The following is a 72,089-nucleotide window of genomic DNA, read 5'->3' on the forward strand; positions in this document are numbered from 1 at the left end:
TCATATCTACCTTCGGTGTTGAATTGTATAATTTTGCAAGTCGTCTTCGCGCAGCTAATGTGAATATTGAAAATTCAAAGGAAAGATATTTCGTTTACTGTAAGGTCCAAAATAATGTTCATTTAATTGTTAATTAAGATCGGTGTACATGTAGTAGTCAAAGCCAAGGACAATTTGTAGCAAATTGAATTGCGTCTGCCTCAGTTGGTTTCTATTGCATTCTCGCTTGGAGAATTTCCTGGGACTAGAATTCCAATTAATTTATCACCTTTGAGAAATTGTGTCAAGTAATCACTGTTAAGATTCGTTCTCGTAATACCATATTAACGTCTAATTAGGTATAAAAGAAAGACTAATTAATCTCTTTCGATGAATTAAGTTTTGTTTTGCTCGCCTTTCCATGGCCATTTAAAAACTTTCGAGTTTGATTAGCGATTCTCAGCTAAAGATACGCGCGTCAAGCGAAAGAGCGATGCAAGAAGGTACGATTTTCCATCCAATGAAGTCACAATATGAATATCGATGATTAATCGAGGCATAATGCCCTCGTTAGCCGGGAATGACGGAGTATAACGATAAGAGCCAAGTCACTGTCAATCAATATTAGCGCGCGTTACGCTGTTGTGTACTTTTTTCAAACGAGTTCTTCAGGCGTAATTAACTTTGATCGTAATTGCTTACTTGTATAAAACTTTGTATACTCCAGATCTCATATACTAAAAAATCACACAAAATCGAATGGCCCTAAGAGTCGGCACACAAAATAACTTCGAGTCCCGATGCACTCGAACCCGAATCGAAGTTATCTCTCGCTCTCCTTCCCTCGCGCGACTCGTGCACACATATTGTCCCAGCTGTGCAAATTCCTTTCCACGTACGTGTGAGACACACCGCAAAGGCGGGTGTGCGATAAAAAAAGCCAATGGCTGAGGAAAGAAAGGAAGCCCCCGCGCGTGTGACAATAAGTATCGGTATGCAAACTGAGCTCTCGATCGTAAAATCCGCAATATCGGCGCGGCCTCTTTAACAAGATCGTCCAAGCCGCCATTTTATCCGGCATTATCCCCGAAACGATACTCCAGTTTAAACTTCACTTATCTCTCTCTCCGGCGCAATCGATGCGCGCGACTTCGACGAAGCCGCCAACGCCGCTCGCTCTCTCTCTCTCTCTTTCTCCCGCCGGGGCTTAACGATAATCACGGCGTAAAGGTAAACTACAAATGCGCTCTTTATATCCCTCTCTCGACTCTCCGGGGGCTTAAAGCCGGCCGTATATGTGTGTGTGTGTGCGCGGCTGTCTCGGATGAGCCACCGCGCGATTTTACGAGGCTCACGAGATGCGGTTATATTGGCGTCTGTTTATGCGCGCGCGAAAAGAGCACTGCAGGTATATGTATATGACGCGAAGCTTCGCGCACACGTGCTTGTGTGGACGGTTTTTGCTCGGTCGTCGGCTGTGCAGCTCCTTTCCGAGGGTGCAGAGGTGAAGAGTGGCGAGATGGCGATGCGTTATACGAGGCTGCGTGCGGCGTCTCTGCGAGAAAGAGAGGCGACGTTTAACACGTGATAAAAAGCCCAGTATCGGCGGAGATTTAATGAGAAATGTTTCTGCAAGTTTGTCATGCTCGACTTGGCCATTGAGAGGAGGCTTTGACCTCGGCGAAGATTAAATTCTTCGAGAGCTCATTCCTTTGTTCCGTGGTTGCACTGATTTTTCACAGTTAAAAAATGTATCTTATCGAATCCTGGCAAACAAACACTACCGTGGTAATCTCGATTTTGCGATTCCACGCGCGGAATCTCGATGTCCCTTTGCATATGCATAACACTCGTTCGGCTAAATTATGCGCCAGACAGAACAAAACCAGAGTGGCCCCAAAAAGAGTCGCTCGACGCGTATGCGTTTGCTGTGCACAATAACCCACAGTTACACTGTACTTGACGCGCTCGTCAAACCCGCTGCTGCAGCAAAAAAAAAAACAGTCTGCCAGGGGTTAATCTCGTCCATCGTCGATACGACGATCCGATAAATGTAAAATGTAACCGCGTGTAAAAACCGCTGCATACTCTGCAATTCTCACAATTACAATGCAAATGAATTCGAGCGTGCGTCCCGTATCTGCCCGAAGGATGCGCGCACGCGAGAAGAAAAAAACCTGTCCGTCGCGTTTTCAGGTGCAGCATGTAAATTTGTCGTTACAACGCGGCTTACACATGACGGTTCGCGAATTTTCGTAGGCCCGGGGGCTGCTGCATTGTATATCGACAAATTTATCGTCACCGCTGTGCAAATACAAGCCTGTTCGCAGCAGCAGCAGTGAAAAAAACCAGCGGTTGCAAAAAACGGAACGTCCGCAACGTATGTACATTTGTATACACGATGCGCTAGGAGAGACAAGTCAGAAATGACGATAACGCGAGGCGAATGCGCGCGTAGACATAATGAGCGAGAGGAGGAGAAAAAAGGCGGTGCAAAAATAAACAAGCCGGCATAAAGGCGCAGCGAGGAGGACAATGAGCGCCGGAGAAAGGGATCAAGTAAATGAGACGCGACGCGAGGATGTGCGAGAGAACAAAGGCAAAGTGGAGAGCAAAAAAGGGGTCAAAAAGCCGATGAAGAGAGAGAGAAGCGTCGCGACGGTGCTTTGCATATATCGACGAATTTACGGGGCGGCCGTTGCGAGAACGACGCGAGACACCCTCGGACTGCATTATACGCTTTATGATATCGACGAGAAGTTTGGCGGTGCCGAGTCGTTAGGTGCAGAACGATACAGGGTAGAAGAAGGAGAAATTCGCGCGCGGCACAAAGAGCAACAAGAGAACATGTTCACGTATTAGCATGTAGAGGCGGAGAGAGGCTTTCACGCTGGGAACGAAAACTTACTGTTATGATGGTAAGGGGTTGCAATGCATTTCTCGAGTTAGACCGATGTTTCGGAGTGGTTTAGAAAGCTTCTTTTTGTTAATTGTTTACATGGTTTGGAAAATCGTACCTTGAAATATTTAGTTCTGGCATGAGTAATTAGGACATCTATAAAATTGTGGCCTATAAATTTTCTTTTCTTTTTTTAAATTTATTCATACGTTTTTATTTATAATCTACAATATGTTCTAACATTCATTCATATTAGTATGGATAAACTAGATAATAACGTTTGATATTTCAATGTTACGACTGTACCGTCAGTTCGGCTGCTATAGTCGATGCTGCCCCCTGTAAGCGAAGCAGTAGAACTAAAAGATGGACTGCTGCTTCAATATTTCCCTTACAAAGCATGTAATGTTAGACTTAAGAAAACCGAATAGTTTGTCATTCTGGCATATTAGGACTTGATCGATTTCAAAATAAGATGCAACGTTGAAACACTAAAATTATGCATACGTATAAGGCAGCGACGAAGCCAAATCATAAAAAGCCGCATCAGCACAAAGCAGTGAAAAGCCAGCGTAGCTCGCGCACTAGTACATCGGGGGGCCAAGGCGTAATTTTCGCGAACGGCCGCCGCGCTCCCCTTCTAATTCTCATATCGACGAATTTATCGTCGAGATCCGAGAGCCTAATAACAGCCATGCACTCGTCATCCTCGCTCCGCGCGATCCATTGTCACACGCGGAATGTTTACGATATTGACTCTTCCTCCTTTATGTTAATCTCGCTGTCCGGAACGCCGCGCGTCCATTGTCGGCCCCCAAACTGTACGACGTCTCTGTAATCGACTGCACAGCGCTTTTTTTGACCCCCTCTACTTCCACATTAGATATCACGCATAGAGAGCACGCGCGAATCGACGAATTTACGAGGAAACGGACCTTGCAACCGCGTCGCGGTAATAATGCCAGGGTTTCTAACAACCGAGTCCGAACTTTTTTCGTGTACAGGCAATAACGTGAGCGCAGCGACGTGTGCTCTGATGCTGATGGGCGGTCGTGTTACGCGCGAGCTATGCTAATTGCATGCGTCAATTAGCATATGAAGCATCGACGTTTCGCCGCCGTCTTGTGCGCTATACTGCTGGCGGTTGGCGTGTACCGTGAAAAGGGTGCGAAAATTTCGCAGGGATACGCCGATGTAGATAACATTCGCATTGTACGTCGCTGGCCACCAAGACCGAAATCACATGCGAAGGGTAGCTTTGCATGGGCTGCTTTCGGTTGATACGGTGTTAATATTTTTTAGAGCTTTACATTGTGTAGCTATTCGCCACGCGGATTTTCAAAGATGAAAATGTCTCGGGGAAGAGTATAGCGCGCGCGTGACTTTATGCGTGTTTGCTTAAGCTGTAAACATCTTAGTAGGTTTTTATCGCTTCGCTGCTGGTGCTTTTTTTGGTTTATAAGTTTGACGAGCTATCTTTCCGAGAAATCTGCATAAGCCGTATGAATGGTCTTCGGGCTGGACGTAAAAGATTTTATTATTTTATGAGCCGAGCTCGAGCCACCGTTCCGGGTGAATTTAATTTATTTATATACTTTTGTGTTAAATTTATTTGAAAACTTAGTTTCAAGGTACAGGCTTAGTGTGTTAGTAAAAGTTAATTTATTCATGTTCACGATATGACTTTACGGTGTAAATCCGTGTAATTGAACTATTCATAAAAAATACTTTCTTCTGCATCTAATACAGTAATTTTCTGTTTAATAAAGGAATCCGACACAATGCAGGAAATAAAACAAAATCAGCTGAGCTTTTACAAAAAATCTTTATGGCTTTCCTGGCTTTATGAATCGTGTTAGATGGTCGCGCGTGTCGTCTAATAGCGTAATACAGCACGGAGCTCTGGTTACTCCCACGTTGCACAATATGTCCAACAACTCGGACGTTTGTTTAGTGGCTGCAAGCACACAAAGGGTGGCCCCGATATCCGCGAAAGCACACACACATATCGCCAATATCGCTCGGTCATGTAGGACGAAGCACGACGTGTCCTAGAAAAAACGTCGACCCAATTCATCTTGTTCCTTCATTATCTCGGCTTCGTTCGCTGACTTGTCTTTGCAAAGATTGCACGAACCTCGCAGTTGTCCTCTGTTTACCTGCGCTTCTTTCAAACAAATTAACAAGTTTATCTGTCTTTCTGACGTATGTGCGCACTTTATTTGCTCTTGTTTGGTGAGTTGAATCTTGTTCCGCCATTTCTAGATACAATGTATTGAAAGGCAAATATTTAATCCGATTGCTTGATTTAATTTTTCTGGAACCGAAACTACCTCGTAATCAAATACATAATTACATAAGGAGAGCATCTGAGAATTGGTAATCAAGGGCTGTAATTAATCCTCAATCGAGATGTTGCATATTATCAAGAGGGGAGACGATTGGAGCAATCATTGCCAATTACCTTAACGATCCTACGATTAGAAGAACATTTCATTCTTAATACTACCTCGTGTGTGTGTGTGTGTGTGTGTATGTGCGTGTGTGTGTGTGCATCTATCTGAATTTGGCAATTTCTTGTCAGTCGTATAGAAAAGCGTTACATAAACAGTCGTTGTTTGGACTAATGCCTCCAAAGACGGTTACACAAGTCGAGTACAACGCACATGCACATACGCGCACTACATCTGCAGATGGAATTGTCAGACGCTGGGTTAGGTAATTGTCCTCGTGATCCGCGACGTCGACAACCAGCGCCGGACTATAATACAGGGGTCGAAGTAGGGCAGAGCGCGCGCGGTGAGAAGGGAGGGACACGCACCGACTTCAGGACGTATCCCGTAGCCCAGGAGCTCCTCTGATTTGCCTAATTGGCAGGGGGTAATTAGCGTGGATTTCGCGTCACTTTCACAGCCGGATCCAAGGATGCCCCCCTCGAAGCTTCTCGCTGCCGCAAATCAGACATTCCTATGTAAACTTCCGAGTCGTTTCTATATCTCTATCTCTCTTCGTCTGGTCCCTCGTGCGATGCCTGCGACTTATGCGCCAGCGGGGCGACTCTGCAGCCTCGTATATAGCTGTATTGAGACCAACTGCGATAATGGACGGAGTCAGATGACGAGGACGGGAATGTTATTTAGGAGGTATGGCTGGACAGTCTTCTGCAGAACTACGCTACTACGGGATGTTTTGGCGCGGCTTGAAAAAAAAATCGGTTAGGAGATCATTTGGATGCAATGTGCTTTTGGGGTGAGACTGTTTTTTCGAACCCTTGGTCGTGAATAATTTTAAATAAATTTGCGTATGACGATCGCGGCCTTTTGTTTTGGGAGAAAGCTTCGCTGACGGTAAGTGCCTTCGGGCACTAAAAGTCAGTGCTGAATATTTTGATCTCGATGTCGTTTTGCAAAGGTCAGCCTAACCGTTAAGATTCACTCTTCGCGTTTAAAATACAACGTCCGTCGCGCTTCACTCTGTTGCAAGACTGTACCGAGCTAACCAAAGATAACAATCCCAGAGCTCCGAGTCAAATGGAGTCCAGCGGTTGTCCATCCCAACTCTCACTAGACCCTTCGCTCTGATATCAAGTAAACTCCAGAAGCCGCAAGTCACCGACTGCTTTATACGACCGCTGTATACAGTATTACCTACCTGCAGCAGCAGCCGCCTCACGGAGAAATGGGAATACAGATGGGAGAGAATAAGAAGGGGTCGATTCGCTCCGGCCCGTTTCTGGTCTTCGCAAGCGTGCGTTCAGTTAAGTCATTCGCGAGGATTATATATTCGTTACGGTCGTGCACGCGAGAAACAAAGGCTTCGACCGGGTGACTTCTTTGCCTCTATTCATACTTTTTTTCATCCCGTTCGCCTCTCGTGTACTACAGGAGTCCAAATCATGTTTACTCAAGGATCACGTCTATTTCCATCTTACGTGTGTGGGGTAGTGTCCGCGTGTAATGGGAGAGTTGCGTCGGTGCAGACGAGGCTTTCTGAAACGGTTTTGACTCACAACGCTCGAGTCCTCCAATATCTATTACGCACGAGTCGAGATCAGGTTATCCGAGGCCTCTCTCTAAAACATTTTGCGCGATGCTTTTACCGAGCCAGCGACCCAATGTTTATTCAGAGTCCTCCGCTGTTACCGCTGCTCGCGGATCCGTAATGAATGGCCTTCGCGTTTCAATGGAGATAAATGGGTAGTTGCTTTTTGTTCCGCAGCGAAAGAGTATATAGAGTATAGTCGTAGGAGGAAAACGAGCGCGAGATATAGCGAAGAGGGAGCGCATTTCGGCTTATGTGCGAGAAGGCGCACTTTAAAAAGGGGCTTTAGGACTTTTAAGGGGACGCGGAACTGCTGGTTTACATCGAGGAGCTTGCGTTACACGAGAGGAAATCGAGACGCGTACGTTTTTAATGTCTCTGACAGGAGCATCTGTATATAGGGTTCGTAAATTTTATCCAACGGTTGTTTCGGTTGGAAATGAACGTGGAAAGATGCGCATAAAGTGTAGTCAGTAAAAAACTTGTGTTGTAATATAAAAAGTCCACGTGACATCAAAGCTCAAAGCTTAAACACGGCAAAAAACAATATCTCGTTTCGAGGCTCGTTCTGCAGCGAGATGCATTTGACAAGTGCCAAAGGACGGTGAGCCTAATTGTGCGAGTCCATTCGCTCGCGCAAGCTATCGGCTCATTCAATCTTTCGCGATTCCGAGAGCGAAGCCTCTATCCGCTGGCGCAGCCCTGTCTCCCTTGTTGCGCGCTCCAGGCGTTCTCTATCCTGATCGGGTCTTCCTTTCGCCCTACGGCCTATTCGATGTATAGGCTGCATATATGTACGCGTAATACGTGTATACGTCGACAGTAATGCAATCCCGAATGCGCTTGATGCCGTGACAGCGGTAGGATAGCGTTGCCGCCGTTTCACTGCGAGGCGCGCGGACGTGTTACGCTGACTGATTGAGTGGTATTGAATTGAATCGCGTAGTATAGGTTCGCACGGCGCACCAATGTGCCCTGCTCAAAGGGACGAACCGATGCGCGAAGATGGCCTGTGGGGGGCTCTCGTGATTAATATTTGTCGTGGGAGGGATGAATGTTTTTTTCAGAGATTATAAAATGATCCCTTACACACTTGCTGTTGTTTTTTAATCAGTTAAAAATGTCCTAGATTTTCTCATTTTATTGGACTTTTTAAAATTCTGAGCTTCTACCTCAGGAATTATTAGTTTATTTTATTTATTTTTTGTTTGCTTCTAGGGTAGCTGGTAATACAGTGGCGCCAGGATGGATTTTGTATCCAGACGTAACCAAATAGTCGAGCTATGCCTGGACTGTGAGTTTTGCAAGTATACTTCAGTCTTCGATAAAAATTCACTCGTTTCTGACGGGTGGATTCGAAGTGATCTCTGACGTGCTGCACGATGATCGGAAAGGGAAAGTCCACGTTGCCTACCTGAGCGCTGCAAACCTGTAAGTGAATATGAAATATGCATATCGATTTGTAATTAAATAAGTAAAAATACCTAAGCGAATCTAATTATTGCAAATTGTAGCTTCTATCTTAGTTATTTTTTCGTTTATTTTATTTCTTTTCCTTTTAGGGTAGCTGATATATGCTACAGTGGCATCAGGGTGGATATTGTATCCAGACGTAACCAAATAGTTGGACTATGCTTGGACTGTGATTTTTGCCAGTATACTTCAGTCTTCGGTAAAAGTTCATTCGTTTCTGACGGGTGGATTCGAAGGGATCTCTGAAGTGCTGCAAAATGATCAGAAAGGGAAAGTCCACGTTGCCTACCTGAACGCCGCAAACAAGTAAGCCAATACGCATACCAATTAATAATTAAATAAGTAAAAAACATCTAAGTGAATCAACGAAACTCCCGAAATTTACGTCAACGTCCGCTAATGCCACATTTTCACGCAGTGTGCCGCCGCAGCGCCGTCAAAGCGAATCGCATCAACTGCACCGCACAGTCACGGTGCAGCAACCCTCTATTCATTAGAAACCTACTTTGAGAGTCGCGTTATAGTTCTCTCCGAAGAAACGCGGACAGGCCATTAAAGCTGGGTGTACGTATAGGGTGTACACGGTGCAGTGTGGGGGCGCGACAGCGAAAGGGATTAGCGACGCCCGAAGGGCTGAGTGTGCAGTGCCCTCGCTGCCGTGCACTGCACGCATACGCAGACAGAGTGCCAACGCCTCTGCAGAGTTCAATTTCGAGCTGCATGCGAACGACTGCTCGATGCTTGCTCGGTATGTGCGCCTCACTGAAAAGCCCTGTATATTGAGGAATGCTGTTGTACGCCGAGGGTGTGATGGGCGTTGAGTAATGGGAACTTTTGAGAGTGACTTCTCTGTTGATGCTGCCACGCTTTTTCGGGCGATTTTTCAATCGAGGCGTCACAATGCAGTTCAATCGTGATTATACGAATGCCTGTAAAAATCGAAAGAATTTCATCAAATTTAAAATTCTTTTCGTATGCGCAGCACCGAAGAAATAGAAATATTCTTTCAATGTAGATGTATCAAGGAAGAAATAGAAATAAGTTGACAGTCGTGTGTACGGTAACGTCGACGAATAGTTTTCCTTTTTTTTTACTCGAGAAAGTATTTTAGAAATTTTTTCAGAACTTTTCATAATTTAAGAGTCTATTGCGGCTCGATTATTTATTTGAGTAGCCGAACAACGTCTTATTTCACGGACAGTTTAATCTTTGATTTGGAGACTTGCAAATTATTCAGCTAGTTCCATGCACCAACGATCGTAATTCAACATAATTTTATGAAGGCAAAACTATAATAGACACTCGTCTCCGATTATAAACCCAGCGTAGGGTCACCGCGAACGAATCAAAGCCCGTAAATGACCTAAGCTGTACGTTGCTGCAGTTCAGCCGCGTTTGCATTTATTACGAGTTCGCCGCGACGCCGCTATGCCCGTCACATTGCACACCATAACGCACTGTGCCGAAATTGCGCCTATACAGCTGTCGCCGCCGAATGTAGTTGCAATTAGCCAGGCCATTCAGCGACGAACCCGAAAAAGATGCTTCATTGCCGCCGCGGACGTACACGTAGGAGTAGGAGAGGCCAATTTAGCCTCGTTCGCGCTCATACTTCGCGGTCTGAGTAATTAATGACTGCATACGACTCGATGTGGACTGATTGCGGCAATCGCAGGAGAGATCGAGGTTTGGGGATTAAATCACAGAGCCGCAGTTTGCGTTGTGCATTTGTAGACAGAATTCTTGCAAATTATGTAAGTTATTGCATTCTTGAATTTTCTCCACAAATTTGTCTTTGTATCGTATATTATATTATGCAGTGCAGCCCAGCGTTTTTTTGTCTACATGATTCAAAGCGCGTAGCCGATTATTCCGATTACAATAATTACGGGATATTCGCGTTTTTTTTCATTATTAATCCGCCGCTGCACGCATTACTATGGATTGTCTTTGTGTACGCGTCCGCTGCAGTTTAGAATTTCAAAATTATGGGTATTGTCACGCCCGCACCGATCAATTTCGTCGCCACCGACGACGACGTCGAGTCCTCAATTGATTTCGTGCATTCAATCGGGAACTTTTGTCTCGGACTCTCGCTGCATTCGAGGGCGTTGTAATTGTTGGGGAGATGGGAGACTGCTGATTGCATATTTTTTTCCTGATTGACGTTTGTGATGCAGACGTATGTAGCAAGTCTCGTGGATTTTTTTTTTAAATTTACAAGTTTTCGCAAAGAACAGGACCATTTTAATAGAAAAACAGTCGTTCTGACAGAGAGCAACAAGTGTCGTATTTCTCGTTTTCGGTGCTATCCTGTGTATATAAAGGAGCCTCGGTGCTTGACTACGCGCAGGCAGCCAAAATTTACAGAGCTCTAAAACTTTCGGCATGTATCTCCCAAAGTGGCGGTATCCGTCTTTGGGAAATGGCCTAGTCGACAGTCGAGTGAATATAGTCGCAGGGAAAAATGCAAATTTGCGAATATTTATATACGTCTGCGCGAATCCGACGTTAGAGGGACGTCTAGAGCTCGCTGTATACGCGCGTTTCAAATGCCTTCCACTGAAATTACCATATTACACCGTAAATCTTTCAGACATTATTTCATTTCGGAATATCTCGACCGGATGCGCCACTTTATCGGATACTTTTTGTTTTTACTTAAGTTTTTACTCAATTAGCCACGAATAACTGGTAATGCATTTTTAATTAGAAAATTAAAAACTTATACAGCACAAAAATGAGATAATCTCTTTTTATTAGCTGTGCAGCGGGCGATACGCATTTACAGGGCGAATTAAGGCACTCGGGCGTGGAGAGCTAGAATTAAAAGCCAACTCGTGGCAGCGAGCGAAATCGTTGAGTAAAGTGTGCAGCCTGCGACGTAATTACATTTGGCGAATGCATAAACAAATACTTCAGCTGTTGCGCGAGAGCTCGGGCTTTTTCATGTGTGACAATTCGCGGCGTATGGAACCCCCCGTGCATCGTATAATGGCTCTTGCAGATAGGAGGAGAAGCCGCAAGAAGCTCAAGCATTTTGTTGGTTCGCGCGCCCCATCATTGTCGACGTCGTTGCTAGTTTTTACGTGTATATTATACGCTGTTTTTTTTTATTCGCTTATCTGAGTTCAGAAGTTAACTTTAGCTTTGCTTACAGTTACATTGCGCTTATCAGATTTATAGTTTTGAATATTCACAAAAAAATACATGCACCATTGACAAGTAATTTATTATGATTGCAATTACAGTAGTATGCAACGGTTTTTACCAGGATTGTATACATAGCGCCGATCCCAAGCTTTAATCCGAACAGTACGGATTATGCATTATGCAGGCAGTTGGACGCGCGTGCGATGCGAGCGCGCGATATATGTCTGGCATTATACGCGACCGCGCGACAGATGTAGCCGCCGTGTGGCTGGCGAAAGTTCGTACGCGTATACGCCCCTTCCACAACTGAGCTCACGCACACGCGATTCTATTTTTTGGCCACCGCTATTCATCCACCTGATCAGCCTGGCTCTCTTTGGAGCTTGTTTAGATGTGTTTAGGATAAGTCGTTTAGGCGCTTAGTGCGAATGTCTCTTAGCAGCAGGTTTCGGCCAAGCGGTTCGCTTTGATGTCGCGTAGATTTTTGCGGTACTTTAAACTCGTGGAGTTCATCGCGGTTATTATATTTTTTGCAATGAGAATGATAATTATACCAGATTTAATTAATGAATTCCTTGCTTGCTGATTTTCAGTGTGATTAAGATACTTTTTTTGGGCGTTTTTAGATTCAAGTACACTTGCTTTTATATATATTTATAAGGGATCAACAAAATTTGCATAAGCTTCAATGTTCGTTAATGGAATAAAGCTCAATTGCCCACAACGAAATTCATTCAATAATAGTTACTGAAAAAACAGCTTTATTACGATAATGAATGTTTGTTAACGAAACTTGCCCTCCTGCTGTCCTCCCCAAACATTTGCGCGTAATTGTAAGGAAAAATCACGAAACCGTGAAAGTCACTGTCAAAATAACATTTTTTGATTCTTTCTGAAGATAATAAGCACATCTTTCTTATGCGATGTTGTGGCGGTTTCGCCCTTTTTAAACCGAGAGATAAGACGTTACTCCGAGATATTTTGGCTGATTGAAGACACAAACTCATAAATTTGCACTGACTGCGCGTGTCACGCGTTGACCCACGGGCAATGTGCGTGTAGAAGCGATACTCTGCTCTAATTGATTATAATGTCTCGAGCTGCCCGGTATGACCTTATTACCTAATACTGCAGGTGGATTAATTAATATTGCACACACGCAACCTTTTGTTCAATATCCGTACTTAAATCTACAGCCGGAGCAATTGCGATCGCCTCAATGATCTTAAAGGTGTGATTCGTGATCGATGCCAGAATTATAAATTTTAAATGCATCAGCCATGGTTATATGTAGTAATCGCGTCCACATGTGATCGCGTATCTTCCGCGTCCATCTAGAGATAGTGAGTACGCGCGAGGCGCGACGTGTGCTCGCGTTATACACGAGCAGCTTAGCGGCATGTACAAATTACACAAATAACGGCACATGCATGCAGCCCTGACGTATGCATGTAGCTGTCTCTCTCTCTCTCTCTCTCTCTCTCTCTCTCTCTCTCTCTCTCTCTCTCTCTCTCTCTCTCTCTCTCTCTCTCTCTATATATATATATATATATATACACACACACACACACACACACACACATACACACACACATAACATTCGTGGTAGCGCGGCGTTCGATCCGCTATATGCATAACGATTATATGCCTATTAGGAGCACAGTCGCTTAGTTGGGCACATACGCCCTCTCCTCCCGCTGCATAGGGGTGTGCGAGTGTGTGCGTGTGTGCATCATGTGTATGTGTGACGCGAGGAGAGGAGGGCAGCCCGTTCACGGTATTGATGAGCAGCTGACCAGAGGAATTGGTTCAGCACGTGCGATCGATCTGCCTAATCTCCCTTTGGCTCCGCGCGCCCGCTGCCAGATGCTAATCTTCGCGATCGAGAGAGCCTCCAGCCAGAGAAATTGTGTTATGTGCCCTCCTCCCGCGCCATCCGCGTACAGTATATATGGTATATATTTGTGCAATGCAGTCTACTTTGCGCGTATATGTACGGATCGAATGTGGGGTTCTCGATGTGGATAGGACTCGCGCCCGAGGCGACGCGGACATCACAGTGAGAATGGCGAATTCGCTCGCGAGGAGGACTATACATAGAGACGGGGGGACGCGTGAGTGCATTAGAGGCACTTATGTTGCAGCTCCCCATCTCTCTCTGTAGGCCGCGATGACGCGAATCGATCGAGATAATGCGTTTTCTGGCGATGTACAGAGCCGCGCGCTGATGCACCTCGTTAATGAAAGGCAAGTGCGGCCGAGATTGATCGGTGAGCGGTGCGTGCGTGCGTAGCAGTGGCCTGGAGTTCTGCTTTCTGAATTATTGTAGACCTTGCTGTGGTGCTCCGTTAGCGGAATATGCTAGATGCAACCGGGTTCAGCTTACTGCTTCTGATGTGGTGTATAATTTATCGGGTTCTGTAGTGAAGCTAGTTATGATTGCTTGAATTTCGTATTTTTAAACTGAACGGTTTTCAAAACCATCGAACAATTCGTTGGAACAGATATTTTAAATTTGAAGTGCGAGTAAAATTGTGGGTATCTTTGCACGACTCTCATTACCGCTTTGCTGTTACTCGACTCACTTAAAAGAACACCACGGCAATGGAATCCTAATTACACCACCGCCATATGTCCCTCAGGCAGATCGCATTGCCACCCTCTCGAATCTAAAATAAAGACAGAGCTCACCGCTCGCTGGCAGTCGAATGTTCTCCCGATGTGCGAATTCAAATCGAATTAAATAAAGCAATTTCCCCTAATAATACGCTTTCTCTCTGACTAAGCGCGCTAATGTATGACCTTACGAGTCCGCTTCCTCCCCGGCGTAAAGCAAACTGTTTGACCATACTGTTACATTACCGGGCAGTCAGAGACCAAGACGATGAAAAACCGTTGGTCAGTTGCGTCTAGCCAAGCCGCAAATATACCTATACGTATAATGAAGGCATTCCGAAGTAACGAATTATAAGACGCGCGCAGCTATTGTCAGCGAGCGCGAAAAAAGCGTCTCTCCCGGGCAATTACCACGACTGGGCAGCGTGAAATCGTCCACGTGTCGATCCCTTCGAAGGGGTTTTCCTCTTCGCCCCTTTGCGTGTACCCCCTCTGGCTCTCACCTGGTCGCTCGGCGCATCGGCATTATGCAGAGCGAGCGTCGCAGGAGGCTCGTAGCCTTGAATTAAAACGCGAGCACGCGATTACTTTTTCTGATGCGCACGATGCGGGCGCCCTTTCGCTCGTATATCTATGTGGTTTGAACCTATACCATCACTCTATCATTACTTTATACAGTCGTAAAAGTTTCGATTTTTCGATCGCGAATTTGAAAAATACATCCAGTGGTTGATACCGAGCTTGCAAAATCAACGCTTTCTTACCAAAGACCCCACGAGGAGCCCCTTCACTCGCAGCGCAACAAATTACGGGACCTCCCCATAAAAGTCACCAGCAATCGAAACTCTTTATTTGCCCGCGCGGCGTAAGTACCTACATTCAGTGTACGTACACGCACGCGCGCTCCGCGATGATGCATCAAGCCTTCTCCGCGAGTCGGTTAATTAAGGGACTCCGCGAGAGAGATGCATATCTCGAGCGAGCATTTTGTTTCCCCGCCGCGCGTATGTACACTATACACTTGTGTTTTACTCGGAGTCGTACAAACTGTTTCTGCTCCGAAGGTCGCGCGCGTATAAATTGTAGCGGCTCTTTTTCGCAAGACTCGAGGGGACGTGCCGCGCACAACAAAAAAAGAAGCATCTGCTGCCGACTATAAATAATGCGCGCTATAAGATCGCCTCGCCAGACTCTTCGCTGACGCTGCAGCGAGCCTTTTTCACTTACTTCGAATTTCCCGCGACTGAATAGCTCGCCGATCGATGAAATTAATTCGCAGGCCTGCGAATTGACAGTCCTGTCGGCCACTCAGCCATCGGCTATATAGGAGCTCGGCTCAAAGTGTTAATTACAAACGTCAATGCAAGAATGCATGCGTGAAATGAAAATTCCTCGTCGGCGGCGCGCGTGCGGCTGCATCAGCGCGAGGAAATACCTGCGACGACAAGAGTACAAGCGAGTTTCGTTGCGTAATGAATGCAGCGCCGGGCAATCGAGGAGAGACAAAGCTTTGGAAAAATAAAAAGAAAGAACCAATGCGCTCGGCTTTGAATGTGCAGCGCGTTATTGTGCCTCCTTTATCGCTGTCTAATGCAACGTGTAATTGGTAGGGCCGCGATGAAAAGGGCGCCAGGCGCACATTCGGAGCGAGAGTCACCGCGGGGGATGATAAATTTTACGCACTTGGCTTTCATTATGTAACCTATCGGGCGGCGCCATCGAATCGGCAGTCGGTATGTATCGCGTGAATACGCGACTGTGGCTTAAGTTTGATGAGAATGAAACTCGGTGTAATATGCGGCTTCGCGCCGGATCGGGATTTGCACTTCCGTCGGTTAATTCACTCGCCTTTTTGTAATTACCGCGCTGTGTATCAAATCGCAGTGAAGAATCTTTCACTCTGCAGAACAATGAAAGCGGCCATAGCGGACGTTAGATCCTCTCGATTGAATGTTTCGAAAAACCCGGAGCGATGATTCAATCAACCCTTTCGCGCGAGGAGAGGCCAAAACTCGACCGCAATCGCGCAGATATAAATCCGGCGTCCATCCCCTTTCGCGTGTCGCGTATACATGTAATCCTCGCGCCGGAGGGCGTCGGCAGGCAATCATCGTCCCCGCTGCAACAATAGCGCATCGTTGCAGCAGCTCTCGCACTTGCGTCTCTCCCTCTCTCGTCCCTCGCGGGCGGTTCGATTAAAATATATTTCCATTGTATGTGTGGTGGAGTGCAGGAGCTTCGAGTGGCCTTGCACGTATACGAAGCTTTACAGCGGCGACGAGTCCGAATCGGGGCTGATTGTAAATTGAGCGCGAAACCGCGAGAGCCTCGCCGCTGATTGGTTTAAAATCAGATCACTGCAGATCGCGCACTACTGCATCGCCAGTGCATTCGGGACAAGGCCCTAAAATGAATTACGACCGGCGGACTGGACGGATTTCGCTCGGTTACCTCGGCAACCGATTTCAGCCTCTTGTGCTGCTGATGATGGTAATATGTGGCTGAGACTCGATCGTTTGGCCGATTTATTTTTTCATTCTTGCTGAACTATTATTTCTAATTAAATGGTAATGTTAAATTTTTAAATTCACATGCACACGACAAGCCTTAAATATAAGTACAGAAAGGTGTTGGCCAGCGTTTATGCGACATCATCAGCAGCTCTGCTGTGGCACCCCTGCGATACCGCTGCTATCTGAAATTCGAAAATGTTCGATAGCCCAGCGGTACAAGCGTATATGTCCATGCAATAACAGTTTCGCACCCTGCCTGCAGTTTTGATGCTATTTCAAAAAGCGTGTACACAACTCACTCGGCCGCGCATGGTCTCACGTACGCGTGTTTGTGCTTTTCGATCCCGCGGTGTCGCTGTTATTGCTCATTTTTGGCGCGAGCCCCGCTGGTGCAGCGGTGTCCGGTTAAAATTAACGAGGTATTGTCTCTCGATTTCACACCGACGAAGGCCCGCTGCTGATGCTCAACTTTTTCAAGTGGCTGTCGTGTTTATTTTCGCTCCCGCTGTCCGTTTATACGAGGATTACTCGAAAAAATCGATACATGATGATGCGGTTCGGATGAGCATCGATTTAATTAACTTTGAATATTCTTGGAAATTCAATATTGTTTAGATACGGGTTTTATTACAAATATTCAAATGACTTTTTAAGAGCATTTGAGTTTACAAAAAAATAACAAATATTTTTGTTTTACAGGACCATTTTCACGTCTTTGTTATATCTAATCACGATTTGCACTCCTGAACGTATAAATGACAATACTTTGATGACATTACTTGTTGAAGGTGATACTTTGATGAGATTACTTGACGAAAATGATACTTCGACAGATATATGAAGGATGAATAATACACTTTGAACGATTATTATGCATTAAATAACACTGTTCTTCCAAAATTGGTGAGTGATTTTTATTAAATTTTATTATCTCAATAATATGTATTGTTATTATCATTGAAACGTGTACATCGAGTAAGATAGAGATTTCAATAGTGCAATCGATAAAATTTGGATGAGAACAGCACTTTTAATCGTGTCTGCTCTCGAAGAAATCGCGCAGAACATTCGCTCAGCTCAGCAACTAATCCCGGAAAACAAAAATAGCCGCGGCTATACGACGTTGGAGCAGACACGGGGAAGGGGGGTCCAAAGGGTGACGAAATGAATTTTTTCTGTCCCTTTTAAGCGCCGGTGAGACTCCCTCGCACACACGCCACCGATATAGTACAGTTCCCACAACAAGCCGCGCAAAAAGTCACGAGTGCCGCCGCCTTCCTCTCTTTTTTTTGCATGCTTATAACACACGCGCGCGCGCTTTAAAGTTCTCAACCCTAAAAATGTTTTACGCTTGGCTTCGTCCATTGATCGAATTTAAAAGCAGGAGACAGAGAGGGGGGAGATCGAATGACACAGCTTTGACACCCGGATGCCCCGATTTTACAAGCAGTGCATGGCGGAAGCGGATTCGAAATTTAGGGTTGAGAAAACGCGCGCGAACGACATGCGACTCCGGTTGGCGAGAATAGGAAGGCTAGGGGCTAGAAACCGAGTGGAAGGGAGATATCGAACGACGTATGCGCGAAATTTTCTCTATCGAATTAAACTTTGGCTGTGATAAATTTTATTGACAGTTTTTAGTGTAGCGAGCGTGCTGTCTCTCTCTCTCCCTCTCTCTCTCTCTCTCTCTCTCTCTCTCTCTCTCTCTCTCTCACTCTATCGCGGTGATGTTTGGATTAGTTTTACTTCTTTGGGGAAGAAGAGAGCTCTCCGGCTGCAGAAGATTTATTGGGTTTGACGTATATTCGATGCACGCGATACGCTTTTATAGATTTACTGGATTGGGAAGCTTTTACGATTTTTCATTTGAATTTTCGACAATTAATCAATCTTTTCCGCTTTTTCAAATCTGTTATATTCGCCCTCATTTCGATCAATTGCAATAATGTTCTGTTATGTCTTTTACCTGCAGTAAATCTTCAAAAATTATTTTATCATTTTTTGTCCTCATTTTCGTTACTCGATTCGCGCTTCTACAACTATCAATCCTTCAGACTCAACTTTGCTTTTTACTTCAGCTCGTCTGACCAAAATTGATAAGTCGCCCATCGCACCGAGTTTGCATACACACACGCGTCTCTCGCACAAAGGGCTGAAAAAAGGGTCTCCCATTGTGCCGGGGAAGCGGCCTTTTACGCCTTTTTATCTCGCAGCTCGCTCTCGATTCGCCGTGGTTATTGGCTTATTCGCAATAGAAGAAAATCCCCGGCAGCGTGGCTAATTTACAAAATCGAGTGTCACGTCTTTATCGACTTCTTATCTGTCGTTCTCTGTCTCTTTCTCTACTCGTCGCGACGCGCGCGCCGGAGCGTGTTTATGTGCGCTCTGTTTTTTATTTCCTTTTTTTTTTCGCTGCGCACTCGCACCGCCTCGACGGTTTCGCTCGTAAAATCCGACGGGGGAAGAGTTCCTAAATAAGGAGCGCGTCATTCGATTCCCGTGCGCATATTTTTCGAATATATGAGTGCGCGGCATTGTGAAAAACTTTGGCCTTATTAGAACGCTATCTGATAGATATGATTTTTTGTTTTTATTGCGCGCTCGTGCTTGCTGATAAGTTATACATACAGCTTCGTGAATATCAGCTCGTTGAATTGAATTTATTATTCGACTTATAAAGGAATCTATTATTTGAAACTCTTATCAGGCAATTTTATGCAGGTCGCGAATTTAACACAATAACAAAGATTATCGGGGAATGAATTTCCGAGGGAAGCCCACGGTATAAATCAAGCACGTACCGCGAAGGAGTTGAAGAACGCACCTCTTGGCTACGGGATTAAGGAGTCGTAAGAATGAAAAACGCGCCTGTTTCCTACTGTTTTAAAGCATAAGCGGATATATTTAATGCTCCGCTCGCGAAATGGTAATTTGGCGCGAGCGCGTTAATTGCCGGGAGGCCATATCTCTCGATTTCGGTATGCTCAGTTCTACATCTTGCGCCCGTTAAAGTTAGCGTTTACGAGAGAAGAGGAGCGCTCGGCTGAGCGAATTTATAGATACACGAGAACGAGCCCAGGTCTTTCCTGTGTATACCAGGCAAGGATTAAAATCGTTAATTGTTATATCCGTGGAAGATTTGCGTTTGTAATTACCCCTGCGCGCTCGAGATATATATTGGGAATTAAAAACTTTTTAACGGGGTACTTCTGTCTGTTTGTTGTTGTCATCGTCTCGGCTTTGTTTTACTGCATATTGAGTTAGGAGGCGGCTCGGGAGGCGACATAGTCGGTATTATTCAATTCCATTTCACAATGAAGTAATTTTTCGAATCGTGCACATAGTATATTTGAAGTATAGAAGGTTATTCTTCTACATAAATGAAAGAAATGTTCCAAATGGTTCTGAATACCAAAGATTATAAGACCAAAAATAAAACCAACGCGCACTCACTGTAGAGCACAAGTGCACGCAAGTGACCTTCGAACGAGAGATCTTCATTAAAACCGTTGCGCTGCATAATATGAAGTCACGCCTCGAGAGCGATTTCGATTTTAGCCACCCTCGTCATTCTTCGGCACGTATGCGTGTATTTAGAGCTACTCGCGCGAGTGCGTATAATAAGCACTGATACAATTTTGGAGCGAATGACTCGGACTATTTTCCCTGTATAAGCTCAGTTATATTCTTGCTCTTAAGTTGAAAGTCATTTGCGTGCACTTGATGTGTGTCGAAATGGACTGTCTTAAGTCGTATAAGTATTAAGTCATTTTCAATTTATTTTATCTATGCCTACAACGTTAGACTGTGTGGTAATTTAAGATGGCTTGGTACCTTTCACAAAAGCGGTCATACAGAAGCCGAGTATTTCAGCAATTAAATTCTGCCCGAAATACAAAGAAACGGAAGAAGTCCGCGAAATATCCAACACGCCCTCCTTCTCCGGGTTCGTTTCATTCGCGTCATTCTTGTCGGAGTACAAAAAAAGATCCAGCCAATTCATGTGTTCTTTCATTTTTTCGAAGCCTTACTATGCCCATGTCCGAGGGGCCAGTGTGTTTTACGTTTTGCGAAGCCTACAAACGTATACGCATTCAATGGAAAACTCATGGTCGGAGAGTTTCAACAGACTTGTTTATGATTATTATGGGCAGATATTGCGTTACTCTCTTGTCATCGTGATTTTTTCACCGCTTATTAACCTTGCAAGCGCATTTATAAATAAATAAATTTAACGAACGTGAATTTGATTTTTAATACGGCATGCTCGAGGATTCTACTTTTGATTGAAATGCATTCGAAATCGCATCAGAGTACTGATGGAGCTTCAGGAAAGCGCGTACGTGACAATGATAGCAATAGAGGGAAAAGCGAGATTGCAATAAAGCTTTGCTCTCGAGAGTGACGAAAAATCGAGCCGATCGAGGATATAAAGAACCCGTAAAAAAGACGCGGGCATCCGTGAAAATGTCGAGCAAATTGCAGAAAGGGTGAGAGAGGAGAGAGAGAGAGAGAGAGAGAGAGAGAGAGAGAGAGAGAGAGAGAGAGAGAGAGAGAGAGAGAGAGAGAGAGAGAGAGAGAGAGAGAAAGAGACATGGAGAGAAAGAAATGGAAGGGCTCGCGACGCGGGTGGCGTGGCTTCTGATCGAATCGCAAAAAAACGCTGCTGAGTGCAGCGTAAAAACGCAGAGAGAGAAACTCATATAATCCACTTAGTCGAAAACTGCATTCGACTGCACGTAACTCGCTGTAATACGCATGGGTGCGCCAGATGCGACGGGTCGTCGGGGTCACGAAGCCGTGATGCACTCCTGTGCAGAAAATTCAGCTTTTTGCAAAGATGCACAATGCAGTTTTGTCGGTACAGTCCATTGCGAAACGTTTAATGTTTTACCCCTGTTATTTGCTGTCATTCACTGAAATTATTATGAATACCCATGATATTACGTATTCTGATCATGCTGCGAGGTGGTAAACTGAGTGAACTGAAGCCATACAGTAGAGTAAATATTTGTTCGCATATGTTTAAGTATTGCGTAAACTGTAATTTGTTCCCGTATGTCCGGTCTTAAAGAAACGTGAAGCGTGTTTCATTTCACCTGTTTGTTGATGTAAGAAAAGTCAGCAATTTATAAGTTCGGAACATTTTTATCATCAGATTTTAAAAACGGTGAATACGTGCGACGGTATAACGTCTTCTCTAAAGACAGCTGCAATTGCTGTCAAATTTGAGAAAAAATTTCGCCGAGCTCCCGGCATATTTTTAACTGCGACTGTACGTCTTATGCATCGTTAAGTCACGGGCAAAGAGTTGAGCCGCAAATGTATCTCCCGGCTCTGAGGTGTGGGCGCGAAAGGGCTCGTGGGGGGTCTTCGCTTTCGTCGTCTCTGGCACTGTTTCTCTGGCTGTACGTTCCACATGTCTTGCGCCATGTGCCAATGCAGGGCCGGGATTCCCCCGTTGTAAGCCTAGTTCTGCGCTGCTGGAATTCTTTCCGTTTTGTTTTAGGCTTGGCTTCCTTTTGTACCTTTATGCACTTGACTGTCGAGGGGGAGAAGCAACCTTTTGTCACTCGGTGAAATTAAATTTTATGCAGCGATGGTGCAACTCACTTGCATTACCCTGTATGAATCGTTTTGTTATTCCGCTGCAGGGGGATCGGATGTCTAGTTAAACTTAGCCCTGCTCGAAACTTTTGCATTAAACACGCGCGAACGACTCGTATTAAATATAGAATCCGCATGTATAATCGATACAAGAAGATTCATTGTGGCACACGAGTTCTTTCAATAAAATTCTCTTAAACTTTCGAAACATTTCGCAGTATCAATAGATCGTGTCAGCCGAGTTGTTCCGGAATGCCTCCAGCTGTCACGTCGCACGCACACGTATCTATACATGGAGAGCGTATCTCGTCACGCGCAACCTGCAGCGAAAATAGCAAGCGGGCGGGTATCAAACCGAAATTTCCTGAAGATCATCTAAGCCCGAGTCGTATTTACCCGGCGCGCGATTCTAATTTCACATTCAAACAGCGATCTATACCAGCCGTGAGCTTTTTCTCGCTAGGTATACACATGGCAGCAAAATTTTTATCGCGAGGCTGCACGAGAAATTGACAGCCGTCGCCCATATCCATCCCGAGTCGTGAGCGTAAAAAAATGTATATCTGTCTCTCCAGCCGCGGGTGTACACGCGCAACGCGTGACAGATGAATCCGGGCCTCGTATACGCCGATATGCATTATACACGCGCTATACACGAGGTCATCGATCGATCACGGGCTTGCCGGCGTGTGGATATTGGGATTACCGAATAGTACAGCGTGCTCTGCGTATGTCGAGATAAATGGAGTACGAGAGACCGTATCTCTGCGAAGCATTGAAAATATAAAGCGAGAAACGGCTAAAATGCATTGTTTTTGGAGATGGAATTCTTTTTTCAATATTGGCGATGAATAACTTTGCTTTTAAACTTTAATTTGGATGTACGAGCTCGTATTCAGAATTCCAATGAATACGAGATTAAAATTACCCCGAGCTTTAATATTCGATAAAAAGAAAGGAAATTGACAAGTATTGACCATTCACGAAATCCCATCAAGTAATGTCCTCAAACGCACGCGAAAATGAAATTACTCTCGGACAGATGAAAACGCTAATTGGAAAAAATGACTGTCCGAGCAATTTTCGATTTTTCATTGTTCGCAAATAAAAGTACCACACGCGGTGCGCGTGTACGCGAGTAATTAATTCCTAATCTAAAACGAGTCCAGGCCGTACATTGAATTTCGCGCTAGCGCTTTCTCTCCCGTGGAAATGAGCCTGCCGGGCTTGATTTATCATCGGTAATCTCGAGCCGCTGACTGCCATTAGCTGCGCAACAACGAGAGCTCCGTCATTGCGACAGATTGACCGAGCGAGAAAGCGAGATACACACGCGGTGGGGAAAATGTGTTTTTTTCGCGTCCCTGCGGCAATCCAATTGAAATCCGGCGCTCTGGTCTCGCTCGGAAAATTTGTCGAAAAATCGAGTCGCTGCGCGAAAATGAAATTAGAGGAGAAAACAGGGTTAGCCCCAATGATGCAGGTGATTCGTCGGGTAGAGGGATATACAGACCGAGGGTACGATGGGAAAGAGAGAGGAGGCTGTATACGCGCAGATGGAGGCCAGCGGAAAAAGCGAGGATCGCGCGGTCGGAATAGAGAGATATAAAGCGAGCCGAGAGCAGCGGATGTTATAATCGAGGGACTCGATGCTCGGTCTGCATGAGCGGGGAGCGAGAGAGAAAGAGAGAGGGCGAATTTTTTGGTTTTAAATTTCGGCCAAATTGGTCTCGCGGAATTACCCTCAATTACGAGGCTCGCGTAGTCATACACCCCAAAACTCGTCGACTGTGTTTGTGCTTCTTTGCTTCGCTGGTTACGCGTGCAGGATTGATGGGCTACGCGAGCCGAAAAATAATGTTAGCTTACGGACGGCTGTGCTGTTTATGAAATTTCACCCGGCGGTAGAAATTATTTTAAATGAAATATTAAATGTTGTAGATACACGTCTTCGTTGAATTACACCGATTTAAAAAATGTATGAACCGACAAGTCAATCTCAACGAGCGTTTACTTTTGCGTCACGCACTCGTCATAATATTGTTCTTCATCGATCGCCTCCCATTGTTTGGCTGGACCCTTAGATCTCCAAAACAAATATATCCCAATGCTGTATTCTATGTCTTGGCATTAATAACTCGCTCATAACCGTCAATCGTCCGGGCGCGCGGAAACTTGCGGAGAACAAAGGCGGAAGGGAAGGGGGACGTCGAATCCGCCCGAGGAATAGCGGGAACGCGTCACTCGAAAATTTAGACTAATCGCGAATCTAATGGAACGGACGATCATCGCCGGCTCTGGAGACCGGACAATAGAGGTGCAGAAACGGAGGCGCAGAAACGGAGGCGCCCGAGGCCTATTTGTATCGAAGATAGCGAGCTGACCCCGCTACCGCTGCAGCCTGCAGAAACGACACCATTCGCCCGAGATATACAGGCGGACTGGACTGCACTTCCTCAGTGCATCAATTGTCATTAAGCTGCATGATTATTGGGGAGCGACGGAGAACTAGAGAGAGGGGGAGCATCTGTCTCGTCGTTCAATCGACACGAGTTTCTGCTCTGCTCTGTACTCCCCGTTTCATTATCTCGGACGTTACGGCTGCGCGTACTGCACCTATTCCGATGTATTTCGACTCTCTCTCCCCTATATTATGCCGGTATCCTGTAGATCTGATGCAGACGCGATTGAAGTCGTTAGCTTTAGCTTTGTAGATTGCAATTATTTCCATGGAGTTATTTCGATCGAGATGAGCTCTTGACGGGAAACACATTTCACGCTGCTGAACGGCATAGCCGACATCTTTTGTAGATTCTAAATTGCATTAGATGTACCATTCGCGCACAGAACAAAATTTGGTTCGCTTATTTGTTATACCTGAGTATTATGATACAGTGCTATGATGCCATCAGAAATCTGTGATCCTACGGATGCCAACTAGAAAAAATAAACTTCCTCATTAAATAACCGTCGGGCGAATAAGGTAGAACGTTTCTTCCCGTAAAATTTGACAGTATCATATCCCCGCGGGGCTCTCACATGATATGCCTCTGTCGCGCACATAATACATATCTCCCGTCTCGCACTGACGATTATTGCAGCGGCGAGGACACATTATAAAATGAGAGAAAGGGGAGGATGCAGGCGGCACTGCTGCCGAATGGGCCGTACTCGCGTATATAATGATCGATGCTCGATACTCATTGAGAATTTCGTTAATGGCGGCCTGGGCGGGCTTATTGTAGCTCGAGCTCGTGCCATGAGATATGCCCCATGTCGTTCCGTGAATAGCGCACGAGAGAGAGCGAATATGCACCAGCGCTGCAAGCGCTCGCGAGCGAGAAAGACGGGAGGGAGAAGAGAGCGAGAGCTGGATACCCCTCGGCATTTCGCTAACGAGGTATTTCGTCCGTCACGGTTAGTGATTAACGAAAAGCGCGCTGCTGTATCCCGATTTCTCTCGGAATCCGATCACCTATTGCCCGAGCTCGGAAAATTAACGAAAAAGCTCTGCGGCCGTGCGCGTTCGTACAGCGAATCTGCATTGTTACTCTAGCAGTTTTGTTGCTCGTCCTTTATGCGGCCAGGCCTTTCATGCAGCCTCGATTAGCGGCTCTTTGTATTTTGCCCGGAAAACGGATTTTTCGTCAAACGAACTGCTCATTCCGCTTGAGTTGTGTATTAAACAGCAAGCATATAGTAGAATAAATTTTTATCATGCACATACTCCGGTATTTCACGAACAAACACTGCAGCGCTGCTTTCAAATTAGTGGGCAACGTACATTTTCACTTTTTTCATCACGATTGTCGCAATTTTTCGTCAGAAAAATTGCGAGGATTTTTTATTCTTTTTTTTCACGAACAAAAAGCGGTGTTTACTTTTATTTTACGTTAAAATGTAAAAACGTTGCCGTATTTGTCAAAACGTTATTATCATCAAGGAAAAAAAGACTAATAATGTTTGGATCCTCGACTTTTATATTTTAATCAATTCATACGCAACACGGTAAAATGTTTAACGTAGATTTAAATAATGGCGAGTACCTAATGCCGTCTTTTTTCGTACAAAACCAAAAGTTTATCGAGCATCAAAAACGCGGTTCGTTCATAAACGTTCTCCCAAATAATTAAAAAGTGGAAGAAGCATATTCTCATAAAGCTAAAATGCCCAGAAAATATTTTTTTTTCTCTTCCAACCGGAGGAAATAAGCAATGTTAAAGCCGAGGGCTAGCTAGACACTCGTAAAGAGAACCAACGAAGGATGACCAATCGCTTTTCTGCTCCATGATTATTTTGCCCAGGCGCGCGCTGCTTTCGTCCACTCATACCCATACATATACGCCTTGATAAAGCTGATGCACGTATACGTATGAGAGGACACACTGGAACACCTGTAAACGCAATACGTCACAGTCCATCCCTCGTGGTATTAGGTCCCGAGCGCACTTTGAGACACACCTGCCGGTCATTCCATTTCCTTGAAATGTCTGAACGGGAAAACTGCTGCGATGTTCCCCTGGGATGACATTAAAAGAGAAAACGAAGCTAGAGCTGAGAAAATGGAACAAAGGCAAAAAATATAATAAAGATTATGATATGGAGTCGGACGCGAAAGTGGAAAATGCGAGAGTATATGAGAAAAGAAAATGAAGAAGTTTACGAGAAAGCGAAATTAAAATATGGCGGGAGAAAACGTAGAAGTCGGTGAAAGTATGACTGAAGCTACATTATGGAAGAGGGTATACCGAATGAGAAGATAAGATATTTAAGGATAATTCGCTATAGATGAGACGGAAAAATAATTAGAAGAGGCAGGGGAAAAAGAAGCAAGTTTCCAGCGCGGAAGCAGGAATGTTTCAACATTAAATGGACCTAGTCGGATTAATAAGCCGCGTAACAGATTGCAAACATCGGTGGAGATGAAGAAATTAGAGGAGCTTGAACGAATGGAATCAACGAAAAGTCCACATGACTTGGGGAAAAATTATACCCGACCTTTGAAGGAGGGAGAAAAAGAGAGTTTCTTAATGGATAAAACAGAATAAGGAATGATCCATGCATAATTTTCTCGCTTTTGTGGATGAATCAACCCGCGTCGAAGCGTCCATAATAAATTCATCGGGCGAAATTGCCTTCCAGCAGTCGATGATAGTTCGCCAACCTCAAAGACTCCGGTAAATGCATGCCACCGTCATCCTAGGGAGTGATACGCACGTGGCGTAATTCGCGCGACGCAAGTCATCGGGATGATCCCTTGAGATGTGTTTCGTCATTCACCGTATCGGCAAACGTTGATGACAACTGGGGCTGGAAACGGCAGCGTGAATCGAAGTTATGCGCATCCGGATAGATGCTAAGCAGGTAGATGAAAAGGTCTCTCGTATATGCATTATCGACCCCTGGTGTGCACTTGAAGACAGTCTCGACGAGGGCTATTAGGCTACTGGGAGTGAGTTTGAGGTTAGGCGCTGATGTGGCTCTCTGTAAACTGGGGTAGGACGCACAATGAGCTTTGATCGATGGTAAGCAAGTGAGAGGGAGAGAGAGAGATAGATAGATGACGATGGCGAGTACGGGGATAATACCAGACTTTTTTCTTGCGCTAACCTGAGCATTGACGTGTGAGATTGATCTTTTCTTGCTCTCGTTTAAAAGTCTTTGGATGCTTTATTGTAGGGATGAATCTTTAATGCGATGGGTAATTAGATTAACTGTCGTGGGTTTAAAAACTTTTTAAATTAACGAGCATCTTATGCACAAGAGCGCCCTAAATCCGGTTTTAGGGTTTATTTACATATTGTTGTGAAAGGTTGAAAGATTATTCAAAACAGGTCAGGTAATTTGATTGCTATTAATTGAGATTACTGTCATTATAGATTTAAAAAAATATATTCATGAAAAATCAATATTTATTCGAGTAAAAAAATGTAAGAAGTGTTAAAGTCATGGCTAAGCGTAAATGTCTAAATATTAAAGAATTTCAACCCAAAAGCAATAAGTTTACAATAAATTATAACTTTTTTTCTTTACAATTATCGTTTTAACATACCTTAGTAGAATAAACAAAAATCAGCAAAGCATCACAAAAACTATCATAAAGATTGTCCTTATTTCACTAAAATCGCATAAATGAGGCCTGGTGTTTTTATTTTCAAATGCTTCATCCTGAAGAATATCTGTCAGATATCTACGAAAATTTATTGATCTGTCCGTGGCATTTGCGGATCCCCCACACAGTGCAAGCGTCAGTTTTATGTGCGTACCCTCGGGACACGATAAGGCAAAATATAAGAAAACTCTGTGAGTGTTATGGATCTGAATTTTTATATCGAAAGATCGTATCGCATGGCAATGCCAAGGAGAGCGAATAAAAGAAAGGTATGTAAAATCACTAGGGCGAAAAATGAAATTAAAATAAGAAGTGAGCTCTTAGCAGTTATGCTTTTGATAACAACCGGCTATATCGTTTTTAGTGGTATTTTTGCAATACTTATCAAGATAGGATGAATAACTCATTTCACGATTAATAAATCGCGCATTTTTTCGTAAATAACAAAGGATATCTTATTAAATAAATTTTAGGTAAATTATTTTAAGTAAATTCGTAATTAATTTTTTGTTTTCTATAGTTGAAAATATAAAATCATTTGACTTATACCAAAATTAACATTTGATATTAAGTGTGCAAATTAATTTGCAACGTATTATTGCTTTAACCATAATTCTAATAGCTTAAAATATATAAAATATGTAATCAATTGAATGAATAGAATTTATAATACTTGAAGCATTCAAGTTCCTGGCTATAACATTTATGCAAAAGTGTATGTTAGATAGATTTAGTTTATGATTCATCGTTTTCATAAAAAGAAACATTAATATACTTAAAAAGTTAAATTTTACTAATTATATTTTCGTAATAAATAGATTGCTGTAGTAAATATTGTTCGTTTGGCTTAAAACAGCCTCTAAATCGTCGTATCAAAGAAGGCAGCGTGGCCGAGCGGTCTAAGGCGCTGGTTTTAGGCACCAGTCCGAAAGGGCGTGGGTTCGAATCCCACCGCTGTCAAATTTTTTGTTTGCGGCAGAGACGTTAAACAAATAGCCAGATGTTCAATATGCAATAAAAAATTAGTTTGGTAATAAGATAACCATAAATAATTAGTTTTAATTAAAAAAATAATAAAACAATTTGTTCCTTTTGTTCTTTATAGATTAATTTGTCCTAAAGATTTTGAAATTTACTTAAAAGGTTTTGAATAATTTTTTGTTTAATAAAATAGTATATTGTGTACAAAGGTCGTAAAGTAGTCTTTTTTAGACCGAATGTGAAGTTTGCAGTATGAGTCAAAGCGAGCTAGAACCGGCCAAAAGCGTATGCGTTTGCAAGCCGAAGACGAGAAGCAAACATTTTTTTTCATAAATAATATATGAATAATACAAATATATAGAAATCAATGCTTTTTAAAAGTTTTTATTTTTAAATATTTTTTGTCCGCTTAATAGGGCAAAGTAGTCACTTTAGTCTCGATGCAGGTACAAAACACGCAAAATTCGTACTTATGTTACAGAAAGAATTATTTTTGAATATCTGAGAAAAGAAAGATTACTTAGTATGAGTGAATATTTTTATGTATGTTTACATTGATTTCCTTGGACTAAGGTTAAATTAAAAGTTAACCCCCATGAAATAAAGATTTATTAACTGTTAAGTCATATGCATTTATTCGTATGAGTAAAACAGCATGTACTTTCATAGTTAAAGAGCTGCGTTTGATGTAAATAAACTTCTTTTCCAAGTCTAGTTTAAATTATAAAAAAAAATTTTTCATCTAACTTTATGCACTTTTAAAAGCATAATACCATTAAAATATATTGGCTTTTCTTTATCTTATTTCTACCTATCTAGCTATCCATTCAGTTATGTAACTTCTCTTAGAACTTATTTGAAGCATTTGAGAACCTCTACGATTCGCCGTAAGCTATTTAGTTGTTCTTAGGGTGGAATAATTATGTAATCGAAGCAAAAGGAAGGTCCCACCGAGATTTGAACTCGGATCGCTGGATTCAGAGTCCAGAGTGCTGACCATTACACCATGGGACCTGCTTGGCAGGTAGTTTTTCTGAAACATTGATCTGCTACTACCCTACTACGAGCCAATTCGCCTGCTGCGCAAACATTTCTGCGCATGCTTACGAAACAGTTGTGCTGACGCACATGCACAGAAGTAGATTGCTCAAGCTTAGAGAGCTCTTCAATTTGAATTTGTATGCTAGTGTTTTAATATGATAAAACGTCGCTTTGTTTATTTATTTTTTAAATATTATAACTTAAAATTTTCTTTATATGAAAGTTTTGACTTTGTGTTTTAAACTCAAAGAGTATCAGATCCGTGGATTATTTTAGCTTAAGAAAAAGTATTTAGTAGATATTTATAGGCTTGATTTTTTTTAAACTAAAGTAAAAGTCTTAATTATTTATGGTATCGTTAGAGCATAACTATTGAATAGTAATAATAAAAAGTTCTTTATTTTTTGTTTAGATTTTAAATCTGATGACGAAGTTCTCCACAAATTAAATATATGCGAATCTTAAGGCTACTTTACATTATTTGCAGAAATATCTACTTTTATAGAAACGCCCTTTCCATTTGTTTTCATAAATATTATTTGACTGAACAAAAATAATTTCAATTTAAAAACTTAAGTAGTTTAGATATACTGTTTACTTTGCTAATACAATTTTTTTTGAGTATGCTATAAGCAAAAGCCAATGCGTTTTTATTATTATTCAAAAATAATTGTGAAATCGATACTCTAAAAGTAATAATATCACTACACAAAATTAACTTGCTACACTAATTTGGGAATAGCCAATTTACTAATATGTGTGGTAATTGTACTATGCTTTTAGAGTAGGTCTTACCGATTAACTACTATGAGTAGCAAATTTACAAAAAAATTTAAGTAAAGAGTATGCATGCTTTGCTTGATTTGCTCGTTGCCTAAGATAAATATTTGTTTTTAGTTTTGACTAGAATAGTTTTCACTTATACTCAATGCAAAAGATTGGAGATGCCGGGGATCGAACCCGGGGCCTTTCACATGCAAAGCGAACGCTCTACCACTGAGCTACATCCCCCCTATAATTAGATATGTAGTGCTGTAAATCCGGAAGTAAAAAACATGATAAACTACAATCTTATCTTTTACGGTATAATCATTACTTTTTTATATTTATAATTGAAAAACTTCTTACGAATGCAGGCTTAAAGTATTAGAAACGCATTCTGTCGGATCATTAATAATTGTCATTAATTATATTAAAAATGAAAAACTAAGTAAAAAATATAAAAAATTATAAGAAATACATTTGTAAATAAAATCGCGTTTTTAAATATTTTTTTAAAATTCGTATTAAACAGCTGACATCTTCTTGTGTACAATGTAACTTCAATATAGGGTGCTTAAATCATGCATAAATATTTTATTACATTTTTATAGTCATTAAATCATCTTTTTAGAATTAATTTTGTTGAAAACATCTCTCTAATTCTGAGTACAGCGATAATGGTTGTCCGAATGCGCGGGGATGTAGCTCAGTGGTAGAGCGTTCGCTTTGCATGTGAAAGGTCCCGGGTTCGATCCCCGGCATCTCCAATTTTTTTTTATTTACAAGGATAGCTTCAAAATATTTATTATTCATTGGTATACATAATTGCGTAATAACACAGCTTATATATATATCACTTTCTATGATTTAAACCAATTAAAAATGAGTAGCCTTATAATCTGTGTCATGTTATTTTTTTAAAGTTTTTGCTCTAAAAGCGTCCCTGATAAGAAAAAAGTTAGCTAATTGACGACGAAATTAGATTTTACATATATAAATGAGCATCAATATAATGATAATTATTAGAATTTCTTTGCCATTATTGAGCTAGGAAAACAACTGTTTCTAGTTGAATGTAAAATCTTATTTGGTCGACAAGCTCATTTGTTACTCGTCAATTTAAAAAAGCTGGAGGCGTGAAAAATCATGAGTGTCTTCAACGCGCAAGCAGGGAAATTACGAGGGGGAAAAGAGAAAGAGGGAGAGGCGCTGATGGGATGCAGATGAAGCTGGCGAAGTGAGATTGAATGGTAATAGTCTTCGATTCGTCATATGCAAAAGTTGCCCGTGAAAATATATATTCAAAGCCTATCTATCTCTTTCCTTCTCTGTCTGTTTATCGCTGACGCGCAAAAAGATGCTATCATTTGCAAATGCCGTCCTCGCTTCTGTCATCGGTGACGAGATTACTTGAATATGTGTACACGCAGACATGGGAACGAGTGCGTGTGCTGGTATCTAGTTGCTTGTTTTGTACTTCACAAGAGTGTGCACGTCGAGTATACCGAGAAGACTTTTTTTGTCTAGCGAACCCGCAATATTTTGGCGTATTAATCTTGCTGCTACACAATGCAAGGGACGCGTATAATATACCGTTGTGCGATCTTATGTATAGGAGGCTTCAATGATACGACTACGCCGGCGGTATTCACTTCGAACATTTATTTGATTATCCATGATAAAGCGAGCGTGACGTGATGAAACAATGATAAAGCATGAGCAATAATAATCAGGATTAGGCAGATCTCTTTCTTTTTCGTCGAAATAATATTTCAGATGTGCACGGAACAAGGGTTCCTTAAATTTGCCTCGATTTGGTAATTTTTCTTAAATCCTTATATGCGCTGATATGAAGTCTATCTTTGTTTGAGAATATATTGCTTGACATCAAAATGAATTATATCATCCTGACGTTAACTGATAAAAAGTTATTCTTGCACAATAATATTATGAAGAAAAATCGTTGCAAATAATAATAAATAATTGAATAAACTTAGATATTCAAATAAGAAAATCTCAAGCAAAATCACGTCGGCCACGTGATTTGCTTTTCCTATTTTCTCGCATATTATTGCTCGGGGGATATAGACGAGTGGCTGCTACCGCCGTCTGCCTCGACGCAGCGCTGCAGCCGCGCAGACACTAAAACTGCCGGAGATTTATGTAGAAAATCGTAAATTCGTCTCGCGCCTCAAAATCTAATAGAGTCGCGGGTGTCAGCGTTGAAGCTGCGGTATTCGGCAGTGGCGCGTGATTCAAGAGCCGGCAAGAAAGACGGGCCGTATAATAAAGAGGCATGCGAAAGTGCGAAAAAACATGTCCTCTCCTCTCCCCTGTCAGTCGAGCGTTATAATATTCTGTCCAGCTAAGAACGAAAGAGACTTTATTTCGTCGGACTCTCGCCGGAGAGGCGAAAGTACGTGTAAGCGATATAAAAATCTGGGACGTATATCCAGTTCTGACCAGGGAATCCAGGAGAAGGAGGGTCAGCAGTGGAGCGTGTGACCATTTTCTACGCGCTGATGTCGTGTCCTCGCGCGTCGCATGAGAATTTTATTTACGAATATATTTCAAGATTGTAGAGCGGGCGATCCTTATTTGCACCCCCGCGCGCGCACTGGACGAGTTATATGACGCGAACGGAATTTCCAAGCTCTCAAAGGAAGCCGACTCCGCGACGATCTTGCCTCGCTATACGCTTTCTATATACTTCGCGCTTCTTCGACAACGAAATGCTTCGAGAGCTTCTTTTCGAAGTAAACTCTCTTGAGAGAGTTATTTTAATGAAGTTGACTCACGAAATTGTTTGATGCGAAATCCTCAAGATATAGATAGTATGTTTCTAATTTAATTTCTCTGAAGAAGGGGGCGTGAGAGGGTACAAGAATCCCGCCAATCCAGAAATATTCAAAAATTCTTAATCAGGTCAATTTATAAAAATATCTCGATCTTAAACTTAATTTTAAAGAACAAACGAGTTCAACAAAATACTCAACTTATATTGAAAATACCTTCGTCGCAGAGAGCCCAATTACGCGTTATTTAATCAGCACTTAAGCGCGTCGTCGGTACCGAGCCCGCGTTGAGAGTCGTGATTAAAAAAGCCGATCAATTATTAACGCGGGGATCGCCGGCTTGATAAGTCCGAGCAGAAATCCTTGGAAAAATGTTGACAATATAAGCGCGGGGATCGGGCATAAGCATAATTACCGCTGGGAAGGAAATATTCTTTGTGCAGCCGGCGTGGAGGGCGCGTTGTCGTCGTCGTCCTCCGTCCTCGTCGGGAGGAGTGAGAAGAAAAGAACGGAGTCGGGAAGATCGGCCGCGTGAAAGGTTGGCTCCAGGACAGCTTTTCTTTCCGGGTCCTCCCGGCAATCGTAAATGTTTAATATCGTGATTAAAGGCATAGCGTTGACGCCTCGTTATTATTTCAGTCTGAGGGCGATCTCTTCTAGCTCTCTCCCCTGCTATGTTCGTTTGCGTTTCTTTTCTTTCGGATTCTTCAAATTGTTCATTCTCGATCTCACGATGGAGCAACTTAAAGCGAATCCTCCTCGAAAATCAGCCTTTTCGCGCGCGCCCGCTAGCCAAAATATTGTGTACACAGGGACGGTGACAAAAGACGCGACGAGAAGAAAGGCGGCTGCGGATGCCACAGCGGGCAGAATTCGCACAAACAGCTGCGAAAGTTACACTCCCGTCTGCGGTTCTCGAGCCATTGTCTGCGGCTGCTTCCATCCGATGGATATCTGGGCGTTGTCTTCAATTCCGTTGCTGCACTTTTGGCCGCGAAAAATCGCGCGCGCATCACTCCTAGAGCGCGAGGGACGCGGCTCCGTGCGGCATTGTGTCGTCGAAAAAACTGCGCTTCGCGAGCGAAACGCCCGGAGGGGGACGAGAGAATAAAGAATGAGGGCGCGCGAGGGCAGAGGTACCGGGCCGAGATTTTGTTTACCATCATTTGTTTAACGAGGAAATCGGGAGAACAAAAACGCGAGAGAGGAGTAGTATAGCTGTCGGTGGCAGAGTCGAGAGAAGAGGAGCGTTTGTCAAAGAAGGCAATTTTTTAAAAATTCTGCGCGCTTCCGCGGGAGTCGAGCGCGGAGGACGAGGAAAGGGTTGCTCTTGCGCATTACTTTAGCAGAATGAGCGAGTTGGTTATTAAGAGGGCTTGCCTGGAGAACGCAGTTTTCTCCTTCCTTTTTTATTCGCGAAACAATAAACGAACTCTCCGATGGTGTTCGAGAGCCTTGACATTTTCAAGACAATAGCGAGAACACGAATGTGAAATCACGTTCGCAGCTGTTACGCATTACGATTTAGGCGTATTAATCACAAGAATAGGCCATGCACAAGAGCAACCTGTTATCCAACCGAAGGGCGCAAAGCTAATACGCTTTGATCGATCACTCCGCGCTCCCTTGTTATCTTTTCCAAAAAGCCGAGAAAAAAATACATTCCCATAATAAGCGTAATAACCCCCGTTAGAGCAATAAAGAAATTCCCGGCCTCAGAGCAAACACCGAGCTGCACTTGACCCGCTCTTTCTCGAGCTAACGAGAAATCGCCCCTGTGTCTATTCTATCAATCAGGCTTCCTTTTTATTATTTATCCCCTGTATTGCAACACAGCGCACCACCACCTCGGAGTAATCCGGCGAGCGGGCGCGCCCGTATTAGAGCCGCCTGTATAAGTGCCGTCGCGTCTGACTCTGGCACGTAGCGAAAAAGGGCGGACAGATATCCGTGAAATGGGGCCATTTTTCCGTCTGTTGACACTGCAGCGAGCGGGCAAGATCTGACGACGTTATATCGATACGCGACACGCGAGTCGCCGGACAACGTGTCTCTACTCTTATGTGTGCGCAACTCCTCTTCGTTTGTTTCGCCTCTGCGGCTATTTGTCATCCATTGTCTGACAACGACGCAGTGCGCTGTACGTTTGCAGGCTCTATCTCTCGAGGTCTCCGCCGCGAGGCAGCGGCGACGGCTCCCGAATCGTTATTTATGGTTTCGCGAGCTGCTGATTAATTTCCCGGCGAGTCTGTCGGATTTTTAAACCTATTCTTTCTGGAACGTGCGTTATCGCTCCATGTGTGTGCGCGCACGTTACTGCATGTCAGAGGAAGCTAATGCAAGTTGTGGTCTAGGGAGTCGCAGATACAAACAATGACAAACCATTGGGTATCCTTTTCGTTATGGTATAAATTGCACATGTTCTGCACTCGAAAAGTCGCGCGTTCTGAGATTATACATTGTGTATGCTAATGCCTTCACTCCGAGACAGCTCTGACTACGTGAAAACAGCTCCTAATTCTCTTTCCCTTCTCGCGAGCGCGCGTGCGAACTTTTGCCTTTTTCGCTTCTCCTTACAAATCTCCGCGGCTGACAGTCGCAAATCTCTCACCCCCTCACGAGCTGAATCGAGGGCGAATTCGGGGTGCGAATTTGCCCGGTAACTCGATATACCTCCGTTCCGCGAAACTGCGGAAAATGTGGCTCTCCTTGCGCGGGGCTTGACGTGATTTCCATGGTGCCTCGGACGCCCGCTTTATACCCCAGAAAATCGCATTTGCGGCTGCGACTCACGACGTAGTGCCGTAAAATCGCGTTACGCTCTGCGCCACTTGAGAATATTAAATTCTCCGGCTTTGTGTCTTTCTTTCTCTGTCTATCTTCACGGCCTGTAGGTGTAGCTATCGCTTAGAGCGAAATGCAATTTGGATCGGGAGAGAGGTGTAGTACAAGGGCTGAGCAACGATCCGGGATTGCGATCTGATGTAAGCCGCGGCGGCTTTGGAGAGGTGAGAAGTTGCGCGAAAAGTATTATATAAGGGCGTGTAATTGGCGTATAATTGCTTTTAGAATATCGCGGCATTTTCGCATTAGCTAGGGTTTAGCGTACTTTCCGGCAACGTGATTTTACAATAGGCCTCCTTCAGAGATATCTATTGATTTCTTTAACAGTTTTGGATGGTAGTAGGCACAATACCCTAATTGCTCCTCGCAATGGAAGAATCCAAATCAAGTGTTAAACCAAACGTAACCGGCGCAAAATCATAACTTCAAAAAGAATGAAATCGGTAAAGAAAAAGCGTTAAACCCTATTCTATCAGCAAGCAGTAATTTAATAAACGCAAATCCCCTAATAGAAAGAAAATCGAGTGGCCTTTTGTCCGTCTCTCCTTGAGCGTAAATCTTTGCAGGGCTGCTCGCACGTATCGCGTGTCTCTTTCTCGCACCCCAATGCGACCCTTGCCGTATACACATAGGTGCCCACATACACATCCAAACGGAAGAAACGAGAGCACGAGCGCCGAATCGCCCCTCGATTCTTGCACCATGCGTCTGTTTCTCTCTCGATGCCCATTGTCGCCTGTCTCGCCTTTATACAGCGCGTAATGTGTAAAACAGACGTATAAATACATATATAGACACACGCGCGTCATTTCGACTCCCAGAAGTACGGCGCGCGATTCGAGTTTCTCTCGCCTCCTGACGACCTCGTCATACTTGCTCGCCCTGTGTATAGGTATACACGCGTTGACGAACTGTCGCTCGGGCAGTGATGTGGCGGAGAGACAGTCATTACACGCGGAGCCAACTCGACCTCGCGCATCGCGGTAACGTGAGAATGACAACAGATGCGTCGGAATGAAATTATACCGGGGCCGTTCCTTTTCGTTGAAATTGTTGTGACGGGCGTTGCAAGCCCTCGCTCCCGTAGGTGCACACATCACTCTGTACACTTTGGAAAGATCTTCTCACTTTTGAGCCGCACGACCCCTTCTTCTCGCTCTTCGGCCACACGACACCTTCTTCTCGCATCCCTTTTATTTTTCAAGCCGGAGGTCTTTTGGGAAAAGGGCTTCCCTTTCTCTGTTGCTCGCCTTTATTTCCCCGTGCAGCGGAGAGAGCGGCTCGTTGACGCAATCCCATTATTACCGGGCTATCGCCTTTTCTTCGCTCTCTACTCGCGATTGTCGCGAAACAATTGGCGTGAACTGCGAGTACACAGAGCGACAGCCAAGGATCTAGAGGGTGCGAAGCGAGCGCTCGGTTTTTTGTTCGGCTGCTGAGATTTTTCAACGATTCGCATCGTTGATTTTGTGAAATGCGAGCTTCAAGAGGTCTCGAGAACGCGCGAATACTTGCAACTTAAATGCTGCCATTGCTTCGAGGTACGAGAATGAATAGGGGTTGTGCAAATATTGTTTAATTGTGAATACGCGTCGCGGTATTATTTAATTGTATTCTATTCTTGTATATGCATTAACAAATAATAAATATTTTATCAATGGATATTAGTTTATAATAAAAATTGCTGCACGTGATTAGATATAGAATTATTGATTTTTAATTTATTGCAAATAGTTTTGTAATATTGATAAGATCCATACAAACCAACAAAAAAAGACGGTTCTATCTTTGTCTTTGAAATATAAGATAAATATCTTAGCTCCATATTCAATTAGACATGGATGTACAGCTGTGTGGCAGTCGTACAGGGGCCAGGTCATGCGCAGAATCTAATAGACAAATGTTCCCCTCATCAATCAACCTCGCATATTTAGGTCGACCGTGAAGCTAGTGCAAAAAGAACAAGCAAAGTCAAATTTTCTTACAGATTTCAAATCAGCCCGATACCTTACTGTGGGATAAATTGTAATTCAAAAACAAAAAGTTTGCTAAGTGTGGGGTTCGAACCCACGCTCCCAGACGGGAACCAGAACTTAAGTCTGGCGCCTTAGACCGCTCGGCCAACCTAGCTTCTATTTTGCTCGCCAATAAAATTCGCATATCAATCTAGCGCCAACCCTTTACCCCACGTGGTTATTGATTTTCCCCTGAATTTACTAGAAAATGAGGTTATTCCCTCATTTGCTTAATACACAGTGTGGCGCAGTGATTTCCAGGATGATTGAAGCCAATGAACGTTTTTAGACTGAATTTCCGTTTGTTTATTCATTAATTTAACATTCTAAAGATTTTTTTCATTTCGAACAACTTGTGTAATTGAACAATGTTAACTATTATTGCGCAATCATTGTGAAAACAGCAGTAAAAATGAATTGGATATAGGGTATAATCTACTTTACCGATGCGACGCGTTTGCGATCAATAAAATACAGGAGGGTAGGACGCGGTATAGAAACATACACGTATACTTCGTTCTTTGTCATGAAAACGTTTCGAAACAGTGATGTTGTGTTACACTTTCAAGTACAATGAATAGATGATGATTACTTAAAATTCGGGGGTTTGTTGACAGTATTCGATTGCTCGTGCTTTAAGAACATTTGTAAACTGTACTATGCATAAATAACAGTCCAACGGGTAAAATAATAATATCATTGGTAATTTGCGTTATCGTCAAAGATTCAATAATCACCGCTCGGCTCGCTATACGTCTTTAATGCGCGCTGTATACAGGTGGTCACGTGCCTCAATTACTAAATCGATAATCCACAGCAAGCTCATGGCGCGTACAATCGTGCGCGCCGGCGTATAGGTGCGTTCTAACGTTTAGCGCTTTAATTTCAATAAAGCGCATATAATTAATCAGGCAGCTATGCAGCGAGATCGCCGCGCTCCGATACACCGCCGCATATCGTGCCGCGATGTAAAGCACACAATAGGCCCGTAAGTGGCGTAAGCACGAGGTTAATGACGGCGCGGACCAAACAGCCCGTGTTTAAAATCAATCAGTCTTGAATATAAGAGGCGCGATAAAGTCAGGAACAATGTCGCGCGCTCGCGCATCGAGAGCAACGCGGTGTTATTAAGTGCGTCTACGCATACCTGCGGAGCACGCAGAGCGCGTGAATGTAAAATGCTCGCTTATCTAGACACGCGCGCTCGCCTTTAATGTTCTGTATATGCTACGATGGTTGCGCTAGATTGAAGGGTGTTTGTATAGAGCGTTAGAGATATTTCTTCCTTATTTGCGTTCGTATGAAATCGACGTTAATGCGACTTTGTGAGCTAATACTTTATAATACTTTATCGTCAAATAGAATCGTATTATATAAACTATCCGGTAAAGACGTAACATGTCAAATCTTGAATTTCGCTTTATTTACAAACGGTGGATGAAGCGATTGTCGGTCGTCAGTTTATTTTTTCCATCTATTGAAGTACGGACTGCGTATCTAAATCAAACACGTACAGCTTCGCAGCTAAATTACAGCCGGGCGACAATCTTAATGTCAGCCAACGCCGGATCGAGCTCGCTCATATTTGAACTGGATTACACGGCGGCAACACGGGTAAGCGACGCCCCGCACACTATCGCTTGTAATCGCGCGTCGCGCTAATTTGTGTGTCTCCGTCGGACACGCGTCTGGTATTGATACACGCGCGACTCGACTCATTACGGGCTACGATTTTTTCCCCCTCGTCCTGCGCGGTGTGTGTGTGCTTTATATACCGGCGTTTTTACTCTCGCGCACTTGCTTATTTGCTTGTGGCCGAGTTCAAGGGAGTTTTCGTTTGTCATTCATTGCTGCGTCGATGGCAGGCTGAATCGTGCAATAAGAAATAAGTGCCCGTAATGGCTAGTGCTGCAGTGTGCCGGTGTATGTACCTACATGCTAGAACGCGATCGCCATGCAAAGTATAATAAGCGCGGCATCGATGCAATTTCGATTTTTATCCATGCTGTTCTCGCTCTGTGTCTCTCCTATACCTTTGCAAAGGATAATTATGAATAGATTGATCTCTCGAAACACGTCATGGAAAATAATGGCTAAGTGTACATAGTAAATTATGAATGAGATTCTTTCGGTTCGAAAGCGTAAAAAATGCTTCTTCTCAATAGCGATAAAAAGACACTCTCCAGGTATAGAGCAATAAAAGCGCGATTAGTCGTCAGCAGCGTTGATGCGGCGATCGCGTGTCACGATGCAGATTCTCCTCTCGTATGCTCGCCACTTCTATAACTACATTGCGCTTGCGGCGAAAGTTACACCGCACGCAGCGATGCGATGTCATTACGGCGCAATCCTTCGCCGTCACATATCGTGTGTATATGTATAGGTATAACTGCTCTCGAGGACGCCGAGCTTTTACCGCGAAGCATTAAGACTTTTTGCATTCGCCGACCGTATGTCCTTCGCAGAAGCGATCGTGTGGAGGTGATTGACAGTTATTTCTTTTCATAAAAGAAGGAAAGGATATAATGGCTGGGGATTTTCTGACTCTAAAACGTTAGACGTTCTTTGTCTGCTTTTCGGGATGTTTATCAGTCGGATATTTTTTAAAACTAAGAATCGCGCACGTGAAATTCTCTGCAATACTGCTCGATTTTCACACTCGACTATCTTGGACCCCTCGAGGGAACAGCCGTCTCGGAACAAATGTCTTCGCATTAAGAGCAAAATAATTTCTCGGCGAATAACGAACGAAATGACGCGTGGTGCAATGTCCTTTTGTTAATTCCTCAAGAAAAGCTCTACTGCGTAACAAGCTTAATGGCACAAGGACGAAACTTCGGGAAAGACTGTATGGAGGAACCGCGATGAATGGTTTCCGTTTCCGCTGGCACTCTCTTCGCGCGCTATAACGTCCGGGCCGAAACGTATAATTCGATCTATAATCGCCACGTCGTCGACGTCGCTGGCTGAAAAGGACGACGAACTTTCTCGGCTGGCGCGAGTTCATGCAGCACTGCGGGGTTATTTATGTCGAGAGCCGGGAAGTTCCGCGAAGCTTAATTGCAGATCCCCGCTAGATGTCGATTCTATAGATTCGTAACAGTTCCATGGGAATTCGGAGCGCAAAACTGCTCGAAGGAACGGGGAAATATTATTTTTGTATTCAGATTGTATTTTGGATAAGTTAAATTTTTGTTGAAAGTCCATCGATCGTAAATTAAATTTTAATGTTGTGCTATAAAATTTTGTTTTCTTTGAGTTTATCGCTTGATAGCTACGAAGCTGAGCGTTGATGTTCTAAGCCTCTAAGCTCTAAAGCGAGTTTTCCCGTCTTATCGCCTGCCGATTGCTGTGTACTTTATCAGCTGCTCGCGAGAGACTCTACTCGGTTTTTAATCGACTCAGACGCGGACGACACTTACTAAGCTAAACATTACGAAAAATACGTCTGCTCGGTGCGCGCGTGTACATAAAATAGACTGTAGAAATATTTACTCTCGCGATACACGACGTCATGCGACGAAAGGCCCATGATTACAAAAACGAGCACTGCATTCACTTGGCGACAATCGTAAAAATTTAAAGTCGTCAGATGCATCTCAGAAAAAGCATCTCTGCATAGCTCGTCTAAAAGTCGCGGTATACCTCGCGGGAGATCAAAAAAGACCAGCGCGCGAGGCTCGTGAAAAAGCAGCGAATAGTCTCGTGAGATTTCCTTACCGGTCTCTTGTACGCGGCGCGCGGGAGGAGCTGCCGAGGTAAATAAAGCTGAGAGCGAAAGGATTTAAAGCCTTTGACTTTGTGCGCGCGCGGAGACCGGGAGCAGCGGGAAAAATTAGCTATTTGAAATGATCCGCGCGCGGGCGCAAGCTCGCGTTATTAGCCGCTAAGGGTCGTTTCATGTTCCGGTGGCTCATTGTTTTCCTATGCGGAGCTTCAGTCGCCGCCGCATCGGCTTTATGGTCGATACATCAAAGTGACGCAAGCGGGAACAAAAGTCGCGCACCCCGCTAGGAGGAGGAGTCGGCGAAAAAAAGAGAGTTACGGCCGTCGGTTCGATGCAATTGCACGTGTATTGAACGGCACACGCTCGCGCGCTGCACGGGGTTAGCGACGTAACGCTGCGCTTTATGAACTCCTTCATTTTTTCCTCTCTCTGTTTACACTGCTGTGAACTTTGATGTTCTACAGCACATGCACGCTGGATCGACTGACTTTTTCGATTAGTCATTTGTGCAACGAATGCGCCTTTGCTTACTTGTGTTCTCTCCCCCTTTGTCCCTTTTTGGCAAACAAAATACTCGAAAAAAGCCTTGCCTAGAGATCATTTCGTTTCTTCGCCGGGATTCCGGATCGGAGTGCATATCGAGAAAAATTCGAAACAATCGGATACACTTCGTGACAATGTACAGGGACTGATGCAAGAAGACGCTTTGGTAGTGCCGCGCAGTGCGTATGCGCGACGAAACCGCGTGTGTGCAGTGTTTACTGAAGCGCGAGTAACGCAACGAGCGCATTATTGTTGGGGGCGCGCATCGCGCTGAAGTACTAATCAGGGCTCGTCTTTTAAGATTATTAAAATTGTAGAGGGGGTGCGGAGAGAAAGCTTCAAAGTCCTCAAAGGGTTAATTATCCTACGGGATGTTTATGGCTGGCTTGCCGCCCTCCCGAGGGATACGCGCGCGCACCGCAAAGAAGAGAATAAACGCTGCGCGCGTTATACATATATACATCTCGGGCAGAAAGGATTGTTAGCGCGGGCATAAAGCACCACGCGCGCGCGCGCCCGAGAAAAGATAGAGCGAGGAGGATGACGGCTGCTGCAGTTCGCGCAGGATCGTAAAGGAGAGATCAGCGCCCTCGCTGAGAGAGCGCAGCGAGCTAATAAGTCAGATGCATAAATGTTTTGGAGATTTTTTGCCGGGGGCATTTGTTCCCGCTTTGGAGGAGGCGTTGCGCTGATCTCTTCTCGCTTCGAATTTTATCAGCGGCTCGTCCGTTGCTATGAGAATATTAGGGAAAACTTTATTTACGACAAAGGTCCTCGTAATGTGGATACTTGTGTACTTGCGGTAGGTACGTAATGCGCTGTTTTGAAACGCAAAATATCATTCGGCTCGTGTTATAATGCTTTTCTACGCTTACGCAAATATTTACTTGCATAAGTAACGCGTCCTTACACAGAAGGCAGTTTTCGACTTTGGCATGCAAAGTAAACGGCACCACACCGCGAGAGCCATAAATTTTATTAATAAATAGGAAATCTAAGTGCGCTTCGCGCACTCCTTATCATGTCATAAGTAAAATTTAAATTTTGCCACCTGCTGAGCACGAACAGTTAAGCGTTTAGAGGTTATGTAATAAAATTCGCGTTCCTAAATTCTTGTACCAGGTGACCGATTATCAATTAAATGCTTCACAACAAAGCCCATCATTTTTTTAAGAGAGGACAAGCTAAACGCGTAGGAATAAGTGAGCTCTTACGACTACTCTCAAGCGAGATTCAAAGAAAGATATTTCGTAACGACTCTCATACGCGATCGTCGTGTCCTGCAGCTAATCAAAACCAGCCGTCCTGCACTCAACCGAGAAATCCGCGTATACTTACAAGCACTTAGCAATAGGAAGCATCATCTCGGTTCCGCAACGGCCTCGATAACTGCGAAAAAGCGGCTCTCGCGCTTTTTCTAGCCACCGAAAACTGGTAAATGGCCAAAAACGATACGGCGCGCGTAAGATGCTTTTAGTGCTCTTTCTCTCCGCGCTTGAGTACCGCGAATTCATCGGATCGGTCGAAGGGCGCCCCTGCGCTATCTGCACTTTAGAGGCGCAAATGCAATCGCTTATGCGAGGCCTAGACTCGGAAGAACGACGAGTAGTGCCTCTCTGCTCGATAAAATGCTCGTAAAGGCTTAGTAGGAGCTTGAGCTGCTGGAAAATGCGCGTTATCGATTTCCGCGAGTATGTGCATTACATGTGTATCGATTCGGCGATTATTGGGATCGTAGAAATATGAATCTCGTTTGCGATTGCACAAGTGCAGGCTTTTAATGCAATGATTTTCATTGCGTCATTTTTGCAGACTAATCCCTTAGAATTTTTTTTTTGTAATAGGTAAATTTGTAAAGAAATGAGCTATTGCAGCGTATGTTTTATGAATTATTAATAGCTTCAAATTTTCAATGAAAAACATAAATATAATCTTAAAGCTCCTAAGAAATGACCAAGAGGACGCGCGCATCAAAAAGCCAAGACGAAGTAACTCCCATCCAGCGCAAACACTAAGCTCTCAGCAGAGAGCGGAATCGCCGTCACTATCGCGGATTTACCTTAAGAAGCTAAAAGACGACTTATACATTTGAAAGCTCGCGCTTAGTGTCTTGTAAGCGATAAGGAGATACGAGCTGCCGTTTACCGTGGCTCGCGCTAAGCGCTCCTTCATCGTCCTCTTCTCTTCCTCAACTCGTCCCGGTCGTCCGGAAAAATCACCTGTACTAAATGCTCCCGCCGCCAGGCGACCAGTAAAGGGTTTTAGTGCCGCGCGCTTAAAACTTTTCTCTCTCGAGCGCGCGAACTTTTAAAGAATCGGCGAAATCACTTTGCTTGATTCATAATGAAGCTTCACGCTTCGTCGCCATATCGGCCGCGCGGATCCTTCGTTTATGGACCGCGAGAGCAGCGCAGTCGGGACGAGCTCGGCGGTATAATTGATGAGCTTTCAAGAATTTTACGAGTGAAACAATTTGCAGTTGGTTTTGATTTGAATTTTCAAACTTGTGTGTTTGAGCGAACATTTCCAGCGCGCGCTTACTCTTTTTGCATATAGTTCACGCGGCCTCACGAGGTTTTCAGGATATTGTTTGCGTTGTCGGAACAAACGAGATGGAAGGGCTCTTTTTGCTTTGCTCGAGTCTTTGAAATTTTTCAAAGACTCAAAAGATTGTCACTGATCCGCGAACCTTTTGAGGTATTCGAAGTTTGCGCACCGCTTTACAGTGAAGTGAACCCATTCGGCTTTTCAAACACTTTTTCCACTTTAATTTAAAAAAAAATCGATCGTGATTAATTTTATAGTACGCACTTTTGTCTTTATTTTGCAAAACTGTAACGACAGGTCTGAAAAGTTCCGATAGCCTCAGCAATTCCACTAAAGTCCCTCGTACGAGTAATCGCGTGACGATGGTAGTGATCGAGCGTCGTTGTATAGCTCGACAACGAATCCTCACCGCCAGATGGGTAATCCGCGACGATCACCTTTGTCTAAAAAGACGTCTGCGCATTTTAGCGCCGGACTCCGTCGTATAACTCTCTCCTCTCCGCGTGGCAACCCCCAGGAGAACGAATTACGCAAAATTACGAGATAGCGCGCACTATTATAGAGCCTAGAGCCCGAATAACGTGCCCGCGTTTTAGATCCGTCCTGATCGCTCAGGAAAAGGTCTCTTATCAGGCCGTACAATGCGAGCCGCGTAGTCACGCGCCGACCCACTAAACGTTGCTCTAAATGAATCGTTAATCGTTAACTGCTGCTGGCCGGGGTATACAGTATAGCTGCGCGGTATTAAGAGCGAGGCCCGGGTTTATACGACTCGCTTATAAACCGGAAATTCGCCGAGAGAAACAGTCGCACTCCGAATCGTTCGTTTCGACTGCGAGAGCTGTGCTCTACGTCTAACATCTTCCACGCTATAAAGCTCGGACGATACTGGCTGATGCTTCTTTATTGTTGCTCTGCAGATGTACAGACACCGAGCATTCCATGTTGGATAATCTGTTTCCGTGATTATCGCCTCTCGATTTAATACGTTTTCATGGCCATACTTATACCTCTCATGTTTAAAATACGCACTTTAGTGCACGTGCGAGTTAACTGAACCATCCGTTCTGTCGGCTATGCGGACTAAGCCCAAAACGCCTGAAGAAAGTTCATTTTGGTGTAAGCTCTTAAAGACTGAAAAATACAAGTTCCAGCCATGCAATTTGACACGGAAAGCCCGTCGTATACGCTAACGTCGACGAACAACGGTCAAGTCCGTCTGCTTTATACGCTCGTCGTTCATGTCCTTCGTCCGAGCGCATTAAATGCACTTTTTGCGAGCTTCGACTTCTTCCTCTCGGCATTAGGGTCACCGAGCGAGCGAGCGTTTGCGCGTAATGTCCGGAGCGTTAAATGTCGCACTTTCGGCGGCGACGTCGCTTATACGCGCCGCGATCGTAAACGTTTGCTTTACGCCCCGCCACGATTCGAAACGCTCTTTCTCTCTCTCTCTCTCTCTCTCTCTCTCTCTCTCTCTCTCTCTCTCTCTCTCTCGCTCGTCCTGTATTATGTACTTACGAGGATGAACTGGACGCGGAGAGGATGCTCACTTTGATTGAATTGCGCGCGCCTGCACACGTTGTCCTTTTTATTTCGGGTTTCACTACGTGCGTAGACGCGACGGGATGAGAAACGATTATGCAAGTGATGGGCGTGAATTCTGCCATGGTGTGTGTGTGACTCAGTCACACAGCGCGTGTAGAGTGGTTTTTTTCGGGGATCGTCCTGCGAGACATGCGGTCGAGGAGTTCATCTTTCTCGTAGAGAATAATAAAAGCCTTTTTTCAACCACCGCGTTTCGCTTCGCTACTCGTGTGTTTTTTAATAACCGTTGCAAGGAGCCCTGAAATTCTCGAACTGCACAAAGCACCAGCCGAGCATGAAACAATAAAAATGCTAATGCGTTTTTTGCCTTCCATAAAGTCTCTCCCGCAGTAGCATCGGAGAGCAGTGGCAGACGTGCAGCGATGCAGCGCTAGTGTGCCCCTGCGTCCGCGAGCGCATAAAAACGCGTGAGGAGAACACGAAAACTCGATACGGTGCTCATGAGACCATCTCTTTTTTTATGTTTTTATTGGCGCTCTCCGCGAAAGCCTGCGTTGCTGTACCAGCAACGGAAATTCAAATCCGCTTTTTTCTTCGTCGCTCGCGACTTCTCTGCCGGAGCTCGTTCGTGTATGCGTATACTTTACAGCAGTCGCGCCTCGAATAATCGTAAAATCTGATAATTAAATTTGATCGCAGCGCCCCTCTTTTGGTTCTACATAGCTGCACGACAACAGTCACTAGTCCCGTTTTGTGTATTTTAATAGGTGATTACTCGAGAGCGCGCCTTTTATATATATACGCTCGCGCGCGAAAGAGAGAGACACCTTGGTCGATGATGCGCCATTACGAGGTTCCGACACGTCATTAAGCTTGTGCGACTAGTGCCGCGTTTAATTGCTAAACGAACGCCCGGCGCGATAGTCTCGGGCGATAAAATATTCGCCGCTCCGCCGGGCGGAATTTTAACCCCTTCGTTCGTTGGTATATATATTCCGAGAGGAACGTCTGCGAGAAGGGCGATTTTGGTTTATGGTTAATTGCTCGGTGTGCGCGAGAGGCGAGAGTTATTAGGACGGAGCGACGACTGGTGCGCGCATTTTCCGGGGAGTGTATTATAGCCTGAGAAGCCGATCTCACGCTCAGGGAACAGAGCTTTCGTTGGGTTAGCTGTAAGGAAGTTACTCATAGAGGGCTTGTTCAACCGGGTAGACATCGCTCGCTGTATCCTCTTTTGAAATTCAAGGCCTCAAAGGAGGTTTTCCTGTAGGTGCGATGAAAGGTAAACAATCTATCTCATCAAAATTCCTCTTTTACTTCCATATAAATATACGAACTCCTTTTTCGCTTAACGAAATACTCGCGTACGAGACATCAGTTTTTATCTGAAAGATTCGCCGCTCTTCCTCCATTTTTCTCCGCCGACTGCATCAGGCGCTCGCTCGCGCGCTTCATTTACCCGAGCGAACGGCGCGACTCCCGAGAGCTGACGCGTCAACTGCAAACGGAAAAACTTTCCGACGGCAAGCGTAAACGCCTCATTTGAGGTTTCTTCACCCCGGACGATTGAGGTGACATCGCCGCACGCCGCTCGAATGATTTAAATAATGATAAACCGCCCCCTGCTCCGTAGTGAGCTGAATCTGGGAGTCTCGCGCGCCCGTTATTTCCACTCGATTTTTGAGCGTTGCGGCGGGGTTGCGCTTGTTTACGATGGGCCGCGATTTTTCTTCTTATCGCGTTATTGCCCGGTTATAAAGTGGAGTTCTCTGGCTTTCATGCGTTTTTCTTCCTCTGCTGCAAGAATAGTTGGGTGCGATAGACCGACGAGGGGTGAATTTTTGTATGTAGAGAAGATTCTTAGTTAATCAAGTGGATGTCTTTGACAAGTAATTTGATGGAGGACTCGCAGCTTTGAAACTCGGGTCAAAGTTGAGCCAAGGTGACCACCAAGACCATTAATTTGTTCGCAACTCTGCGACGAACCACTGCGAGTTTCGTTTCAAAAGCCTAACGTGAACCGCGACGTGGCTTCTGTAACTCCCGGTGAAAACTTCTGCTGGCAAACGCACACTCGTATACTAGAAATCAAATTCACCGCAAAGTCTCGAAAACGTTTATTTCCAAAAGATCGTCACTTCTCGTCGACGCGATAAAATCTTCCAGACGCGGCCCGGTCAATTAAAAAACGAGAGACGCTGACGAATTGTACAAACACGCACGAATAAAACGGCGCCTCGTGTGTCGTACGCTCCCCCGCGGCGAAATTCAAGTCCCGAGAAGTGCCGACGCTCGAGCTTTGTCGGCTGCTGCGCGTATAGAGGAGAACAAATAATTTCGCCCGATTGTTGCCGCCGCCGCTGCCGAGGAAGAGCGTCAAAATGAAAGAGAGACGTATGCGCGCAAGTCCTGCCTAATGGCCCGGAAGTGGACGAGCGGGCGCGCGTGTGCGCGTGTGCGCATAATACACCTGATTCTTTGATTTAGCGGCGTCGCGCATATCTCATTCTCGCGATCTCTCGGATTAAATCCGCTGCTGCCGCCGCTCCTTGCCTCGCGTCAAAGAGTGCCGCGCACGCTGCGAAAATCCGCCGTAATTAACGATTACAAAGTAGTCTGTGCCGGATGCGCCTTCCGCGGACTCTTCTCTCGCTCTCTTTTACTTTATTCCTATATCTCGCGCTCTAGGCCCCTCTCCATAACTTCCGGAGCTTTGATGTGCGCCTTTCCTTGTTTTCCGCCCCATTGTGCCGCGTCGACGAGATCTATATAGCGACGGGTGCTCTTCTTTCTGTTATGCGCTAGCTCAAACGAAACGAAATGTTGATTGGCACGGCTCAAACCGTCCTCGTCCGCCCTTTTTTTATTTCTATTTCGCTCTCTTTTACCCGACAGCAGCGCAACCGCCCACCCACTGTTCTGATCTTCGCTTCTTTATCCGCGCGCTCGCACGGATCGGTAACGCGGAAGTCGAGTTTTTAATTTACTCCTTTTTCGGCCGAGAGGGGAGAACTCCGCCGCTTTGTGGCTTTCGCTCGGGAAAATTGTCTTTGAAATCGCATTCAAGACTCTATTGTTCGCGCTCCGCGATAGATTTAAGCCCGCGCGGTTGCATTGATAAATTTTCTTACCCTGTCAGTGTGCAATTTTTTGATTAAAAAGCCGAGCAGTTATATTCGGACAGAAATAATTCACTGCAGCTCTCACGCAAAGCAAGTGATACTCTCGAGTCGGCGCGCGCATAAAAATAAAGGCGCGGCGCGAGGACGAGGAAATTGTGCGCCAGTTCGCCTCATTAAAAATCCTATTTCCCGACCAAAGCATGAGAGGGAGCCGCGAAGGAGCCTCGCGAATAATGCAGCATCTAGAGTTCCATCTCTCGCGCAGCTCGCGGCGCCACGGGGGGAATGAATATCGACCGGCGGCGACGCTTATAGCTGTCGTCTTGCCAAGGAACAGTTTCGAGTGTGTATACGTACACACACAGTGCAGCAGCGCCAGCCACTTACTTTCTGGGCGATTAGGCTCGCCGACGGACGATTACCGTGCGGCATTGGCGCACGTAGGCACGCAGACGCGCCGATCCCAATTATCGTTGAGCGCTTGTTGCTCGATTTCGCGTCGAGAGGCCGTTTCGCGTGCTGTTGGGCTGTTGCCGAGTGCGACTCGGAGACAAAGCCGCGAGGCGCTGGAGAAAAGTTTTGCAATTAGGAGTGTGGCACGCGAGTTTCAGCAGCGCTGCGCAAGCTCCTTCGCCGTTCGCTGTTCCGACGGTTTATCTTTTTCGAGGCCGATCCTTCTCTCCGGGGGGAAGATGCGCAAGTGAATGGGGATTTCATCCGTTGTAATCAGCGTCTTTAATAGGTAATCACCGTAATGAAAACGTAATTATTACACATCGTTCGACGAGAGCTAGTATTTTCTCCCTGTACCCAATCGACGTGCATCTCGCGCACATATCCCGGTGATCAGTTCAGTTGCGGCAAAAACCCAAGCAACCAATCACTTGAAAAAGGAAAAAACCCCGACGACCGCGCGCGCGTGCCATCCGCAATCATCTCTCTCGCGCGCCGGCCGTACCGCTCATTAGATAATCCGCAGTAAACGTCCGCGCGTAGAGCGCAGCGCATTATCCCGGGAGTCGGTCTCGCGTTTTCCGCCCCCCGCGTGATGTGGTAGAATATATAAGAGCAGCCCGCGGGCTCGTGCCGCCGAGTATCGTTCCGCAGCTTCTTTTTTACCGAGAAAGAGAGAGACTCGATACGATCGTCATCTGCTGCAAGAGGCTTCTGTTGCCGCTGGTAACGGCCGACCGCAAAAACCGCGAGTCTATAGTTGACGTCGGCGGGTTCAGTGCTCGCGATGACTTCATATAACGGGAGGAAGAGAGGAACAACAGGTCTAAGGAGGTGGCGTTTACTCGGGAGGAAAGTGCGAAAATGATTCTGTTTTTCCAAGACTGTTTGTCCGTGCGATGACCGAGACCTATTTTGCCCCAGCTTCTCTGTAGTTTGTTTAGAGAACGTACGATTGCAGATTGAAAATTTGCGAAGTTTCCAGCAGTTTTAGTACACTACAGTTCTCGTAAAAACAACTTTCACGCCATTGTGCCTGCATCGTAGACGAACGAAAATATTTTTACGCCGAAAGTCGAGCTATAAGTTTGAACGCACAGCGTAAAGGGAATGTCGTTTTCACACTATGCCGGAACCAGACTTTCAATAAAAAAAAATTATTGAAGTGTCAATCTTTCGTATAGGCCTGCGTTGACGAAGCAATTTTATCTTCTATTCAAAGAACGTATTGACATGCCATATCCCGCGAAGCGAAAAATCAAAATTTTATTTCGAAAATTGCGCACCTTGCTATAGTACACGCAATAACTACTCCAAGGTACAATAGTTATTTTTCATCTGCATTTATTTTCAGTGCCTTTGAGTGATATACGTGTATTATAATAGCAGAAGAAACATTTCAGTAGTTACAGACCAGCTGATCGGACAAACTCAATCATCAGTGTACTTTACCTTGCCCAGATAAATCGTAAAAACTTGCCATTCACAACTCATCTCAGAGAATTACTAAAAGGTCGCGGGCCCTTGCTTGGGAATCGAAAAGCTCAGCTAACGCAAGAAGAGTAACGAGGAAAGTGAGGTCATTCGCCGTAAGATGAAGCAATCGCAGGTTACTTCTCTAACTATCCCGTGCAAAACTAATCGCGGGCGTTATGAACTAGGTTTGATGCTGCAACGGATGCGTCGAGATAGCGATCAGGTACTGCTACGATAATCATATGCCACTGAACAGTCCTCTGGCGGAGCATCGCAGTCAGTAAAAAGAGTCGAACGCCTTTTTGCGAGCGAACCGTTTGAGAGAACAGCTGACGTTTTTGCTCGGGAAATTTTAATGTTTTTCCGGTCAATTTTCATGATATGCTGATACAGTTATTACTGCTTGATTTCTACTTCATCTTCATTGTGTTCGCTCGGGATGTTTTTACGCGGATGTAATACCGACAACTTTATTACGATTGAACGTACATTTGATGGACATTGTCCGAGCCGCAACTAATCGTCGGATATCTAAAAAATAGTTTAAATAGCAATTGAGATTATGCGTTTTACTGTGTAATTTAAGCGGTTTACCTGATGCATCTAATTACGACTATACACACAAAGCAGTCCACGTTCGTATTAACGCAGGATATTGTAAACATTAAAATACTCATTATACAGTGAAACGCCGTTAAAACTCAACAAACACACAACAATGTGCTTTGCACGCATCGGCATAATAATCATGCGATTCCATTCCAAAACACGCCGATCCCGTACCGATTATTTGGCTCCTCTTAATAGATAACATAAACGAGGTCATCGACATCAACGAAAACAACAACAACAAGAAAACCAAGAACAATAACGGTAGCAACAGCTCATTAAAACTGCGGAGCGTCGGGAATTAATGCAATTCGAACAATGAGGAGTGAGAGGGGGAGGTTCGGGAAGTAGTAGCTTCTACATCGTTTTGTTCGTTACGGTCAGAATATCACTATAAATAGAGTTCCACAGGGGGCTGGAATGAGAGAGATTGAAAGCAGATCAGTTACCCCTGGCTACTGCAGCAGCGCGGCAGCATTGTTGCATCTCTGCACCTCGACCCATTGTCTTACGCCGGCTCTCGTGCAATTAGCGTAATAACCCGGTGTACGCCTACGCACACGCAGTAAATGGGATACGGGTGTGTACGACGACCGCCTCAGGTGGACGTGGACCGCATTAGGAACACGATGCATACAACTTCTAGATGCGAACGCTCTATCATTCATATGTAAGAAGAAAAAGTTAGAGCAAAAGTCGAGATTCTCAGTATGCTTACAGGAGTAACGAGAGACGCCGGGAAAATTACGACAGCGATACTCGGAGACCGCAAATAGGGTTCGCGTAAATCCGTGTACATACAGTCGTCCTGCTGCCCTCGTAATTCTCGTTTCTTGGCTCTGATCTTCTTCGAGCAGAGCCCGAGGCAATGACGCATGAATTTTTCCGTGAAAAAGCCTCTTGGACGCATTATCGCATCGTGTTTCGCTTCCTCGTTCGCGTGTGTAACAATGCTCGCGAAATGAAGATCCGGTTTGCCGTCTCTGATGCTGGCATCGCGCGCTTAAGAAAATGTTTTGAATATCTTTTTGCACTCGAGCCCTCGGTCTTGTGCGGAGCATTGTTTTCTTCGCGCTCGTTTTGTTGAACCTGCGTAACGATTTCCTGCTGCGTCGTCCACCTGCTGAAAAGTTTCACATTATTATAATAACAAGATAGTTCAGCGCAGGGTATACACGTATTATATTGTGTATACGCGATATAGGTATGGAGTCCACTGTGAGGTTGCAAAGGGATCGCTGGACATAAATAGCCTCTGCAATCGCGAACGTTGTAGTAAACGAGATAAGTTATTTGCGTGAGAAAACGAAATTCTAGTTAACTTTTTACGTTTTTCAAATTCGACAAAAGCCCCATCAGTGCAGCGCGCGCGTTTGCGAAACAGCCGTTACGGCATAATCGGACAATTTGATCCTCGTGCGTGGTCCTCCCTAAAACCCAGAGCGATGCGTCGTCGCTCGGCAAACCCAATTAAGATTCATGAATTTCCCCATCGAGCACTCTGCATCGCTGTCGCGCCTAAATCCCGCAGTCCCCGAATTTCGGCGTAGATCGCGATACGCGCGGCTTTAATCCATGCGTCGCCTCCGATTGGCAATAAATAGGATGACGTTCTGTACTCCTGTTGTGTATGTGTGTGACGGTCGATGGTATGTATAGTAAGTACTGTATACTCGATTGGCGTGACGCGCCAAAGCAGCCTATAACGTTAATTCCTGTGACGAACGTAGACACGGTCGAGCTGTCGTCCTGGGGAGGCGCGACACGTGTTTCCCGAGGGCGTCAGGTGTTGCGATTTGGATTTTGATTGATAGCTAATTGGTCGTCGTTCCCGAGGAAAAAAAAAACAGTTTGATCGTTTAGTAGTCACGATGATTAGATCTCGGTCAATCTCGAATATCTATTAGCGAGAATCTCATGATTCACCAAAGTACCTGCGTCGATCAGCCACCCTCGAATCGATCCAAAGTCAGAGTCAACCCTTGGTCGAATCCGCGATGAATTCGAAGGATAATTAGTCCGAGAGACCGAAATTTCCACGGCTGTCCAGCTGATGGTCCACCGGACCCTGGGATGACCGTCGCCTCGTTTAATGCTGGAACACGCGGAGATATACTCGTAGGAACAATTTTCGCCGAGTCAGCTTGCGAGGCACAAAGCAGGATCAGCGGCGGCAGCACGATGCAGGAGCAGAGAGTCCCGTCACTCTTGCCTGGCTGCATGATTCATGGAAGAAGCTCTCGGAAATTCAATTTGCTCTGGTTTGCGACGCCATACTCGCGCGACGCGCTTTATGCTCTCAGCCGCGAGGCTGCTCGCGAATTAATGCATGCCGTCGAGGATGAGAGATTGCCGGTGGCAGCCTGCGCGTCTACCCGTCTCCTCCGCTAGCGAGTCTGCTGCTGCGCTGATTTTTTTCTTCTCAAAATTAAATTGCCAACCCCCGCGTCTCATTGTGATTGATGACACAGTTGTGTGTATCCTTTTTAGCTTTCTGAATATCTCTTTACGATACGCGAGAGAAACGTCGAGTTGAGATTATAGGAATATCTTGTGGATCGGAGAGGTCAAGAGCCGTCTTATATAAGAGAGTATCCTCGAGCACCGAATTTTCCAGCTAAAACATTCCGCGTCGAATAGCCTCAGCCTTAGCGCGCGTTATAAAGGCGGCTCGGAGAGTATCCATAAAATATGAAATGTATTAGACTGATAAGGCCTCTTTCCTCCTTCTTTCTCTCTGCCGGCGCCGCGTATATTTACTCTCTCGCGGGCTTTATAACCGATAAAAGTTACAGCTGACACTCTCTGCAGCCGCCGCCGCTGCAGCGGAATAAGAAGCTGATATCGCGTGCGGGAGCCGCGATTTTTCCGCGTAGCCCAGATGACCGAGAAGGCGACGGTATAGAGGAGGAACGATTTACGATCGCGCCGTTCTGTGTGTGCTAGCGGTCTCTAGGATTCTAAAAGGTTCGAGTGAGCTTCCTTGTTCGCTGTTTTTATGGACTGGCGGAGTTGGGGCTTTGCTTTGTCTGATTATACCATTTTCTTTTTGTTGAAAATTCGCGTCGTGGACCGTTGCACCGAATATCATCTTCGACGAAATAAAGCCGTCATGAGTCACGCGATAATCGTGACGCTCGCGTGGCACACCGAACGACCGCGCAGAATCTAATTTCGGCGCATATCATGCAATAGCGCTAAGTGAGCGTAACCGTAAAAATTTTTATGAAATGCCGTATAACAATAACGCCGATAACCGCGCGCACGCGAGAGCCACCGAGCACACACGTGACATCCTCTTAATTGATATAAACTCCGCTCGGCTCTCACCCCGCCGAGAGATCCATTCGATTTTTCGCCGCAAAAGCGTGTCTAATGTGCGGGGAGTTATTGCGGTTCATTCGGCTGCCGTCGCCGTACCGCCATTGGTCGCGCGCAGACAATAAAGATTTTACGGGACGGGCGCGCGCTTGCTGGCAATTAGAAATATTTGCTCGGACCGAGGACAGTTAATATCTTCATTCGGATACGCTCGTCGCGGTTAATTCCGCGCTCGGGCGAGCCCCGAAAAATTTTACGATTCGCTGCTGCCTTGGGATAGAGAGCGTCGCAGCGTTGCCGTTAGGGACCTGAGCTCTCATCAGGATGCGACTCGCGTCTCGCTGGCACGGATAATGGCTATAAAAATTTGGCTTTTCTTCGTCCGCGCGGAGTTGACCCGCGAGGGTTTGTCGTCTCGAGGGATTTTTACTGGAGTGTTGTTTGTTTTACGGTTTTTAGCGCATACATTAACTGCGACGGGCCTATCCGTTAGCTCAGCTTTATGAATATTGAAATGACAACAATTTCTCTATATCGGCAAGGTACACACGATAAATAACCCGGTACAGCACTGAGTTTATTAAAAATCCGTCATCGACGCCCGGCGCAATCTGAAAAGCCATATAACAGTCGTAAAGCACGTAGCTGCAGTAGAGCCAGGCCGCGTGAAATTGGCAAACGAGCATAAATAACGACGGTGGGTGATTTCGCATTAAGAAGTCGTAAAACTAATTAAGCCGCTGTCGCTTCGCTCAGCGGGCGCCGAAGACTAAACAGCGGCGCAGTCGCGACGACAAGAGGCGATAGGAAATCCGCGTTGAAGGGTTGATAAAGCCACGAGCTAGTTTGGCTTTCTCTCTCTCTCTCTCTCTCTCTCTCTCTCTCTCTCTCTCTCCAACTCTCGCGTATCTGCTCCGACGCCTCGGGGGAGCGAGAGCAGAGTCGTGGAAGAAGATAGTGAGCTCGCACAGCGCGCGCTGTGACGAACGGCTCCGCGATAGCTGTATAAATTAACTCGCGCTGACGTTTAGATTAATTGTCCTCGCGAACGTTCGCTCATTTTCGAGCAGGGCTGTTTATTGCATAATAATACGAGGAAGGAAGAAAAAATAACGGGACGGGATATACGGCGGGGGAGCAGGAGCGAACAATGCGCTGTGTAGCGCCTCGTAGAAACGAAGCTCGCAGGTCCTTCGGCTTATTAAAACGTTACGGCAATGAAATGATTATGGCCTTTTATGGGCTTATTTTATTTTCCGGGGAGATTTATGAATTTATTTATGACTCGATTCCGCGCTCGCGCGGGGAGCGTATTTTTCATTGCTTTTTTTCACGAGAGTGAGAGCCGGTTTAATTTTCCTCCGTCGTTATAGCTATACGCGTGCATTTATTCGGCAAACGTTTCGGGAATGACTATGCGAAGATTGTTTATTCTACCGAGAACATTCCTAGGACCGAAAAATGAAACAATAAACTTACGCGGCAGCCAAACTCGTAATTCATGCTTTTCTCCGAACACATTCGCTCGCTGCGAAAGCAACACATCCTCGTAAAAGTGATTCGCGCCACGTTTCGCGCGCTTTCCGTCAGTTTTGTGGTGCAAGAGGGACGCGCCACACAGCGTGTAATTTATACATATTTAACGAGACTCGCAGCGGAGTCGGCAAGCGACAACAGCGCGCCAATAAACACGGAGACAAAGCAGCACATGCCGGCGTCGTAAAATATCACGCACGTCGTAGGCCTGCATATGCACGCGTACATCTCTGTTACGCTGGCTCGTGACGTGTAACGCGGATTAAAATCGTAACTCGGAGATTGCGTTTATAGAACAGAAAAGTATGGCGGATGCGAGAATATTGCTGCAGCACATCGCTGTTTAGAAATTAACGTGTTTGTATTATTCGACAACCGAACAATGAACCAACTGACCCCTGCTCCCTATATAGGGTATACGCAGCTTCTTATTCCGCAGCTTCTTAGCCCAAGGCCCCTATCATAATTCACAGCTTCTGCTTTTCGTTCTCCTCGCTCGCTCACGCGCTTTCTCCTTCTATATCTCGAGGGTCTCGTCTGGCTGTCGCGATGCGGGCGAATATTGGCCATGGACACGTCCGCATTGGGATCCTGAAAGCCTGAAGAAGAGAGAGAAAGCGATCGTGACGAGATCAAAGGGAACGTTTCGTCCTAACGATCACTTCTGGATTGGTCCGCGTAGTTTCCACCTTCGGATAATGACAATGATGACAGCCAATCAGAGTCGTTCTTTTGCTGTGGGTTGTCGAGCCGACGTTTCTTGCGCCGAGAACTGAAAAGTCAAGCAAATAATTATGAGATAATTATTTATTAATCTACAGTAAATTGCATAAGTCAGCGACTAAGTCATCCGCGAATACTGAATTTTCGATAGAAAATGATAAATCAAACGCAGCTTCATCCCTTATATCGAAAACCAGCTTGCGATGTATCCCCCATCAGAGTATTTTTCTCATAATTCACGGTCCGCTTATCGCTCATAAGCACGGCGTAAAAGTAAATACGATCGAGCCCTGAAAAATACATTCGTTATTAATACAGCGACCAAGGCGTCTTTCTACTCGCGACCAAAAGAAGATCCAACCAAAGGGAGGGTATCTCGGCGCACATTTCTATGTCAACGACGCGACTCGGAGGGAAAAATAATTCTCGGAAAAGGGGAAGCGCTCCCCGCATCGCGATAAGCCGCATTGTGCTTGCGCAGAGCTTTCGAAAGACTCGGCTTTCCGCTTTGGTTTTCTTCCCTGATGCACTGCAGGATGCTGTACGCTTACTGAAGAAAATGCCTGAAAATAAAATTTGGTCTTGAGAAAGTGGATTATTAAGCGAATAATTGGGTAGCAATGAAAATATTTTTGATTTTTAAAATCTGAATCACAGTCGAGTTTTTCAACGATCGTCGCGAGAGAAAATAAAGCCCGTAGTACAAAGTAGCCCACAAAGATGGACAAATGAAAACGCTGACCTTTGATCAGTCTACCCTTAGACACTTGATCACAAAAGGTTTCACATAGCCTCTTTCACGAAGCCTCTCTCCTCGCAATCGGTTACCCAGGCGATGGTCACTTTGATACACCTCGAGTGTATAGTCCTTTTCTCGATTTTCCTCTGCACCCCACGTACATCTAGCTCCAGAAAATCTCTTTTTTCCGGCCTACAGTCGTCTGTTAAAGGAGCCGAACGTGTACACGCGAGAGGAAATCTTCGTGACGAAAATCCCGCTTTCTTCTTATGTCAGTGAGCCCGCACGGTATCTCTGGGCGCGCACACGACAATCGCTCGTTGAAGAAAGAAGAGCATATCAACCCCTGTCGCTTGCCGCAAGCGTGTGGTCTGACCTAAAGCGCGACGAGTGTGAAAATAACAAGCTGCGCGAGATGTATGGCGTTTGGCGCGGGATCAGAGGCAGCTCCGTCGAGCTTCCCCAATTTTATTTATGGCCTCGCGTAAGTTTAGCCGGAGGGAGTATCGAATTATTATTGCGTGAGGATTACGCGATTCTCTCGTGTCTTGTGCGCTTTTGGGAATATCTCGGTGGAAACAGCCGTTCTCAAAGTCGTTTTTATTAATCCTGGATTATGGTGGTTTGATTCCGTTTTTTCGTTAACACTCCGGACGATTGTTATGCGGAAGCAGATGTAATAGATGCTAATGTAATCTCGAAAATAAGTATAACGAATGAAAGTAGGCTTGATCTCGTGAAAGCGTTCGAAAGATACGGAGTTTTACATATGCAAACACCTTTAATATCGACAGCCCACAACAATAATCAATCTATTTCACCTTCGATTTTCCGGTCTCAACCAAAGCACCGGACTACACATCCGAAAAAAAACCAGGTATCATTAACCTGCACGCAGTGACGCTTGCGTGAGACCAACCGAAGGGACAAAGGCGCGTTTTTTCCCGCACGGCTTTCCCGACTTTTCCCCAGCGTGTAATAACGATCGAGGGCATGCGCTTGATCGCGTATCGCCATCGGGGGATCGTAAAAGGTAAACACGCGGCCCGGCGGCACAATGACGAACGATCCCGCCGTGATTGTCGTTGGCCGCGAGATCAAAATACTCGATAATTACCTGTCTAATCACGTGGGACTATGTTTCGGGGATGATTGAATGAGTGCGCCGTGTTTGCTCGGCTGGAAATCGAACGAAGAGCGCGCAAGTGAGCAGCCTGCCAGCTACGCATTACCATAGTTAAATTGTATTTAAGCTAACTAGCGCTAACGCGATCGGACAACGAGTCGGCTCTCGTAGACTAAATGCTAATTGTAAAACGGATGAGCAAAGTGAGTGGATTTGACTTTTCATCCGTTAATCGGAATCTCTTCGACTGCATTTTATTATTGTTTAAAAATAATTGTTTAATCGTTTGAAAATTTTGAATCCGCGGCTTAGCTCGATTCTCACGTGAAAAAAATGCTATTTACATTCATACGTTTTATACTGTACGGTATCCCGTGAAAGGGTGTGCACGCAGCTTTCAATTAGGCATCATTAATAACTATCAGCTTTTAAATAATTCATGCAGTCCACCTCCTGCTTGAAAAAACAACGAAGAAACGAATTTCGAGCTACCGGGATGTATCTCGAACCCATTGCACGAGCCACCGCAACAGCAAGACGCGCGCGACCGCACCGCAAAGAAAGCGTCATTAATCAAATCACGAATCATTGGCTTACGCTCTTGACAATCAATCGACCGCTGTCGTAATTGATTAATGAATATCCTCTCACTGCTGGCGCGTCGAAGCTCGAAGAAACGAGAAAAAAATCCAACAGTTTGACGCGCGTCGTCCGCACACAGTCAAATTAAATACGTCTATCTCGAATCCGAGCGCGCGCCACCGGCCATTTTTCAATTGATCTTTTAAAGTGCACCCTTATGTTGGCGGTGGCGGTGAACCCTCTGCTTCTGCTCTCGCCTTTACTATTCTCCGCTCCTTCTGCTCCGATTGCTGCTCGACAAACTTATCGTAAAATTACTCGGCGCACTGGATTTGCTATCGGGTATAAATTTGCCACCACCGACTGCTCGTCCCACAAATCCTTTCTCCCCTTCGTTCGATTCTTTCGTACAGCGCTGTAATAGTTGACCTGTGGATTTAAAACATCAAAATAGTTTTCAGTATTGATACAAAAATAACATTTTGGAAATCCATTGCCTCTTCCTCGTCAAAGGGCAACTGCTCCGAACGCAGACACGTGAAGAGGCGTCGCATCGCGTCTCCTCGTGCTTAAAAGCATGAGTCACTCTGAAACCGAGATCCGAGACGGATCTATCCGCGCAGATAGACGTACGCAGCCACGACAATCGAAGCGACGGAGCGGATTGTACGTCCGTCGGAGGAAACGTCAGAAAGTGCGCGAAGTGCCCGCAAGCAGCGCAACAGCGTCACCCTCCTCTGACAGCCACTTTAAAATTACATCGATAATGAAATTGTGCCGCGGACCCTAATTCCTAAGCTAAGCCCGCAAACAGAACGCGAATGTTTAGGGGAGAGCTGGCTTTATACTCGTAAAACGAGGCGCGAGAGAGAAAAGGGATGAGCATGGTACACACGCAGACGCACGCAGGAACAGATGCGAGGACAATGCCGGCGCCGATCGTCGGTGCGAAATGAATTTAAAGTCGGCGAGAGACTCGCTGATTTTACACTACTACTGTCGACTCACCCACCCCTCGCGCCCCCTTTTTTCGCTGGCTCTCTTTCTCGTTTTATCTTCCGGATGCCGAGCTTACGCACATGCCGGCAATTATTACAAACCGATCGCGCGTAAAGGATATCATTAGTTCGCTGGTGCGATGCTCATGCAGGGGTGACTGCGTGCTGCATTGACTTGCAATATTGCTTGAAATCAGCTTGTCTGAATTATTTGCAGTCGCTAATATTGCCGTAAATGTTTTCATTGCCCGCGCTTTTCTTTAATTACTAAAAGTGTAAAAGTTAAACTTTTTTGGTACAAACCAAATCTGTGACTTTTTATTATTTCCAGAAGATAAAATTCAATCCTCTAGATCGCGCAGTAAAACTTTCAAATGCACCTTTCATTTCGGATACACACACAATAGCTCGAAAGCGAGAGCAAATAAAAGGGTGCGCGTCGATATCTTACAGCGCGAAAAGCTCAAACTTTGTAATGACGGACGTTTTGCAGTCATGATTTCCGTCTGACTAGTCAAGCCTGGCTCGTGTTTCACGCACACGATGTCTGGCGAATTAAAAAATCGCCCGCCGATGAGTTATTTTGGGGTTCTCAAGGGGGTCCTAGATTCATCGATGAGGTTTCATTGGCCGACAAAAAAGTCAATGGCACGTACGCCGCGACGCCTCGAGAATCGAGTCGTAAATTCGATTGTGCGCTCGCTCGTCTGTACGCGTCGAGCATGTGTACCTTTGCAGCGGATGATCGAGCATTTGTATCGGCCAAAGGGTGAGGCTGTAAACATGTCTTGAGAGCAATAAATGCCGAGTATGAATTAGCCGAATACCCGTAATAAAGTGTCAAATCTGTCACTTGCGTCATCGAATTTCTTTTGGACAATGAAATCGCGACAGCATTTTAGAGTCGAAACGTTATCGTCCGGGGTTTCGGATCGAGCTTTTTGTCTGCTAGCTTCGAGAGAAAAAATCGTTACGTTAATAACGCAAATGATGTAAAAAAAAGAAATATTGATACGAGATGCATTGAAAATAATTGTCATCATTAATCATTTAAATTTGTTCTGTGTATAGTCGTTACGAACCAGTAAACTCCGTTCATATAATAACCAAATTGGTAAGATGCTTTATTTTTCGAAAAATCGCATTGCATTCCATCGTCTCAGAGCGAAGAGGTGATTAATTTTATTCATGCTTCTCAGTGGTATTCGCGGCGTCGCGCCGCAATGAAGTATTATGCCATTTAGCTCAAGTTCCTGTACAGCGTCGAGCAGAAGTTTGTCACCGAAAACCGTGCGATGTCGTTCGCGCCCGAAGATTCTCAACCCTTTCGCGCTAGTTTACGACTGCTAGGCACTTGTATACTCGCTGTTGTTGTTGCTCGGCGGAGTTGTCGCCTGTGCACTTGAATTTATGAAACGTCAAGGTGTTTCTATATATATATATATATATATATATATATATATATATATATATATATATATTTATTTATTTATTTATTTATTTATATGTATGTATGTATGTGTGTGTGTGTGCGTGTGTGTGTGCGTGTGTGTGTGCGTGTGCAAGAGCTAAGACGATTCTATATTTACTCTATTCTGGATCATGGAAAGACAAGAAAATGATCTTGTTTTTCGCGTATTTAAATAAGCATGAACTGAATCAGTTATTTTGAATTTTGAATTGAATGGTTAATTTTTCATAATAAAAATTTGCACATCAGATGCGTTCGCTTCATGCTCGCGAAATAAGCCATGTAATTGTTGTTAATTACACATTTGAATTAATCATCGCATTTTCGTCGATTCTCGGAACAAAGATTTTTGCATTATTTACCAGTACGGCATCATCCAGGGGTGTTATTTTCTCTCTTCTCCGTATATTAACGTTCATTATTTACATCAGGTAACAGTTGCACTAGCTGTAAATTTTAATAATTTATCAAAAAGAATTCCGCCCCTTTATTCAAGCGACTTGAACTATTATAATTGCCTGGAATAATGTATAGATCAGTAACTAACGTTCATCGTCGTCGCACTCTAGATAAGGAATGCGCGTCGTCCAGTTAATCTGCGATGCTGGATCACGTTAATCGTCTCGGACGCCTTGCGGCGTTTAATCATGTTTCGAGAATATGCTAACTATTCGGGTAGTAATTTACCCTTACTACTGCAAGCGCCGCGCAACTGCGAATCAGTATTAGAGTTATGTTCGTAGGCGTAGAGCGTACACACTTTAAACGTTTCATGATATTCGAGCGACTACACCTGCAGCAAAAAGAAGCACAATGATTCATCAACGCGCGGATCGCTCGGCTTTAAAGCAAACCAATTATTCCGATGGATGCGCCATAAAGTCCAGACTCCCGAAATAAATATATCTTCAAATCCGTAAACATCTTAATCATCCGAGAGAGCGGCAGCGCGGCAATAAACGTCAGACGGAACAAGCCATAAAAAAGTCGAGCCGGAGATTTTCGGAAACGTCACACTGATGCTGCGAGCGCGCGCGCAAGCGGGTAGCGCGCCGCCGTCCAATTACTTTAACGCCCCGAGCTAGCTCTCACGCATACGCAGAAATTATTCCCGGCGCGTACGCGCAGACACACTCGCGCGCGGCAATAAAAATCTTCAATTTTTGCCGATGCGCGGGCATAAAAATCGCTCCCGCAACCCGCAGCCGTCGAATCTGGCCGTATAACTGGGCGCGGCGATAAAAATCACGAAACATTATACAGATTTGTCGGTCGAAGTGCTTTTATGACTTTTCACCGCGACGACGCTCCCTTATGCGCATTCCCTCGCGTCTCTTTTCTCGCAAGACACACCCGCGCGCGCGAGCAGTACAGCGGCCCTTTTTATCCCCATAATTTAATTATCTCTCGGCGTCTTTACGAGCTTCACGGATGACGTCGGCGCGACTAGGAGTAGCTTTGGCAGTAGCGCCCGGCGCATAAATCCGCCCCGCTCTCGCGGAGGAGATATCGCGCGCTGCGGTGCACGGATATTCGCCATAAACGCCGCCGAGGCGGCCAAGGATTCCGGGACGCCTCTGCGCCCCATTAGATTTATATGCAACGAGACGTCGCACCGCCGGCGCACTCTGCTCTCTCCCAGCTGCCCTTGTGTCTGTGTGCGTATACCCCTACGTGTACGACAGTAGCGGGCTACTCTTGCGTGGTGCGAATGCCTTGCGGCCTGGATGCGCCTCGACGCCTCGCTGCGTTCGCTCGCCCGTGATATGGATGCTTCGTTTGAATTGTGCCAACTAACGCATTCGAGACGGAGGTAAGGCAGGATCTCATCGGGAGTTCTTGGCTTACTTTTTTCTCGAGGTCTGATTGAGGGTTGCGATTAAGACGTTCTGACGTTCAGGTCCTGTACCCACTAATCATAATTCGAATCTACTTTTCAGAAATCGCTTGATAACAGTGGGAGAAGCTTATGTCGATGACTGCGACTGAAGAGTAGCGCAAAAGTCGCAGGAGAGCAACAGCCTTGCTTACACGTGAGTAATCTTAAAATGTATCTATTGACAAACAATGCGGCATGACATATCTTACATCGCTAATTAAAGAGCTACTTCCACATATTACCTGGGACTAATCTGCCCTTCCGTTCGCACCCACGCTCGACTTTCTCACGCTTCGTGCACTTGGGCTCGGCCATCGCCGCCTTCCTATTAATTAAAACCTGAAATAAAGAACGCGCCGGAGAGAAGCGCTTTACCATTAGCAGTAATTCAAAGGCCACTCGTAATGGATGCAAACACGTGCGTGAACTACGCGTGAGCGAGTTCGACTGACGATTTTGACGTGCCGAGAAAAAACGCGCGCGAGAATCGGCGCTCACGCGCAGTAGGTGATCTATGTGATGCCGATTGTATACGCGCTGCTCCCCTCATGCCCTTTTTTCGTGAAAGAGTAGCGCTGTTTATTTTTGGTACGTTGTTCCATTGAAACGGCTATAAAAATATAGTCGCGCGGACGTACAATTATGCATTCACAAAAAAGGCTTTACCCTTTTAGCTCGGCCTCGACTAGCTCGAATCGCAAGAGGGCCATCAATTCACACTTCCCGAAAAACAGCTCTCCCGAGTCCGGCACTAGCTCGCGCTTCCCCCAAATCCAAGTGATTTGAATAAAATCAATTTGCCCTTCGCTGCCGCTCTCTCTCATTTTTATCGCTCCCTCTCTCACTTACATCGCAGTCGAAGCTCTCCCTTGCACTGCGCACGCGGAGCCTCGAGCGGCGGCGACGGTGGCATTAAGCGAGCCCCTTTCACGCTCTGCCGCGACGGCCAGGTGGCGCGCACCGGAAGTGGCATTCCGATGTCCCCGATATGTCCTCCCGTGCGGTCGTACATTATTTCGCTGCGCCGCCATGTGCGCGTCCGACGTTAATGCGCGTGGGGGATGTGCATGGACGAGAGCTATTGTGTGTATGTCTGTGTAGGTAGCCAGTATGATACTCCTCTGCCGCGTGTAATATGGAAATGAGGTCGGTGTCTGCGTGGGGTCCACGGACGCCGTGGAAAAAAGCAAGGTGACGGTGTATCGGGGATGAGCGATGTGTGAGAAGTCGAGGAGGGATCGCGTGCGCGGCTTTGTGTGGGAAAGATTAGAGGAATGGACAGCGACGCGGCTGCTTTCTATTTGCTTGAGTATTGGAGGGAGGATACGATGAAGATGCGTGTGTGAGTTCGGTGGGGGTATTTTGATTTATAAGGAGATTTGTTGAAGAAGTGCGCTCGAGTGATAAATCTTGGATGGAAATAGAGTCTGGAAAGCTGCTTTTCTCGTGATATATTTGTTATATATTCAATCAATATTTGATTTTGTCTCTTTGAGATTTCTATACGTGTGAGTTATAATGTATAAGACAATGTTCATCCATATCAATCGTCGAGCAGTAAGTACGAACAATTTATTAATTTATAAATATCTATGAAATGTATAATACATATTTTTCGATTGTTGTATACTCCGCTCCGTTATTTTGCCAATTTCAAGCGATGGCCTTTCTATGTAAATGCAAACCAAACATTTGAAAAGCCCTCCTGAAATCAACAACAAGCGTGAAAATCGGCCCAAACAATTCCCGCTATGAAAATAGTACTTTTTTTTATCGAAATTTCCCTACGCGACGGGGAGTAACTATCGAAAACTATCCAAAACATCCGTGAATGGGAGATCATCGAAACGTATCCTAGGGTCGCGACACCGAAACATCCAGCAAAAAACTAGCGCAAAGGGGGAAGAGGATAAAGAGTCCGTCCGAAAAAAATCCGAGGCGAATACAGAAGAACGAAAAAAGTGTAGGCAATGCGAACGAGCTAATAGGGGAGAATGGTCAAAACTCGGCTAGCGGGGGAGAGGCTCTGCGAACACAATGCTGCAGCTCTCTCAATAGCCGAAAACGATAACAGAATATAACGCGCAACAATGCCGAGACAGCTCTCCCGTGTGGCTGTGCCGCGTAAATACACGTGCGCGCGCGGGGAGAAGTCCATCGTATTGTCGTTGGTCGGCGCATAATTGGCAGCGGCTCTCTGAGGTTTCGAGGACAGCGGAGAAAAAGTAAGTCGCGCCCGAGAGCACGTACGTGCACCCTTGGATTGACCGGGGCGTTCGCTTCTCTCTTTTTTTAGATTTCGCCCTGGAACTGTCGGCCGCGAGTGGCTCGCGTGTGTCGGATTAATCGGACATAACGAGCCGAGGTTTTGTTCGCAGTCAGTCATCGGGTGGATTTGCCGCTTTTTTAGGAGTTTCTGTGCCTTTCTCTCGTTGGTTTGTTCGCTTATTGGCAGCGAGAGCAGGGGGGACATTGTTCGGCTTTTCTATTTTACGGGGATAAGGAGATTAGTCTCGTTTTAAGTTACTAATTATGCCGAGCCGAGTGGGATTTCCGAGTCGACGCTCTGGTATCCACTAGGCCGTTTTGTATTACGCGATTAATGACTATATGTGAAGTTCAAATTTATTTTTCGATGATGTACTCGTTAAGTGCGCGCGTATCTCCGAGACATGGATTTATATCGATAGCCTCCACTCAATCTTTCCACATACTAGCGTCATATGATTCACGCGTTCTTCCACGACAATAAGCCACGATTCCAGTCGACTAATTTCTACAATAACCATCTTAATTTTTCCTGAGACTAATCCCCGGTCATTTCCGCTCAACATATCATTTGGGCGATCGAAAACAAGCGACTCGGCTCTTCCCCCTCGCACACGTATTCCGAAAATTGCGTATTTATACCGCGCGCATAATCCAGCCATTTTGGCAAGAGCGACTCCGCGAATGTATCCATCAATGCCGCTACGTTACCGGTTTCATTTTCCTACGCGAGCAGATATATACGCCTCGACTCTGCGTGGAAGAAAAAATATACGCTTCCCATCCGGTCTGACCGTTTCTCAAATCGAGAGAAAGAGAGACCGCGCACAGCAGTGCTAGAAAGAGAGACCGAGGATATGGCTAAATTTTTTACGCGCAAAGGCGACGGGGTTGAGAGCGGTGGATGCCTTTCCCGGTGCTTAGTCAATCTTTTGTGTCCGGAATGCGCCGAAACGGACGGGGGAGAGATAGAGAGAGAAATGAGAGTGGCCGGGACGCTGGACACTGGATAGAAAAATAAAGGAATCATGCAAATGCGCCGCGATTATCGACTTTTTATTCAGGAGTCTCGCGAGGGAATCGCCCTCTCGATTATTCCGCCTCTTCGGCTTTCACTTTTTTTCGCGCTCTGTCGGAAGGGTTCTTTCTTTCTCTCTTATGAGTTATTAGGTCGTTTTAGCCACCGCTTCTTTCCTACTGGAAATTTGAATGTGGACTATCAAAGATATAGAGCTCATTTTTTTAGATGCTGGATTTGTTATGTTACTTTAATGAAGTTTGCAGATCCATCAGCCACCAGACAGTATTTACCTCGTACATTTTCGAGCAAAAGCTCGCAATGACCTAATGCAAGTAGCCTAATCAATTAAATCTCAATTTGTCTCAATCAGTTGGAGAGCACGTCGTCAAGCAGCGGCGCAAAAAGCAAAACCTATCGATCGCGAGGCTCGTATGCGCGCGCGCGACTATGGTCTGCAATGCCGATCCTTCCATTCCCGCTAAAATCTAATTCGATGATCGAACGCAATTATCCGGCTTGTCAATTAGCCGCTCGTGTTTGTCGTCCGTCTGCGCGTGCTCGTACATACAAACTCGCGACGAAGGCATTGGAAAAAAGGTGGAGGCGACCGAGCAAGTGTCTCATCTTGTCGTGCAGTAAAGTATGGTAGTCGCGGTAGTCGCGGAAAGAGGCAAATAAAACCGGTCGTCTTCGTCGGGGGGAAAAAGAGTCGCTGGAGTGTGTCGGGGTCGGGAGAATGCGATTCTTTTTCAATCAGCGAACGCGGAGGCTGGTTGATACGACACGCTGATATTTCAAGTGAGAAACAAATATTGTTAAACTTTTATCAATTATAGTGCATATGAGTCACAACTGCATCAGCCGATCAGACTAATCCCACCCGCGCAACCTAAGCCGTCGAATCGGTCTAGAAGCACTCATAAAGAGGCACACAGAAGGTTCCTCGTAAAACCGCGATCGCGCGCACGCTGACTGAGCCGATGGAAATGCACGCGCCATTCTCGCGACCACTTGCCACCTATATAGTCCCGCATGGGTCCCTCTCTACCTTTGGGGCTTATGTGCTTTATCCGCTTGACCCCAACGTATCTTTTGTGCGACTCGACGCCGCGCCTTTTGTCCACTGCACGTTCTCGGCCTGTAGGTTTAATGTGGCCAGTGCTCCTGCACTCGTTGTTTTGTCTTGTTTTTTTGGTACACGCATGCTTTTTTCGATGCTCATACGCGGGAGAGCATTGTGCGCGAACATTTTGCTTTGATGCTTTATTGCCAGCCAGAGTGCGAATGGAATATTGATTAGCTTGCATGATTTTTCGTATTTTCGTGGGCGAGAAAAAACCCGAGAAAAAGTTCCGTACATTACGCGGTCCACGGCATTTGTATGCATTTGTTACTTTTGTCGCATCGGGCATAGAGCAGAGCAGGCATTTTTTTCTCTTTCTCCTGACGTTTGTGAATCTGCCGCGCTCGAGATGATAAAGTGATATGATACGGGCGGCTGCGTATACACCGCATGCTTCCATAAGAAATGAGAAATTTTTTGCTAGATTTGATACGTCTGCGCTCCGCTATTCATAAATGACGTTCGTATGTCGCGTTTATTTTTCGCGTGTGCCTAAAAAATTATATCGGGGCAACGAGAAGTAATTTTTGTAAACAAAATGGATGAGTCTGCCTACGAGATGATCTAACTCGGCCAGATTAAAGAAAAACGCGGTTTAATAAAGTAAAACTCGATGCATTAATTCAATCGGAGGGTCTTTTCGAAAGCTCGCGCGCAGCAAGCCGCTTGGCTAACGTTTGCTCGTACGAATTCCAACGATTTCATTTGGCGACTGGATGGCAAGTTACGCCCTCGATTTCAAGGCGCTTCTCCTTTTTTCGACTTTAATTCGCGGAGCTTTCCGGCGGCGCGAATAAAATCGTCCGAAGGTGCCAATATACGCGCGTGCGGCCCTTTGTAATTGAACTGGCTGGAATGAAGGCGACGAGGGCGTCGAAAAAGAGTGAGAGATAGCGGGGCTCGTAATCGCCGCACGATTACGACGGAATTCGACGGCGAGCTTTCGTTTTATTATGCGCGGGGCGTAGCGTCGATTGGATTGGAAAAAATGCGCCAGTAAGAGCGCGCGTTTACATTCTTCACGCCCCGTACTGTTGGCGAAATTAGAGACTATACACGGCGCGTCGCTTTTATTAAAACAACGCTCGGTCGCATGCTAATGCATACTCGCATATGTGAGTGTCGTTTGCGCGAGGTGATGATAGCGATCGTTGCTTTTATTGCCGCCCTAAATTGTTTTGAAATTTAGAGCGTATTATAATAAAAAAAATTGAATAAAACTGAACAGCTTCGGAATTAAAAGCGCTACGAATGATGAATAGTACAGTTCCGTTTGAGTAATTACTAAGGCTATTTTTGTTAGGTGCGGGATTAGTATCTATGCAGATAAGCATCTGGAACCGGTTGCACACCCCACAATTTTTCTAGCATGAAAATGCCGAGCAAATCGTCGCTGAAGGTGAATAATTAAATCGAGAGCGACAATCGGGAACTTCCCACGTCAGCTGGTACGTGCCTCAGCTCATCTTTTCACTATCAGATAGAGTCGCGTGCCAGTCATGTACTCACGCATAATTACGCGTCGCGCGCGGAGATAATATGCTAACAAGGTACGTGCGCAGTTTAATGCTATGTGTGAATCCCGCTGGATATGAATTCTCGTCGCCGAATGACTAACACTTCCGAGTTTGAGTCCCGAAAATGTCCAACCTTATGAAATTCCGTGAGTACATGCCGTTAAAATCGTTAATTTCGTCAATATGAAATCCCTTCACGACTGTTTTAGCAATTTTTAAAATTATTCCGTTTTGCGCCCTCTTATCGGTATCCATCGACTAGTATTCAGAGTCGTCGTGATATCCGAATCCATTGAATGCCTCCACTGAAACAATAAATCTCGTTATGAAGAGCGCAGAAGGCCCGGATTATTCCTAATTAGCTAATTAGCGCGACTTAAAAATCGCGTGGAATAATAAAACGCGCCGTTTCTCGGCGATTCCCTATTCTGCGCATTATCGCGACTCGAGAATATGAAAGGGCTCTCAGAAAAAAGGAGGGACAAATAAGTTTTCGGGGAACAAGGAAAGGTTGGACTCGAGACAGACACTCGTAAAATCTGCAAAGGCGCACAGCCGCAATAATTAGTTTCTCGCGAATGCCCGCGCGCGACAGGCTTTTAATTGTTACCATTAAAACGAGCTGCTGCAGCAGTCGCCCGCGAAAAAGAACCTGCTCTCTTCCCCGCCAAGTAATGGCGACAGATAAAACGACCCCATCGCGTCTGATCAGGAGATGCGCTCGTAATCTTTCCCTGCCTCTCTGATTCTCTTTTCATTTTTCCTGAGCAAGCCTTTATAACCTCCGTTTTATATTTATTCTGAATTTGATTTTTTAAATAATTTTTTCTCTCTTCGCCACTTTATTTTACTTCGACGTATAGCTGCATTCATGACCACGAGCATTGCTCCGGATATCTCTCTCTCACGTACCAGTTCAACCTCAAGAAACG

The 72,089-nt window shown here is 45.2% G+C and overlaps 5 non-coding genes across 5 annotated transcripts; 2 read left to right on the top strand and 3 right to left on the bottom strand.

Annotated features, from left to right (window-relative positions):
• Positions 1 to 29,273: 29,273 nt before the first annotated feature.
• Positions 29,274 to 29,353, top strand: TRNAL-UAG. The gene has a single exon. It is a non-coding gene; the product is annotated as a tRNA-Leu (tRNA).
• A 963-nt stretch (positions 29,354 to 30,316) lies between these two features.
• Positions 30,317 to 30,388, bottom strand: TRNAQ-CUG. Its single transcript has one exon. It is a non-coding gene; the product is annotated as a tRNA-Gln (tRNA).
• A 966-nt stretch (positions 30,389 to 31,354) lies between these two features.
• TRNAA-UGC lies at positions 31,355 to 31,426 on the bottom strand. Its single transcript has one exon. It is a non-coding gene; the product is annotated as a tRNA-Ala (tRNA).
• A 446-nt stretch (positions 31,427 to 31,872) lies between these two features.
• Positions 31,873 to 31,944, top strand: TRNAA-UGC. The gene has a single exon. It is a non-coding gene; the product is annotated as a tRNA-Ala (tRNA).
• A 6,918-nt stretch (positions 31,945 to 38,862) lies between these two features.
• TRNAL-UAA lies at positions 38,863 to 38,946 on the bottom strand. Its single transcript has one exon. It is a non-coding gene; the product is annotated as a tRNA-Leu (tRNA).
• Positions 38,947 to 72,089: the final 33,143 nt, after the last annotated feature.

Source organism: Nasonia vitripennis, chromosome 5 (assembly GCF_009193385.2).
Source record: "Nasonia vitripennis strain AsymCx chromosome 5, Nvit_psr_1.1, whole genome shotgun sequence".
Classification (NCBI taxonomy): Eukaryota; Metazoa; Arthropoda; class Insecta; order Hymenoptera; family Pteromalidae; genus Nasonia; species Nasonia vitripennis.